Source organism: Phaseolus vulgaris, chromosome 2 (genome assembly GCF_000499845.2).
Source record: "Phaseolus vulgaris cultivar G19833 chromosome 2, P. vulgaris v2.0, whole genome shotgun sequence".
Lineage (NCBI taxonomy): Eukaryota > Viridiplantae > Streptophyta > Magnoliopsida > Fabales > Fabaceae > Phaseolus > Phaseolus vulgaris.
The window spans coordinates 24,382,495-24,454,263 of NC_023758.2; the positions used below are offsets into that span (position 1 = coordinate 24,382,495).

General features: G+C 33.8%; 8 protein-coding genes across 8 annotated transcripts; all 8 read right to left on the minus strand.

Annotated features, from left to right (window-relative positions):
- Positions 1-9,401: 9,401 nt before the first annotated feature.
- LOC137809660 (uncharacterized) lies at positions 9,402-10,451 on the minus strand. Its single transcript, XM_068610759.1, has one exon. It carries the CDS (start codon positions 10,412-10,414, stop codon positions 9,542-9,544), a length of 873 nt encoding a protein of 290 aa, XP_068466860.1. The 5' UTR covers positions 10,415-10,451; the 3' UTR covers positions 9,402-9,541.
- A 2,403-nt stretch (positions 10,452-12,854) lies between these two features.
- Positions 12,855-14,639, minus strand: LOC137809661 (uncharacterized). Its single transcript, XM_068610760.1, has one exon. It carries the CDS (start codon positions 13,877-13,879, stop codon positions 13,007-13,009), a length of 873 nt encoding a protein of 290 aa, XP_068466861.1. The 5' UTR covers positions 13,880-14,639; the 3' UTR covers positions 12,855-13,006.
- Positions 14,640-18,882: 4,243 nt separating this feature from the next.
- On the minus strand, positions 18,883-19,984 carry LOC137809662 (uncharacterized). Its single transcript, XM_068610761.1, has one exon. It carries the CDS (start codon positions 19,846-19,848, stop codon positions 18,934-18,936), a length of 915 nt encoding a protein of 304 aa, XP_068466862.1. The 5' UTR covers positions 19,849-19,984; the 3' UTR covers positions 18,883-18,933.
- A 2,946-nt stretch (positions 19,985-22,930) lies between these two features.
- LOC137811011 (putative DNA (cytosine-5)-methyltransferase CMT1) lies at positions 22,931-28,799 on the minus strand. Its single transcript, XM_068612559.1, has 21 exons — positions 28,531-28,799; positions 28,399-28,436; positions 28,205-28,307; positions 28,007-28,114; positions 27,786-27,905; positions 27,380-27,479; positions 27,047-27,264; positions 26,896-26,961; positions 26,548-26,808; positions 25,686-25,744; positions 25,533-25,599; positions 25,120-25,449; positions 24,932-25,000; positions 24,731-24,817; positions 24,531-24,618; positions 24,149-24,270; positions 23,966-24,067; positions 23,825-23,868; positions 23,670-23,739; positions 23,383-23,486; positions 22,931-23,244 (listed from the first exon to the last, which is right to left on the minus strand). The coding sequence occupies exons 1-21, from the start codon at positions 28,705-28,707 to the stop codon at positions 23,061-23,063; spliced, it is 2,517 nt and encodes an 838-aa protein (XP_068468660.1). The 5' UTR covers positions 28,708-28,799; the 3' UTR covers positions 22,931-23,060.
- A 2,760-nt stretch (positions 28,800-31,559) lies between these two features.
- Positions 31,560-32,456, minus strand: LOC137809239 (uncharacterized). Its single transcript, XM_068610373.1, has one exon. The coding sequence runs from the start codon at positions 32,454-32,456 to the stop codon at positions 31,560-31,562; it is 897 nt and encodes a 298-aa protein (XP_068466474.1).
- Positions 32,457-35,761: 3,305 nt separating this feature from the next.
- LOC137809240 (uncharacterized) lies at positions 35,762-36,659 on the minus strand. The gene is made up of 3 exons (XM_068610374.1): positions 36,524-36,659; positions 36,008-36,439; positions 35,762-35,853 (listed from the first exon to the last, which is right to left on the minus strand). The coding sequence occupies exons 1-3, from the start codon at positions 36,657-36,659 to the stop codon at positions 35,762-35,764; spliced, it is 660 nt and encodes a 219-aa protein (XP_068466475.1).
- A 3,156-nt stretch (positions 36,660-39,815) lies between these two features.
- On the minus strand, positions 39,816-41,619 carry LOC137811013 (endochitinase-like). The gene is made up of 3 exons (XM_068612560.1): positions 41,172-41,619; positions 40,490-40,637; positions 39,816-40,380 (listed from the first exon to the last, which is right to left on the minus strand). The coding sequence occupies exons 1-3, from the start codon at positions 41,461-41,463 to the stop codon at positions 40,008-40,010; spliced, it is 813 nt and encodes a 270-aa protein (XP_068468661.1). The 5' UTR covers positions 41,464-41,619; the 3' UTR covers positions 39,816-40,007.
- A 22,742-nt stretch (positions 41,620-64,361) lies between these two features.
- Positions 64,362-65,493, minus strand: LOC137811014 (endochitinase-like). Its single transcript, XM_068612561.1, has 3 exons — positions 65,158-65,493; positions 64,900-65,047; positions 64,362-64,808 (listed from the first exon to the last, which is right to left on the minus strand). Exons 1-3 carry the CDS (start codon positions 65,444-65,446, stop codon positions 64,439-64,441), a joined length of 807 nt encoding a protein of 268 aa, XP_068468662.1. The 5' UTR covers positions 65,447-65,493; the 3' UTR covers positions 64,362-64,438.
- Positions 65,494-71,769: the final 6,276 nt, after the last annotated feature.

Genomic DNA, 71,769 nt, shown 5'->3' on the forward strand with positions numbered 1-71,769 from the left:
CACCATATTCATCACATAACATGCGGTGCTCACTGCATCTGCCCAAAAGTACTTAGGAAGTGATGATTCACTAAGCATTGTCCTTGCTAGCTCTTCAAGAGACCTGTTCTTCCTCTCTACCACTCCATTCTGTTGTGGTGTTCTTGGAGCAGAGAAGTTGTGCAAAATTCCCATCTTCTCACAGAATTTGCTGAACTTCTCATTCTGAAATTCTCTTCCATGATCACTTCTAATAGAACCTATGTTGCTGTTCTTTGTATTTTGCAACCTTCTTGCTAGCTTTTTGAATGCAGAAAAGGCATCACTCTTTGATTCCAAGAAAAGAGTCCAAGTGTACCTAGAATAGTCATCAACTATAACAAGAGCATAATAATTTCCACCAAGACTCATAGTTCTTGAGGGTCCAGAGAGATCCATGTGAAGAAGTTCAAGAGGTTACAAAGATGAAACAACATTTTTAATTTTGAAAGAACTTTTCACTTGTTTCCCTTTTTGGCATGCTTCACAAATGTGATCCCTCTCAAACTTGAGTTTTGGCAGCCCAATCACAAGATCCTTTGAAATTAGCTTGTTCAAGTGATTCATGTGAATATGAGCAATTCTTCTATGCCAAAGCCAAGATTCATCTTGCTTGGATAGAATACATCCAATTGAACATGGTGAAGAGATATCTAGAAGATACACATTATTAATTCTCTTACCTACCAACATTACCTCTTTGGTGTTGGGTAGACAGATTTCACATGTCTTTGACTTGAACATCACTTGATATCCCTTGTCACATAGTTGGCTAATGCTCAGCAGATTATGCTTTAGGCCTTCTACATAAAGCACATCATGGATTACCAAGATGTCTTTGTCTCCTATGGATCCTCTCCCAAGAATCCTTCCTTTGTTGTTGTCTCCATAGGTGACATGACCCTCTTGCTTAAAGGGGATACTCAGGAACTTTGATTTGTCCCCTGTCATGTGCTTGGAGCATCCACTATCCAAGTACCACAGTTGCTTGCTCTCCTCCAAGATTTCCTACAAAAAGGATTTTCAAGTACAAAGATTTGGTCCCCTTATGAATGTGGGTCCATTTGGTTTACACTCATCAATTAAAGTTTTATAACCCTTAGGAATCCACTTCATAAGACCTTTAGGAACATCAAATTTTCTGATTTTGCAGAACCTCACAGAATGTCCTCTTTTCATGCAATAGAAGCATGTAACAATCGGTTGTTTCGATGGTCCAATCGGTTGTTTTTCTGGCATTTTCGAAAATGATTTTGAAAATCTATCTTGTTTGTTTTGTGGATTAAAACTCAATCCTGCTTTTCCAAAAACACAGTTTTGAGATGCTAGAACACTCTCAAAGTTGGATTGGCCTTTAGAAAGTTTATCCACAGTTTTAACAAGATAGTGGACCTTCTTTTCAAGATTTTCGCAATTTTCACAAACTAGAGCATCACACTTGCAAGAGGAGTTTTTGTAGATGATTTCAAGATTTTCAAAATCTATTTTTTTGTATTTTCTAATTCCTCTTCCAGTGTCTTTACTCTATTTTCAAGCCAGTTGTTCTTTTCTTTTAACCGATTGTTCAAGAGAGTCAATCGGTTGGCTTCTTCATGTGTTTCTTGAAAGGCTTGAAGCAATTGACCATAATTTTCAGAGTTTGAGGAGTTTGATGAACTTACACTACTTGAGTCATCCTTCTTTCTGGCCATGAAGCAGAGGTTGAGGCTTTTCTTATTTTGCCTTCTTTTCCTTCTTGCTTGACTCTTTGTCATTGCTTCCTTTGGTTCATTGTGTCCATGAGCAGCCTTGAGTGTGTCCCACATATCCTTAGCAGTTTTGCATTTTGATATCCTGAAAAACTCATTAGTATCTAGTGCAGAAGCTATTATGTTTTGAGTAGTACAATCAAGCTTGGCCATCTTACATTCATCATTGGTCCATTGAGACCAAGGTTTTGCAATGAAAGAACCATTCTTTTTAAACTTTGGAATGTAAGGACCATTCTCAATTGAATCCCAAATTCCTTGATCAATAGATTCCATAAAGATTTTCATTCTTGCTTCTCAATATTTGTAATTCAATCCACAGAATAAAGGTGGTTTGTAGATTGAAGCACCTTCCTCAAAAGATAGTTTTCCAGCCATAGAAAAAAGATTTTTGGATCAACTTGAATAACTTTCAAGAACCAAGCTCTCGATGCCAATTGTTAGAATATATGGCTTTAAACTAGAGGGGGGTGAATTGTTTAAAGAGAGTTTTCGAAAACTTTTCAGCCTTGAATGAAATTACTCTAAGAAAACCTTGATTAAGAAATCAGTTTTTCAAAACATAAAGCAAAAGGCACAACACTAGTAAAAACAATCGGTTGTTTTACCGAAACAATCGGTTGTTTATACCAGTTAACAAATATCAAAACTGAATTTAAAGAGTTAAGGATAGAGAGAATGCACACAGATGTTTATACTGGTTCACTCCAAATCCAGAGCTACATCCAGTCTTCTCAGAAACCCTCTGAGGAAATCCACTAAGCAATCACAACTTGATCACTTACACCACAACCAAGAAAGTGACCTTGAACACCTCAAGACACACACTCTTCTTGGCCAACACACCAACACTAAGATTGTTGATCTTGATCCCCTCAAGAACACACATTCAATCTCAGCAAACACAGAAACGAAACTTGTTCAGCAGAGTACAAGGATTACACTTGTTACAGAAGATAATCTGAAATCAATACAACAGAATCCTATTTCACACACTTTGATCAATCACAAACTCTAAGCAATCTCAGCTCTTTGAAAAACTCAAAAACTCTTTTCAAAATCTTGTAAAGATTGATTGATTCTCAAATCTGATTCTCTGAATTTATTCAAAGATGTTTTTTTTTATCAAATCTTAACAAACTCTTAAATTGCATTAAAAGATTGGTCAAAGCTTTTAATGACTAGAGCGTAAGCAGTTAAATCATTTAAAGCTCAGTCAAAAGATAAAACAGTTTTTCTGTTATGGTCCCAAAACAAACAATCGGTTGTTTCCTCGAATCAATCGGTTGTTTTGGTTTTAACAGTTCAACCATTTGAAAAACAGTTTTCAATATTTTCTCAAAACATCTAAGTATAAACAATCGGTTGTTTCGACAAAACAATCGGTTGTTTTAACTTAGTTTGAAAAACATTTTACTTTCAAAAAGATTGAGAATGCTTATGTTTTAGATTTAATCAAAAGGTGGATTACAACACTCAAACTACCCCAAAACTAAACTAAGCCAGTACAACAACAGCAAGCACAGCAAAGGCTTCAACATCCTTCAAAGGGTTTGGATTCTTCAAAGCTTGAACACCACTTGGTTCAACAGAAAGTACAGTGGGAACGTGGGTTTATACAGAGATATTCATATTCAATAGGGACCAAGTAGAGAGGAATTAAAAACGGTTTCTTAAATCAATTTGAAAACTGTTCTCTATGAAATTACGAAATGTCCAAAATAATTTAATAGAATGAAAGGTTGTTATAAGAGTAAAATGAAAAAAAAAATAAGTGTATGCAACTTTTTTTTTCTATTCACAAACAAAACTATCAACCTTTCCCTACACTCTCCAGTGGATGTAGAAGCGTATGCAACTTTTTTTCGAGGATGCAACACGCACCGAATCCAAATTACACACGTTCTTAACAATGTTCCTTCACATTGGAACCTTGCACTTGGGGGTAAGCACGACAATGATAGGAACACGCATGGGAAATAGTGTCTTGGGTTTAGTCTCTTCCTCTTTTTACTTTCTTCTAACTGAAGTTTCTCCCTATTTGAAGATTGTGAATAGCTAAATCAGCTTCGAAGTAACTTTTCAGTAAAACATGAGAAAATGATAATCTTTTTGAAAATTTAAAAATTTGTTGAAAATTTAAAATTTTTCAAAATTTGAAGTGTTTCGAAAAGCTTTAGAGTTTGAAAATTTTAAAATTTTGAAAATTTCAATTTCTGAAAAATTTAATTTTTTTGAAAAAATAGGAAATGATGCAATATCCATAATAATGAAATAAAATCAAATATTATATACATAAAATAAAATAAAAAATTGAGAAAAGTTAAAGAGGAGAATCCCTTTATATATAGGTATAGATTAATATTAATATTATAAATATTATTAATATTATAAATAATATTAATTTTATTATTATTATAAATATTAATAATAATATTATTATTAATATTAAAAATATTAATAATATTAAAAAAATCTTATATACGGATAAAATTCATATGTAACTTATTTCAAATTTAATTAAAAATAATTAAAAATATTACAGATATTATTCGTATGTAATTGTTTGTTTCTTTAATTTCCATTATATATGGATATAATTCGTGTGTAACACATTTTGTTATTTTTTAATTAAATTTAAAATAAGTTACATACCGATTAAATCCGTATGTCACAATTTTTTTTATTTAAATTTTTAATACATTACATACAGATTATATCCGTATGTAACACTTTTTTTTAATTAAATTTGAAATAAATTAATACGGATTATATCAGTATGTAATAATTTCTGTTTTTTGAATTAAATTTTAAATATTTTACATACGAATTAGAATCCGTATGTAAATATTTGTATGTAACATTAATTTTACATACGGATTTTTATCCGTATGTAATAATCGGTATGTAACTCCAAATTTTCTTGTAGTGGGATGACAATGCGGGACGGACAATGTGGATTGACCCATAGTCTATTAGCAAAAAGTGTGAGGCAGATTTTGGAATTCAACTCGCTGACTCGCTAAAGTTTGCCCTGCATAACCCACAACTCACGTGGAAAAAAAAAAACAAGTTGTGTTTTGTCATAATTGAATTATTGATGTTTGACTATGTTTGAAATTAAAGAATGATGATATTTGTTTTATATCAGTAGCAAACATAAGTTCAATTTTTTATTCAATTATAATTAATTTATATTCAATTTTTTATAATTATTAAATTTTTATATTCAATTTTTCAGTATCAATGTAAAAAAAAATAACAAATATTTGGATTGAATTTCTTTATATTCAATTTTTTTATAATTATTGATTTTTTATATTCAATTTTTCAATAAGATAAAGTAACAAACATTTTTATTTATAAAAAAAAAAAAAAAGCTTATGTGAACTTATTTGTAAACGCACGAGCTAGTCATTGTGAGAATTCAACTCGTGTTATGAACACAGGACATACTAACCTGGTCCGCATTCTGGTCTGCAGTCTAATCAAAGAAACAGGTTTTTGGTTTTGATCCAAGAGTGGGATACTCCAAATTTCCTTTCCATCTGCTTCAAATATGTGATCAACTTCTTAGTATTCTTCTTCATCTTCTTTGTAGGAACTAATTGAAGGAAATAAGAGAAGACAAAAGGTTGTAGAAACTGATTGAAGGTAATTGCACAAGATTGCAAAATTGTTGAGCTGATCACATTGATTATGATTTACTTCAACAATATATATAATAAAATTATAATTACTGGAACTTATAAAATAGGAATACTAACAACCCTATAAACTGACCATTAATGCAATAATAACGGTATAATATTTTAAGGGTAATAAAATCAGAATTAATAATAATAAAATTAGAATTAATAACCAACATCCTTCCTTAATTCTGATTTGGAACAACCTTCATTCCCAACATATCTCTTAACTTGATGAAAGCATCGATCTTCAATGGGCTTAGTGAAAATATCTGCGATCTGATATCCTGATATGCAGTATTCCAATTTGATCATGTTTTTCCCAACTTGGTCTCGCAGGAAGTGATATCGAATATCAATGTGTTTACTTCTTTGATGAAAAATTGGATTCTCTGCAAGATTAATTGCAGAGACATTGTCAAGATAAATCTTAATTGGAATATCTATATTAAAACCAATTTGAGTCATGATATTGTTTTTCTCAATCGCCATCAATTCTTCATTCATAGCCTTTTGCCATTTGGGGTGTTGAATGGGATCTGCAAGTCTCACGGGTTTTGAATCTGCAAGAAAAGCAAAGTGAACTAAATCTCCATTGTCATCAACTTCATCATCAAGATTTACTTCGCAATCTTGAAGGTGTACAAGTTGTCGTTGTTGCCTTCTTGGTCGCTCCATCATAGTTGCAATTGGAGCTGCAACTTTAGGTTGAATTACAGCTTCAGGTTGAACTGCAGGTGCTTCAAGAGTGACTTCATCTTCCACATCATCGTTCAAAACGTAAATATATCGTTTTTTCGAATCCATTTTAGCTGTTTCATTCCATTGTCATTCCTCATCTTCAGCAAATGTAACATCACGACTGACAATCACCTTCTTTGTCATTGAATTGTACAGTTTGTATCCCCCATGCTTATATCCAATGAAAATGGTCTTCACTGCCTTATCATCCAACTTCGATCTTGCTGCCTTGAGGACATGACCATAAGTAATTGAACCAAATACCTTTAAGTGTTGCACATTGGGTTTGAATCCGCTCCATGCCTCAATCAGAGTTGTGTTAGGAACACTCTGAGTGGGTGATCTGTTTATCAAATATATCGCACATGTTACGGTCTCAGCCAAAAAATAATTTGGCATACCTTTCGCTTTAAGCATGCTTCTCGCCATGTCCATGATTGTTCTATTCTTTCTCTCAGCAACTTTGTTGTGTTGAGGTGTGTAGGGACAGATTATGTTATGCTGCAACCCAAGTTCTTCACAGTGCCTCTTGAACTCATTAGACTTATACTCACCCCCTTCATCACTACGCACCATCTTAATTTGTTTGTCACTTTGTCTTTCAACAAATGCTTTAAATATTTTAAAGCAGTGGAATACCTCATCCTTGCTTTTCAATAGATAAATCTAGGTTTCCCTTGAAAAATCATCAATAAAGGTTAAAAAATACTCATTACCTCCAACTGATGATATGTTCATCGGGCCACAAACATCTGTTTGAACAAGCTCCAACGGAAATTTTGCACGCCAAGACTCCTTAACAAATGGTATCCTTTGATTCTTTCCAAAAATGCAAGTCTCGCACAATTGATCAGGGTGATGAATATGGGGTAAGCCATTCAGTAAATTTCGTTTGGAGAGATTTTCCAAACTCTAAAAATTTAAGTGCCCAAAGCGTAAATGCCACAACCACGATTCATTATTCACTATTGCATTCAAGCACTTGAAATCACCCATATGAATATCTACTAGAAACATGTGGTTTTTTGATAAAAAGGTTTTAAGAATCAAATTACCTTTTTTATCAAAAATTGAGAATTTATTTTCAACTATGTGCATCACGTAACCCTTTTCGGCCAGCTGTCCCATACTCAATAGATTACTTTTCATATCAGCTACATAGAAAACATCATCGATGTACCTGTGATCACCATTCTTCAATGTGATAAGAATTTGCCCTTTTCCAGTCACCGGAATGAACCTGCCATCACCGAATTTCACTTTTGTGAGAAATGAGTCATCCAAATCCGCAAACATCTCCTTCTGACCACACATATGATTCGTGCAACCTGTATCCAAATACCAAGTCTGATTGTTTGGAGTTTCATTTGATGCGGCTGCCATTAGTACTGCATGATGCTCTTCATCTTGTACGTGATTACTGTCTTCTTGAGCACAATTGCCAGCATGATTATCACCTTTTGATTTGCACTCATTTGCATAATGGTTGCGTTTATGGAAGTTAACACTCCACATTTGATTTATTATAAATGCCTTCTCGTCCTCCACGACCATGTTCTCCGTGCCAAGAGTTATGATAACAGACTAGCTCTTGATACCAGTTGTAGGAACTAATTGAAGGAAGTAAGAGGAAGACAAAAGGTTGTAGAAACTGATTGCACAAGATTGCAAAACTGTTGAGCCGATCACATTGATTCTGATTTACTTCAACAATATATATAATAAAATTACAATGACTGGAAGCTATAAAATAGAAATACTAACAGCCCTATAAACTGACCAGTAATGCAATAATAACGGTATAATAGTTTAAGGGTAATAAAATCAGAATTAATAATTCTTTCAATGCTTGAATCTCCTTCCTCCTTCCTCCTTCCTCCTTCTAACAGCAGAGTGAAGAGCTTTAACATTTTTCTTAATTTGTAACAAGGTGTCTCTTGTGATGCCATATATGCAAACCTTGAAGGAAGAACAAGCCAAAGCCAATGGACTTTGATGAAGATGTGGACACTAGGAAAACTATTTGAGCGAACATAAAAGTTCTTTGCCATGGTAACTCCTTTTGTATTTTTTTTCTTTCTCAAAGGAAGCTCAATGTTTTTGTTCTCTCACCAAAATATATATATATATATAGATAGATATAAATAATGCAATTCATGATTCATTCCTACTCATCAACAAAATAGACATCAATGTGAGCATGTGGTACCCTCATGTGTTTCCTACTAATTTGGTGAGCTTGTCACATCTCTCTGCCAAATATTATGCATTATCATTTATAATACAGGCCATGTTGATAATGAAATGCGTTTGCTGTGTATAGCTGACATGTTCTCCTAATGTTGGCAATCGGAAAACCTTATCAGTCATCAACCAGTTTGCCTCCTTTTCTGCCAAATTATAAAAATGTTTTAGTTTCAAGGATATCCATTAATTGGCTTGTCTAAAGGATAAAAAGCTAAAACTGCAAAATGGTGTAATGAATGGCTTTTGGAAGATGAGGTTTGGATCTCGAGGGATATAATATCACTTGGACAACAGTTTTGAGTTATTTATAATTTTGATTGCAGTTTGGGCAGCAATTTGAGTTGTATATAGTTTTGATTACAGATTTCGAGAACAAAATGAGGGTTATCTGGTGTGTGCACGAGTGGCGTGCAACCCTTATGTCTCCCTTGTTGATTTACCACAGTAGTTCACTAGTTCTACTCTCACCTTAAACCAATATTTTTTGTCTTGTATGTGTATTTCTTAATTCTTGTAGGGAACATTATTTCTTAATTCTTGAGGTGTTAGCTCAGTTGCAGGAGCATTATTTCTTATGATTATCATTTGAAACATTTTTCCTAAGAACAAATTTTGTAAAAGCAGTAAGCAGGAGACAAAAATGTATGTTCTGTGGTATTATAGTTATATGTGGTTAGTGTATTGTGGACTAATTGAGGCTAATTCTGTAAGATGTAAATGTTCTATGTTAAGATTTAAATGAGGAAGTTGATAAATATATATGGAAAAAGTCTCACAAACTTATATTTATAGATTTTGTCTAAAAAAACAATCCTTTGAAAATGGTATAAAATGATGTTAAGGCTATTTTTTATACCCAGTATTATCTGACAAGTAAATTATAATGTTCAGTCATAAAAACAAGATAAAGGTAAAGGAATAAGGAAAAAGCTGACTGCAAAAAGAAAATATCGAAATATAGAGTATAAACATTTTGTTGTATTTGGTAGTGTAACTATTGAGTTGTATACATGTACAAATTGATGGGACAAAATTTTTGAATCCTCAGTGGATCCATAAAATTTGAAGAGAAAATCATGACTAAACATTCTCTGATCTCTATTGAGTCATGATGTTCAAAAGGCAGGCTCTTGTTTTAACCATGCGCCTAAATAAGCTCTCTATACCATTTTCTATGCTTTCAATGCCTTTCTCCAAAGCTTCCAATCTTTCATGTGCAACTTGCATCCTTGCAACATTCGTACCTTCACTTAGAAGGTTGCTTAAAGATGCTTCCACACACTGCAACTCGTTGAAATTCTTCTGGTTCTCTTCACATGTTATCAATCCCTTGTGCATTAATTTTGCTAGCAATAACCATTTGGTTGCCTTTGTCTTTGGAGCAGGCACGGCCAAGAAAGCTAGCAGGGACTGGAAGATAGACATGTTCATTACAATCACCTCCCTAAGCACTCTAGTCAAAGCAGAGAGTTGTTGGTCTTGATCCAAGAGTGGGGATGCACCAAATTTACACTCCATCTGCTTTAAAGTTGTGATCAACTTCTTGGCATTCTTCTTCATCTTCTTTGAGAAGAAATTATATTCGGCTACAACTCTTTCAATGCTTGAATCCCCCTTTCTCCTTCTAAGAGCAGAATGAAGGGCTTGAACATTCTCCTTAATTTGTAACAAGGTGTCCCTTGTGATGTCACAGATATCCAAAATTCTCACTGAACCATCCATTAGCTCTTCCATGAATTTCTCACCTTGATGGCTGGAAATCAGCTTTTGAGTTGAAGCCATGTTGAGAAGATCTTCCAAGGAAATATGCAAATCTGATAACAAGGACAAGCCAGTGCCAATTGATTCTGATGTGGATGTGGAAGTTGCTTCCCATGTTTTGAGCTTGTTCAACTCTTCCTCTACTCTACTGATGTTAGGATGAGATCCAGAAGGAAAACTGTTAGAGCGAACATGGAACTTGTTTGCCATGGTTACTCTTTTTGTATTTTGTTCTTTTTCGAAAGAAGCTCAATGTTTTTGTGCTCTCACCAAGTGCTTAACTCTATATATATAGGAGCAATTCATGATTCATTCCTATTGGTCAAGAAAATAGGCAACACAGTTAACCTCTCATGATCAACGTGAGCATGTGGTAGCAGCATGTGTTTCCTATTAATTTGGTGAGTTTGTCACATCTCTGCCAAACATTGCGCACTATTATTTGTGATATAATACATGCCTCATTGGTAATGAAATGGGTTGGTTGTGCATAACTGGCATGTTCTCCAAGTGTTGGCAATCAGAAAACATCATTAGTCATCAATTAATTTGCCTCATTTGTTGCCACATTGCCTCTTGACTTAAAATTATAAAGTGTTGTTTTAGCTTTAAGGATATACATTACCTGGCTTGTCCGATGATAAGAAACTATAACTACAAAATAGTGTTAAAAATGGCTTTTGGATCGGTGAGATCCGAATCTGGTGGTATTTGACAAATAGACAACAAAGAGTTATTTTTAATGTTGATTACAGATTTCGAGAACAAAAGGATGAGTTATTTGGCGTGTGCACGAGTGGCTTGTAACCCTTGTGTCTCCCTTTTTCATTTTAACAACTCCTTTTTATTATGTTTGAAACCAATGAAGAATTTTGTATTTACATACTAAAGGACGAGTACCCACCGTCCTAGTTTCAAGGGGTTGGATTATTGTTTGAGACGCATAAATTATTAAGGAGACATCACAAGTTTCCAATTCTCAAAATCAAAGGTTATAAAGGTTTTGTGTGTGCAAATCATTTCTGTTTAGCATGTGACTTTATTGCAGAAAAAATGGGCATCTTTGTTTGAGTAAAAGATCTCTTCTCTAAAAGAAAATAAGACTTTTTCTAAGCAGAACTTTTGTTAATGTCTTATACAAGCTACTGAGGAGAGAATGTTTATAAGAAAACAAAATATTTATAGAACAAAGGCAAAAAAGATTGGAGCAGTTCTAGAATTTTATAGACTATTGTTTTATTTATTAATTTCAAAGACTAATTTGATGTAGTATTACAATTTTAAAAACTAAATTGATGGTTTACTCATAAAAAAATCACAGTTTTTTCACCTGAACTGTGCTTTGTTTCATTCACTTACTCAAAAAATGATAGACAGGTATAAATACATGAATGGTGTCTCCAAAATTTGGAGTCCAAATACTATAATATTGTATATATTTATCAGCACTCACTTGCTAAACTCTTTCACTGATGCTACAGATGACATATTAACACCTAGCACAACCAAAAGAAAGTTCATTTTTTCCATCTCAACTTTTTTTCATTGTCACCTATTTATACTATTTTAATAAGCTTTTATCTGGATGAGTCTTAATGGTCTACTTATATGACTTTAACTTTAAATTAGTTGGTTAATTGTCTAAACATTCATCAATATGTAATCAAAATACAATAGAGTGTTATTGGTATACTGCAGAAAAGTTCATAGATAATTAATGCCAAGATATTCTCGTTTTACTGTCTTACTGTCTGTAGAATTGCATTTCTCCATAGTTAGAATACAATCTCTTATATTTCTTTCATTGATGATTTGATAATGAAAATCAATATATATTGAAATTGGTTTAAGAAGTACCTTTATTGGTTTTAGTGTAAGAATCTATACGACACATTTTCATTATTCTGATAAACATGTAATTACTTGTCAATGTATGGTATGAGTTTGGCAGTTTTATAGCTTTTATAACAAACAACAATAAATATGAATTTTTAACTGATAAGGAAAGGATGGTGACTTTACCCTACATGAATTTTTAATTTCTAAATTCTTGGGGTGTTAACTCAGTTGTAGGAACGTTATTTCTTATTATTATCATGTGAAATAATTTGTCTAAAGAACAATTTTTGTAGAATCTAGTAAGCAGGACACAAATTATTATTTCTTTAGCATGAGTTACCTGCCATTACTGTATGGACTAATTGAGGCTAACTTTGCACAGTGGAAATAATTAGAGCAGTCAGCTTTTCCATTATCTGTTTTTGTTCTTTAGCATGTGTTCCTCAATTTTTCTATCTTAATCTTTAGCATTTTTTTAACTTAAAAATTTATGTGATTAATGATGCCAAGATAATCTTCGACAACATTGAAGTTGATTAAGCTGACTATTAGTGCATTTGGAGTGCGAGAGCAAGTCATGTTGTCCCAATGTATAGAAATGGGAAAGTTGGTCAAGTTGAATTACACATACATGACAGAAACCCATAATCCTTAGTGTCTTGAGCTCTGATTTCCTAGTAAAGATTTCCTAGTATTTATGCCAGTAGTCTCTAACAAGTAAATTATAATGCTCATTCATAGAAACATGATAAATGTAAAGGAATATTTTCTCTAGGAAAAAGGTGACTTTAAGAAAAAATATATCGAAATATAGAGTATAAACATTCAGTTGTATTTGATTGTTTAACTATTGAGTTGTATAGATGTACAAAATTGATGAGGCAAAACTTTTCAATCCTCAATGGATTCCAAAAACTTGGATACTTTCCAGGATTTTGGACAAGATTGAACACTGTCTAATCTCTATTGAGTCATGATGTTTAAAAGGCAGGCTCTTGTTTTAACCATGCGCCTAAATAAGCACTCCAAACCATTTTCTATGCTTTCAATGCCATTCTCCAAAGCTTCCAATCTTTCATGTGCAACTTGCATCCTTGCAACATTCGTACCTTCACTTAGAAGGCTGCTTAAAGATGCTTCCACACACTGCAACTCGTTGGAATCTTCTGTGTTCTCTTCACATGTTATCACTCCCTTGTGCATTAATTTTGCTAGCAATAGCCATTTGGTTCCCTTTGACTTTGGAGCAGGCACAACCAAGAAAGCTAGAAGGGACTGGAAGATAGACATGTTCATTACAATCACTTCCCTAAGCACTCTAGTCAAAGCAGAGAGTTGTTGGTCTTGATCCAAGAGTGGAGATACACCAAATTTACTCTCCATCTGCTTTAAAGTTGTGATCAACTTCTTGGCATTCTTCTTCATCTTCTTTGAGAATAAACTATATTCGGCTACAACTCTTTCAATGCTTGAATCCCCCTTTCTCCTTCTAAGAGCAGAATGAAGGGCTTGAACATTTTCCTTAATTTGTAACAAGGTGTCCCTTGTGATGTCACAGATATCCAAAACTCTCACTGAACCATCCAGAAGCTCTTCTATGCATTTCTCACCTTGATGGTTAGAAATAAGCTTTTGGGTTGAAGCCATGTTGAGAAGATCTTCCAAGAAAATATACAAATCTGATAGCAAGGACAAGCCAGTGCCAATTGATTTTGAGGTGGACGTGGAAGTGGCTTCCCAAGTTTTGAGCTTGCTTAGCTCTTCCTCCACTCTACTGATGCTAGGATGAGATCCAGTAGGGAAACTATTTGAGCGAACATGGAACTTGTTTGCCATGGTTACTCTTTTTGTATTCTTTTCTTTTACAAAGGAAGCTCAATGTTTTTCTGCTATCACCAAATCCCTCACTCTATATATATAGGTGCAGTTCATGATTTCTATCTGTTATTAAAAAAAATAGGCAGCACAGCTAACCTCTGATGATGAATGTGAGCAAGTGGTAGTAGCATGTGTTTCCTTCTCATTAGGTGAGTTTGTCACATCTCTGCCAAACATTATGCACTATTATTGGTGATATAATACAGAACAAAATAGTATTGAAATGGGTTTGTTTTGCATAACTGGCATGTCCTCCCAGTGTTGGCAATCAGAAAACCTCATTACTCATCACCCAGTTTGCCTCTTGGGCTTGTCTGAAGGAAAAGACATAACACTAAAAAATGATGTAATAAATGGCTCTTGGATCGATGATTTGCAGATCTTGTTGGATGCAACAAGAGTTACATAAAATATGATATTGATTACAATTTGGAGAACAAAATGATGGGTTATTTTATGGGTGCATGAATGGCTAGTAACAACTTATGTCCCCTTGCTTGATCTTACCAATTTACTCATTATGTTTTAAACAAAAGAAGAATATGATTCCTATATTTGCATTTATTGAGAAATCTTGTGGAGTTGTGGTACATTCAAAGAACGAGTATCCTACGGTCCCAATGTTAATGTTAATTGTTGGGAAGAAACAAAAACATACCAGACCAGTGCACCTCCTGTCTCATAATAAGTATAATCTTCTTTTCCCAAACATTTTTTCAGTCATGAAGACAACAGAGTAGAATCCGAACACATCTTGTCCATCTCTTCCACGCAGGTTCTTCAAGATAACCAAATACATCTCCCATAAAACAATGAACATGGAAATGAAGTATGGTTTTATTTTATTTTATTTAGTATTTTATATAGTTTTAGTTCTGTACCAAGTTTCTTTTTATTTTTATTTTTGGAGAATTATTTTTGAATTTCTGGATTGAGAATATATTTTAAAATTAACTTATGTCACAAATTGTAGAGCTACATAATAATATATGTAGATGACCTTCTTACAACAAATGGGATTTTTTAGCCTGTAAAGAAATTATTTTTCTGTTTCTGAAAAAAATGGCCTGAAAGTCTCTTTTATTCTGTCAGGTCAGGTAAGTTTCTTTTTTTGCGACTCACATGTTTTTAGGTTACCTTTCGTACATTCCTAAACGGGCTCCGGAAAGCCCATTCCAGAATGAATGGGATGTGGTCCAAGAAATATATGGCAATTTCTCCCCGTACCATATATTTTTTTATGTACACTCAACATAACTTTTTAAATCCAATTTTGCTTTTTTTTTCTTTTTTTTGAAAAAGGCTGCATAGGAACTTGGTGTCTGTTTTAGGTGGAGAGGAGTTGGTGTTGGTGCAATGTTGGTGTGGTGATGGAGGAAACACTCTTAGCTGCGGGACATATTGTTTTGAGATAAGAAAACACATTGTATCTTGTTTTCGTCATTTTTGAGGTGAGTTGTTCCTGGATTATGATATTTGAAAGCTTGGATATAGGCTTACAGATACATGAATCTAGAAGACAATGTCAATATCTCTAGATATAAAAATACGTAAGGTAATTTCATTCTCAAATTAAAGTTAAAGTTCTGAGTACACACGTCCAGAAGTAAAAAATGAATTCCCAATATCTATATCCGGAAGGAGTATTTGAATTCTGAATATGAGTATCCAGATTCCAGATTGCTAGGTTTCTTGGCTTCTGGGTGTAGGGTGCATTTATATGTAATCTAGTTTCTACTTCATTAAGAGTATTATAGTAATTTTACATGAACATGTTGGGTATGAATCTGAAATAATATAGTGTAAGGAGAATCAGCTGAAACATATTGGGTGCAACAAGTTGGGCTCAGGCCAGGCACAGATGATAGATACGAAGCGCTTGCACTCCTATAATATCTAACTGCAACACCATAATTTTTAAATAACAATTATACTCTTTGTAAAAGTGATTTCCAGATTATCTGTTCCAAAAAATCTTTTGGAATAAGGTTTCTGCAATTGGCAGAACATATATTTTTTGAAACGGACTTTTTGGAACAAGTTTTCCAGGACATGAAATGTATTCCAAAAGGAGTTTTTCAAAACATGTTTTCCATAACTTATATGAAAGTTTTCAGAACAAGTTTTCTAGAATAAGCTATCTTTCTTTTTCTTCTTCCTCTCAAAAAAAGTATAGTGGAGAACAAAGGTGCAATGTTGATGGCGTACTAACAGCGATGATAGCAGCATTGATAGCAATAATGACAGCGACGAAGATGTGATAGAGTGAAGGAGAGTATTTTTGTCTTTTTCTAATAAAAAAAGGAGTGTAGTTAGGAATAATGGGGTAGAGGAAGAAAAGGTTTATGCTTAATCTGATCCCCTTAAGGCTCACTCGAGACAAAAGTTCATGGACTCTCTCTTCCTACACCCCCTATAAAGACAATATTGTTGGGTTTATTAATGTCTAAGTTCAAGAGTAAGGAGGGTGAATTGAGCTTATAAAATTTTCAAGGGTTTTTAACAATATAGAGCAAAAGAATCGATTTATTTTGGAAATAACAAATTTATTTTTCTGCTTAGTTTATCAAGACAGTGTTTCAGTTATATGTTTTCCAGATAAGAGAATTAAGCAGCAAGCAATGTATCACATTAATATGCAAAGATGAAAACTAAGAGTTGAATCAAGAGACTATCTTTGAATATTAAACCATACACTTGAATAGAACGTGGCACTTAATTGGCTTTGTTTTAACAGAGAGATTTACTTCTAATACAACCAAAGCAGACACTCAGTTAACTACAAGTTATTTAGATCAGTTTTCAGAATATAAAGAACAGTATGAACAGACTCAGAAAGAACAGATTCAATTTTAATTGAACAAGTTTATTTTCTAGCAAATCAACACAAGAAACCGTAAATGAGTGCAAAGATTAAGAGAGATTGAACACCACACATTTATATTGGTTCACTCAATACAACTACATCTAGTCTCACCTTACCCAAGGTGAAATTCACTAAAAAAAGTACAAATCAATTACACAACCTTAAGTTTCTTGAACCCTACAAGAACAAGGCATACCAAGCTGAAAAATACAATTTCAGCACTACCAACACTTCAAGAAACACAATCAAGAAGTGTCTTACAAACACTGTTATAGAGACAAGAATGATGGAATCGAATACACGGAATGCAGGAAACTGAAAAAACCAATAGAATTGATTTGCAACACACTAGTGACAACACCTCCACCAAGCTTAGGGCACACAAGAACAAGCACACTTTGATTTCTTTTGGAAACTCTTTCAATAACACGTGCAAATCTTTTTCAACTCACTGAAGAACTTTTAATCTCTGTTTTAAAACTTGATTGCTCATCAGCATTCTTTTCAAATGAGATGTGTCTCTTTATATAAGAAACGATTTATAACAGACTTTTAAATTTAAAAAACAGTTAAAAAGTTGTTATAAAAAGAACATATTGAAAATAAAGTGAACAGATTTATTTTAAAAAAGGCAAAGAGAAATTTTCAACTGTTTCAGCTCAATATTTTGATAGCATAAGAGACTGAGCCAAGTTTCTTAATGCAAAAACAAAGCTATGAAAAAAACTTTAAAAACAAGGCACCAATTTAAAAAAGAATTTATTCTTTTAAGGAACAACAGATTCATTTTTTTTGCAGTAAAGCATATTTTGAGAAAAGACATGAGAAAATCATTAAGAAAACTTTGTGCTTGATCTTATCACCTTGATTAGGGTCATGAGGTGGGTTACGAAGCAAAAAGCTACCTTAAATATCCTTGTCTTTTTATATGTACATAAGAGGGTTTTTTTCTTCTTATTTTATTATTGGGAAGTTTGTCTTGATGGAATAATTTCAAATATATTTTGAAAATTTGTTGTTATTATCCACTCCAAATAATATGTTTCGTAGTTCTAAACATAAAAGTTATAAAAGTTATTGTTGGGAATCTTACATCAATTAGAGATAAGGATATTTCATAGTATAAGTGGATATAAATCTTACGAGTTGAATTAAGCTTAGAGTCAACTTCTTAATATAATATCAGAGTTATTTAGAACATATCTTAATGAGAGTGCAAGCATCAATTTATGAACTAATTTTTGTAAGATTGAGTTTAATCCAATTTTTAATTATTGTAAATAACATTTTAAATTTTTTTTATGAAATTCTTTGATGTCATAAAAATGAGGTGTTACCTAAATAATGTCTTTACAACTTTTATGCTTATAACTACCTATTCTGTTATCTCAAATGTAATATTTGTTACCTAGGATATATAATTTTTAACACCAACAAAATTTCAAAATATATTATAGATTATTTGGTCACGACAACTTCCAAATAACAAAATCCTAAAGAAAAAAAAAAATTCTTACACATTTTTTTTCAAAACATTAAACATACAGAATAATATGTTCTTTTTTTTTTTAATGAGAGGCTATATGAAGAAATTATCAAAATGGAGGGGAAAAAAACAAAATTCACTAAATAATCTTAATGTTTTTGGTGAAAAAGGAACAAAGGCATGTGGATATTCTATAGTGGGATGGTGAATTTATTAGAGAAAGTATAGTCTTTTTAACTAAATTGGTTTTAAAGGTAACACTGTACATATTGCTTCAAGATTACATATTAATCGTGATAGTGATATAAATTTTACAACTAGTTTAATCAATTCACATTAAAAATCCATACATTTCATTCTCAAGAAGCATTATTGCATTTGAAACTTTAATTAAATATTAGATAATTAAAAAAACACTTTTCAGGTCTAAATATAACTTGACTCAAATATCTTACATAATACCTTGAGTTTCAACCTTACAAAGAATGACAAAGATATTCTAAATATTCATGAATAATTTAAGTGGATAAATTCCAACTTAGTCATTAAGATTTTCTACCTCTGTTAACATTATTGGAATGGTTAGCATTATTTTAGATAGTAACAATATATTGGAATGGTTATATTTACAAATAGATACTTTAAGTCCATTATTACTCTTTAATGAACTAACATATTCAGAAAAGAAACTCTATTTTTCACTAAACATCTAAATATGCAATCTAATCCACCCTCAAGAGCTTCAATATCAACATTTAACGTCTCCAACACTCCTAGTGCCCTTTGAAATCCACCACTGGAATCACCATTTTTTTCTCTTCCAAAGAGGGAGCACAAAACATTGTGGAGATCTGCAACCCCATTTGTGTTCTTCTGTTCCTTCTGTGAAGAGAACAAAACAGTGGTCTTCAACTTTGAGATCAAGGAGGAGGGCCCTTTTGTTCCAAATGTTGGCATGGACAAAAATACTAATATAGAATGTAATACAGAGATGGTGATGGTGTTTGATTCTCTTAGAACTCTAGCCAAAAATGCTAGTTGTTGATCTTGATCCAGTAAAGAAAAGGAATTAACCTTATTTTGCATTCTCTTTAGTTGAACAAGTTGTTTAGAAATTGTCTTCTTTGCCTTCTTCTTGAAGATATCAAGAGAAGAAATGTTGCTTTCAATGTTGGAATCTCCCTTTCTTCTACGTACTGTTGAATGAAGGTTTTGCATGTGTTCCTTTAGAACCAACAACAAATCCCTTGCAGACTCACATGTGTCTAGTAATGTGACTGAGCCACATAATGCTTCTTCTACTAGTTTCCCATCTTGGTAGCGTAGAAGAGCTTGTTGGGACTGTGGAGAATGGAAGAGCTCCTCAGAGCAGTTGTACACCTCAGCAAGCACAACTAAGTCACTCAGAATTGTTTCTGCCTCTAAACCTGTAGTGCTTGAGACAGGTTGAGAATGATGATGTTTTAGGTGGTTTAGAAGTGCTTCAACTCTCTGAGAAACTGAGTGTGCTCTAGTGGGAAAACTAATGGATCTTACAGGTTGATGTACATAAGGATATTTAGAAATGTCTTCCATACTTTATTTCAGTGTTTGCTAGAAGGGTGTTGCTGCTATAGCTAACACAAGATGCTTGATTGCTTGAATGGCAACTAGTCTTTGTTGAATCTATTTAAAGGACCATGATTTGGGGAAACTAAACATGGTACCATGTTTATGAAGGTTAATTATGTGATGTGTACATGTGATGGCAATGTGAGTCATCCAAACTTTCATATGACTTTCTGACATTTAGGGTCAGAAATTTGGCAGCTGTGTTGTGTCCATTTTTTTAATCTCCATGGTCATGGGATGAGCAAGATAGAATTTTATAACTGTGATAAACACAATGTCCTAAACAATGAATACAGTGAATTACTGGCTTGTGCTCCCTCTAAGCCATCAATAATTTCATCTTCTTGGCCACAATTTAATAATATAAGATATTTTCAAACTATCACTGTGTGTGTTCTGCTATCATCCTATCTTGTCAATTCATGTTCTATTTCAAAGATAAGAAATGAATAGATTTAATAATTCTCACCAACTCAAACTAGTGGTTGTAGCCTAAAGTTTCTACTGTAGTCCTGGAATCTAGGTTATTAGAGGACATATGAGTAATGTTTTGTTCAATTGTCATAATCATTTTTTTTAGCTGAGTTGTGATGTCTGCATTTAGTGTTACTGGGAGACAAAAAAGGACACTCAACAATGACACTTCTTCTACCTTAGAAATAGATGTGTTAGCATCATGAAAAGCATTACAGCATTAATAATTTCTGGTACTTGGAAATGGTGTGGCTAGTGGGTTTTTATCAAGAATAGGAGACATAATACACTAGAGAAATTGATTTCTCTTTATTGGTTTTTTTCTTCTGCGGAACATTTAGCTTAAACAACATTATGTTTGAAAAGCAATGTATTTAAGAATAATGTTCTCTGGCAAATTGTAGTTTATAGCAGTAAGGACTTTTTGTCAATAACTGTTGAATAAAATATTCATTTGCTCGTGTTACTGTAATTACAGTTGTTTTGAATCATTGAAAGTTATTATCTTAGTCTTGCAATATACTGATATTTCTCTAGTTTTTCCTTAACAAATTTATAAATTTAACACTTAATAATCCTTTAGAATGCACTTAATTTTATTCCTGGTGTATATTTTACATAACATTTATGTACAATTAATATTTTTTTTCTTGTCCATAAGATTTTCATATATCTTGAATATTTGTGAGTTGAACTGAACTGATCAGTAAAACATTTAAATTAACTGATAAAACTTGCTTTGAAATTAAATAATAAGAAAAAGTATACACGTTTCAAGGGACTAGACTACATATTTTGAATGAAGGTTGCACCTTATGTTGTCAGCATTTCTTGAATATCATGTCACTAAGCAATGTCAGAAATTATGTGATTTATTCTTAGGCCAAAGCAAAAATGTTGTATTTTGTGACTATTTCAACCATAATTTCTATCATTTGTTGTAATTTCTAGTTATCAATATTATCCTGTTTTAATCATTTTAAACTGAAAAATAACATTAAAGGTCTCTTTTTCATCAAATATTCCAAGTTGAGAAAGATTGGTATCAACTTAGAATGAATAACTGCCTAAAACACACCAATATTGTCCCCATGTGGATAGGGTGGATTTCAATTTTTTCTAACATACAAAACATATCTTCATTTTAGTTATGTTTTTAATGGGTATAACATATAAAACATTTTCATTAGCATACTCTATATGACAAAATATGCACTATAGAATACCTAAGGTGCATGTGATGTAACTAATCATTCATATCAATTATGATCCAAAATGTAATGTCCATTGACTAACATGTGACTTTGATTCTTGACCTAATCAATCAAACCTAAAACTAAAACCATTATTGTCATTTTATATTTTTAAATATTGACTAGTTATTTCTGTCACCCTTATTATATGTTAGTAGTTTATACTACAATGCACGTCTCATCAGCCACCCCTTCATTAAAACTCATGTGATTTCATTAATTAAGATATAGAATGTTAAATAGTAAAGCTTCTTATCAACTTTAATATAGTATATTACTAGCTTAACATCAATCAATATTTACCAGACTTGGTGGCAATGGATATCTACCACTAGATATAAATATTACTTTTTCATGTTTTGGTATGTATAATATTACTTTATTTTTTAAATTAAATTTATTATTATTATTATTATTTATATTTTCCATCATATTCATTTCCTTTTTCTGATCAACTTTACTATTTTTAGATCTTAGATTGTAATATTATTACTTTACTTAGTAATAAATTACTAATACTTTTATATTTTATAAATATTTATTATTTTTATTGTTACTATTTTAATATACTTACATTTGAAATTAAATATTATTCATATATATTATAAATTTTAATTAGCATTTTATTATTATTTTAAATATGTTTATGATATTCCAATATTAATAATATCATTTTATATTATAACTTTTAATTAATATTTATTATAAATTTAAGTATGTTTATGATATTTAAATATTAATATAATAACATTTTACTATCATCTATCATTAAGAGATAATTATTTTTACTAAATAATTTGAATTTTTACTAATCTTAATTTAATAATTTTGGAAATCTAATTTTCACACATTATATAATAAAGTCTCTGTAAATAACTTATTTTTAAAAAAATACTTCAATTTAAAACAATATATATTCAAGTAATATTTTTAATTTTTTAAAAATATTTATTTTATAATTATTTTAATATTCTTGTCAACATTTAATTGTTGTGTATATTGTCTTATTGTTTTTATAAACTTTAGACTATTATATCATTATTGTAGAAATAATTACTTTACTTTTTCAAGATTATGATTTATAAGTATTTCCAAAGATTACTTACATAAAGGTTGTTATTGAGCTTAAATGCATCCCGTATCTGATGATGATTATTACTTAAACCACATATTTTCATTCTGAATTTAATAAGTCTGATTTACATAAATGTGTTAAAGGTTTATTATTTAATTACAATATTTATTATTTCAATCTTATAACTGTGAAGAGCTACAGTGCCAAGGTACACCAAATTTAATAAGATTAGGTAATAACAATGTTGATTAAATGATGTCAAGTTTCATTAATTTAAAAACATTTTGATTTTGAATATACAATGATAAGTGTACAAATTTGCTCTTCTAGTGTACACTCACACTTACATTGGGAAAAAGAAACAATCTCAACTCTTAACTTGATTCTTCGTCATTATCCTCAGTTTTGGCAAAAGATGAACGGACAAGACAATTTGGATACTTAAAGGGAAGGGTTGCCAAAGGTTTATCATCAGACAATCCCTGACAGGCCAAACCAAACGTGTATCCCATTGCAAGAGCTACAGGAACAGCAACAGCATTTCCAACTTGTGTGTATCTGTAGAACCAGAATAATATTGCAACCAAGTTAGTTATAACTTATGGTGATGAAAGAGAAAGAATACTCAATCAATGGAGTAATATATGACTACATCAGGAATATATCAAAGAGATTTTGAACCTTGCTAAATCTTACCTCTCCTTAATAGGCCCACAAAGTTTATAACAATCGGGAAACCCTTGTAATCTTGCATTCTCTCTGATAGTTAGTACTCGATTTTGTGCTGGATGAAGAATGACCTGACATAAAGTAACATTCGAATTCAACGATGCATACAAAAGAATTGAAAAAACTACTATTCACATAACCATTTCAAATGGCTAAGATGGAACCATGATTTTGATTATTACATCAAATGCAATATAATTAATCCAAAAAAAATCTGCATTTGTTCAAATAATGTAGATAATGAAAGTAATAACCTGGTTGTGAGGCTCAGCCCTTGTCACCACTGTTGGCACAATCTCGTCCCACCACAAACGACCAAATGGTCTGTGTTTTGTCAGCAAGTTATATCAGAAATTCTGATACAGACAACTAAATACGTAATATAATCAATCACTTTGCATATACTTACTTAGAAGAGGTTCCACGAACGAATGTCATTGCATAATCCGGAACCTATGCATGAACATAAAATAAATATGTATTAGAGATAGGTATTCAACAAAGAACCAGTGTCAAAGTTCCTACGGAAAATAAGACAATGGCCTAGTACCAAAGGCTTCCCAGAATCTAGCTTCACTCTTTCAATCGATGGATCCCATTCAACTTTATTGTCCTTAACAAGTACTCCAGGTAGATCTCTGAAGTTTGCACCCTATAAAAGTTACCAAGAACCAATAAAATTAGAATAAACCAAAATAAATTTTCTAACAACACATAATGTCAAGTTATGAACCTTCTTCTGGGGAATCCGGCAAACTCTGTCATAATCATCTTTGTTCAATTCCAGAGGACGATGATCATACAGTATCCTACTTGCCATGCTTTGAGCAGTACCCATATTACCACCTACCATCTCTTCAAAACAAAAGACTTGTAATGTCAATATCTATAATGTAAAGTGGGATTATGTAATTGAGAGCGATGTGCCAAATACTATTACCCTACTAAACTACAGTCAATGAGTCAACCAAAAGCAAATACAGACCAAAAGAATATCCAACCATGTCTTAAATAAGAACACAGATAATTAGTAAGCAGATAAAGGCCAAGGACCTTAAAACAAAGTATAAATAATATTAACATGCTTTAAATGGCAGACACATATAAAAACGTACCACTTTTCTTCAATCTAATATACTTTTGAAACTCAGTACGAGCCTTGGTTCCATAATTCATTTCATCCTGCTTCTCATAATTTGTAACCTGGTTGAGTTGAGAATTAAGAAAAAAATGTGATCAAGATTCAAAACTCACATCAATCCAACAAATTTAATTAACTCATGTACTTCAGAACAAAATAAACATATAGACATACAGGTGGAAGATCTGATATTGCATCCTCAAGTAGGAGAGCTTCACCCAACTTACAGGTTTCCTTATTATTATAAGTAACTGTAATTTCCTGCATTGTAATGACAACTATTAATGCTTCCACTTCAAACTTAGTTAGATTAACATAGAAGACAATGCCTTTCAAGGAAGATGGAGAAAACACATCTAAATCTATTGTCCTTACTTCAAACTCAGTGGGTACGAAACCTCTTGACACGACCTCATGAGTTGGTAACGGATATGGAGGCAATTTCTACCCATCAAAGGAGAAAAAAAAGTGTAATCAAGTCAGCTAACTTCCATACAACATTGAAGTTATGCCACCACAACAACAGCAAAAAATTATATAAGCACAAGCAATAATAATTTTACCTCAGTAGGACGAGCACCCCAAAGAAAAACACGCATACGAAATTGTGGAAGGCCGTAAGACCCTGCTGCCATCATGCCCATTCTTGCTTGATAATTCATAGCCACAAGTCGACCAATAGCATAACGGCCCAGATAACCACCCGAAAACTTCAAAATGTCAACGACATTCTCCATGAGGATATATTTTGGCTTCAGAAAATCAATAATATCCATGTAAACAATCAACTGCTTATTTTTTATATCCTCTAACGGAGCTTCTGCGTTCCTGAAGCGGTTGAAACCGCTTACTCCTTGACATGGAGGTCCTCCACAAATAAAATTAGCATCGCCCTGAAAAAAGTTAAATGCAAAATCAATTGAATAAACATCACAAGTTAACCAGTAGCCTGTAGGCCAAATTTGGAGAATCTTACAGGAAGAGGCAATAACTTCTTCTTGTACCCTTTTGTCACAAAATTCTTCAAAACATCCTTGCAATCACTGGCAAAAACAAGATCAGAGTCATAATTCTGCAGAGATTTGGTGTAAAGTGTTATGTAACAGATAGCAGATAAGAAGGAATTTACCTCAATCCATCTATTGGCTCCCATGTGTCGTAACTTGAATCATAACCCATCCAACGCACCTGAGTGATTTAAAACAGATGTCAGACCGATTGATCATTAACTGAAACTTATTCATTGCACAGGAAAATAAATAAAAGAGGCTAAATTAACACCTGATATTCCAGTAAAATCAAAACCTAAAGTCACTCCTTGACAACTAATTGTTTAAGTTTACTTCTAAAGGTGCTATTGGTACCTCGGCTCATAAGATGAGAATTCCAATTTAAGTATCAAATTTTAAGAACTTCATTAAGTTGATTAGTAGAACAGCTATAGTAAATTGCAATAACTGTAATTCGTTGAATCTTATTTAAAAAGGAGTATAAGCTATTGAAAGATTTTATCATTTATATCAAACTGTACAAAAAAAAATTATAGCAGTTTGTTATACCCATGTTCTAGATTTGTATTAATTTTTGTCTATATATCTTATCACATCAAGTATAATAATCATAGTCATACTGTGAAGCACATGTTGCACCATTTTAAGAACTGATATCTGCATTAATACAGATATAATTCTCCTTGCATGCCTTGAAGAAATTAAAAATTTAGATCACCAAATAATTACCTTAGCCTTCTACATATGGAAGAACCAAAGTCATAAACATCAGGATGATTGTGTAAGCGTGTGTATTACAACCTTAATTGATACTCATTTGTTATACGGATTTCTCCCAAAATTAGACACCAAATAAATTTTAAGGAATGACAGGACGAGCGAAGAACTCTCCCGCGCATATGCCAATCCTAATAACACTAACAACATTCAACTAATTATGTAAACCAATTAATGTATTATGCAAGCTTGAAGGCAACATACTTTAAAATATAGTCCTGATTTCTTGACATTGTTTGGATCACCATGGCAAACAGCGAGTAACTTTTCAACTTCAAAATCCTCAGAGTCAGAATGATCTTCTGACTCTTCTGTTTTCACATTAACATCTTCATCATCAATTTCATCTTCCTCCATGTCTGGACCTGACTCTGAACGTTCTGATCCTAATAAAGAAAATTCTTCACAAAGTTTTGCCCAAGCTTTTACTAAAGCCAAAAAGTTTTCAGCAGGTTCATTTCTAACCTGAACGTTATTTTTTGAAAGTAATATCAGAACAAGATTGAAAATCCAATAAAAAATGACAATTAAAGCATGTTGACACAACCTTACCTGAGTTTCAGGATGGTTCTGCTTCAAACTTTTACATGCATGGGCATTAATGTCTACGGCCCACCTCTTTAAAGTGAAATATAAAATCATTATAAATTGCTCATAAAACAGCCAAATAAACCAAATTTTTCAAAAGAACCGCTCTGCATACCGTGACAAGTTTTACCCCAGCCAAGGATGCACCCAAACAAAGCCCCGTGGACATTGCTCCACAACCAGAATACAAGTCCAGCAAAGCCCACTCCGATGAATTGGAACTGTTCTTTTTAATAGTCTTTCCATTAGCAAGGTTAGCACCATTAAAGCAGCCACTAGATCCAGATTCACTAGAAATTGTGGATGATGCATCGCTCTCGCTTTTAACTGTGTCTGGATTATCAAAGGAAACCACATAAAAAGGTAAAAGTCAGCAAAGTATAGAGCAAAAACAATAGAGACCGTGAGTGGTTTGGTAATTTCATACAAAGCATCATAACATTCTTACCGTTGACAACATTGGAAAAGGTTAGGTATGGCAAAGTATACGTCATGTCGTAATAGTAATCACAAGGGGGAATTTTTCTTTCCTTTGTAGTCAAACCTACCTGTAGTATGCAAACTTCAAACACTTGTAACCAACTATAAAGGTATAGCACATGTCTTATAAAATCAACTATTAATTCAGTAATCTTATCAGACAATAAGACATTCATAGACTTGACCATAAAGTTTGTTGATATAAGCTTAAAGGAAATCTTGGGCAGAGCTTCCAAGATATGGATTTAAATAACCTAGAAAGGAAGCATATAAAAACAATTCCAAAAACTGATATAATACTTTCCAAACACCTAAACAAAATTCACAAAATTGCCAGACATTTGCACGAAACAATGTAACAGCACAACACTTACATTTGGGGTTAATTTAACAATGTTGACTTTTGAAACAATGCAATCAAGCGGATTTTCATCTTTTACATCAGATAAAAACACTCGTTTCTTATCCACGAGATCACCGTGACTTTTTATGACCTGCACTTGTTCAAAACTTCCAAAATGAGTTAAACCAGTTAACACATGGTGCAAGTAATACTAAACAAAAAAAAACAAGTCATGAAAAAACCGAGTCTTACTGTGTCCTCAGCCCTATAAAACCACCGAGCCATAAAATACATCCCATTATCAACGGTTGCAAACAGCTCAACAATCCGTGCAATATAATCAGGTTTACCATCCTCAGCCTGAAACAATTCAACAATAATATCATTTTTTTCAACCCTCTGCTCTCACCAAGCATAGCACAAAGAAAATTAAAGAACAGAGCTTTATACCTTGACATAAGCATCGTCATGTAGGTTAAACACAACCCCATCTATTTTAGCCTGACGATAATGACACGTGGCCAACATAACCTCATTGTCTTCACCCGTAGCCCTACACAGAAAAACGCAACTATATACATTAAAATTGAAGTTCGCGGATAAGAAACGAAGCAGAAAAATGCAAAATGAAATAAAACACTAACTCTTTTGAGATGCTAGCAGATGAACCCTTCTTTTTTCCCTGATTATTCATATACAAAAAAGAAATGAGCCGATAGAACAAACAAAATTAATTATAATAAAGAATTTTGAACGGAAGAGGTTAAGAATAAGACCTCGGAGGGATAACGGTGGGGCCACTTGGCACGGGCCTCGGTGACTGGAATTGGTTTTCCGACGAAGCAGACGACCGGATTAGGGGAAGAGAGCTTGGCCTTCTTGCGTTGGGAGGGAAGCAGCGATACGGTGTCGTTTTCTGCAACAGGTGGGGTTGATGCTCCGCGTTTAGGCATGGTATCGCTGCTTCGGGTGTTGGAGAATAAACAACGAAGATTGAAGATACACTCAGAGAAATGTTAAAATTCTGCGAATAAAAAGTGAGAGAAGAATGTAACAAGGAAAAGGGTTTTAAAAGGCTGCAATGGCGGGAACTTTAACTTTGGAGTCATTATTTTCCCCCTTTAGACGCTTGAAAATTTAATAAAATAAAAAATAAATAAATTAACTAAGATAAAATATTTGCATTGCATTTATTTGGTTTTATTAGTTTTTTTTTTAAAAAAAGGGGAAGAAGCGTTTGTTTTAGAAAAATATTATCTATTTATGTAATGAAATTTCTCTCATTCATCTTTTTCCTTTTTTTCTATGTTCGCGGGAAGGAAAGAAAATAAATAATATTGTAACAGAGTATGAAGAGATGACATGGCAAAACGTTGTAATTGAATTTATTTATTTTTATTTAATTCTAATTCAACTTTCAATTAGTTTTTATCTTTTTACATAATTATGCAAATTTATTTTCTCAGATTTCAATTGTATCATGATATAGTGGCACGCGATGAGTTGATTCTAATATACTCTTTAATTAACTCCAAATAAATGTAATTGAATTAGGTTGAGATGAATTTATGTTCTTTTTATCTACAACTCAATGCAATCATAATTAAGTTGGATTAGATTGTGTCAAAAGTTCAAGTAACTAAAAAACAATTACCACTTTATAACAAAAGAATATTTCAAGATAAATATTTTGAATGATTTTTTAATGAAGTAGTGATTATAGTCATGCTATCTACATAAATTATATTAATGTAATAAAATATAAAATTATTTTTATAGTTAAAATATCAGAACATTAATACTTATACATTTATTTATTTATTATGTAGTCATTATCTATTTTAAAACTCAGTCTAATTTAATGGCTCAACATAATCCTAAAAAATACATTTTGAGTTAGATTGGGTTGGTACAATCCACTCATACCGTTGCAATAGATACAAATTTTCAATTTTTTTAAACGTTGATTGAAAAATCTAAACTTGTCGATAAACATAAAAAAAAATGATTGAGATTAACGGAAAAAAATATAATAAATATACCACTGAGCATTAAACAAAATATATTGAAAAACAACATCGCATTTTTATACAATGGAGAGGAATTTTGACTATACTTTTAGCGCAATTTTTAAAAAAAATTATAAGCATTTTAGACATTTTGATTATTTTTTATTTTCTATTTATTTAATAAGTAATGAAATTATTATGAAATTTAAAAGGAAGTGAATTTTATGCATATTCTATAAAATAATTTATTTCATTTTTTAGTTATTATACATTAGAAGAAGATGTTAAATTTTAATGTTTCGGTTATTGATTATTTGAATTTGTTCCTTTTTTATTGTCCTTTTTAAACTTTAATTTTCAGAATAAAATATAATATTGAAAAAATGAATTTTTTATTGTCGAAAGTGTTTGAATTTTTCCGCTCATTTATTATAATTATGAACTTATTTTTTGTAACAAAAATTCATTTACAAAACATAAATAAGAAAACATTTGGTAAACAAAAGAGGTTAAGAAAATTGTTCATTTATTTGACTTTAATATATCAAATAGGGTTTTCCAGAATCATAATACTTAATGACGGTTGAAAATAAATAAATAAACTCCTTTAACAATTTAAAATAATAATATCTTTATAATATTTATTTTAATTTAAATTTAAAATTATAATATATATTATTATATTATTAAAGTGGACTGTAAAGCTTCTTTTAAGAAGTGTAAAAGTCAAAATATCAGCACTCTAGTAAATTTGCAAATAATCTGGCCGTAATTTTTTTCAAAAAAAAAAAAATATATATATATATATATATATATCTAAATTAATTTGTGCCTAAAGTTATTTCCAATGCAAATTGCATAACATAACATAACATGAAGTTTTATTTCATATACATCTCATTATCTCATATTATTTTTAGGATATTTTTACAAAATTTGTTTCAATACAAATATTTGTTTCATTTTTATGAGTGAGAATTTTAAATTTAAAAGTTAATAATTTTAAAACTCCAAGACTCCAATTTTAAGCATAACATCATGACTATAGGCTAAGTCAATATATCAAAGCATGAGTTACTGTTAGGAAAAAGCTAAAAATCCAGTGCCATTGATACTTTTTAAAAAAAAAAATAGTTAACATTTATCCGATGACAAATAAGATTGATGTGACAAAGGATAATTTGTTAAATATTACATATTCTTATAGAGAGTGGGTTGTCATTCTTTCAATATGGATATGACAATAATTTCAAAGTTGTTTCAATGAGTGATGTTCCACTTGTAGAAAATCCTCTGACTTTAAAGTCATTATATGATTTTATATATAAGTCAATGAATAATAAGATATATCTATTTTCTGAGAGGATTGAGATACTTATAAGCTCATGAGCTTAAGTACACACTAAAATAAAGTGACTACTTTGTAATACTCATTTAGGTCACGTTCTTCTTTACGTGTGTCACATTATTAAGATGTATTAAAAATTACTTGGTAGTTAAGATGGAACATTGAATAACATGAATAGTTAATGTCGAACTATAAAGTAAACTACCATTAACATCGATTTTTATTCACTTACATAATATTTTGTAAATCTCTATTAGTTAGGTAGTGGATATATAATTTTTGAGAAATTGTTAGTTATCAAATGGGAGTGTGTTAACTTAGACTCTGAATATATCACCTCCCTTTATACTCGAAAAACTTCATCCTACCAAATCTAGAAAATGACATTTGAAAGTTGCCAAAATTACAACATTCTAACAGTTACACACTTACAAAAATTCAAAAATCTTTATGAAGTGAGAAGATTAAGAAGTGACACCCTTTGTTGTATCATGCACCTAAAGAGACAATCTAGTCCTGCCTCCAATTCTCTAATGCTCCCCTCTACTTCCCCTAATCCTCTCTTTACAATTTGTACTTCTGTTTTAGCATCAATTTTCTTACAACGCTTATGGAAGTTGCAGAGAGCAACATCAATGTCCCCCATCTCATTTATGACCTTATTTTCCTTATCAACACTGGTGGACACCATTCTGCTCAACATTGACCACCCACCAATGTTTTTCTTCAACACTGGTGCACACATGAAAAGTAAGAGTTTCTTGAAAAATGAGATGGTGATTTTGCTTATTTCTCTTAGCACATTGATCACCATTAGTAGATGGTGGTCTAAGTCCAAGAGAGGGTATGTATACAATTTAAAACCATTCTCCATTTTCTTTAATGCTTTGAGTCTTTTTGTGATGTCTTTTCTTGCATTCTTTCTAAAACAAATGTAACCACAAATTTGGCTATTGACACTTGAATCCACACCCTTTCTCCGCAAGGCTGATTGAAGGTCTAGCACATGTTCCTTCATCTGTGTCAACAATTCTCTTGCTGATCCACACGTGTCAAGCAAATAAACTGACATGTCAAGTGGCTTCTCTACATGCTTTCCTTCATGGCGTAGAAGAGCTTGCTGAGTGAGTGGACAACCAACAAGTTCCTCTACACAATTATACAACTCTGCAAGCCCTTTTAGACCTTCTTTGATAGCCTCACTCTGTGATTGTGATGAGGCTTCCCAAGTCTTCATCCTCTTCAACACTATTTCGATTTTGGGTAATGAAGAATGTATTCTACAAGGCAAGCTAATGGATCTAACATGGTAGTGAAATTCCTTGGCTATGTGTGAGACAGACATGTTTTTCCTATGTTGCTAATTGTTCTGAAACACTAATGAATTTCTCAGGGTTGTAACAAGACATATATATAGAAAGTACCACCATGGACCCTCTATGGCAAGTAATATGTTTTATTCATGTTGTGGAAGTAAGTATCCCCTTACCAATATTGAAGATTTTTTTGACATTTCAGCCAACAATGTTTAGTACCAAATGCTTTGTTTAGTCTCTTGGTGATTCCAGTGGCAACATATGGTGCATAAGAAATTGTTTAGGAGGCTAAGATTGCAGACATGTGTTAATTGGAAGAATAACATTCCTTATTGTCTCCCCAATCATTGGCAGAAGGATCTGCTTGAAAGATTCAATTGAAGCAGTGGCATTTGTTGATGAAATCCTGAAGCTGGCAGTGTATGATTGTGTTGTTTTTAATGATGATAAAATGTAACACTGTACATGAAAAAGGATTAGAAAAGGTAAAACGAAAATGACAAAGAAAGCAGGATCTAGCACGAAATGTAGAGGGAGAATCTAGGTTTTGGTGTGAGGAGGTATAGGGTTATTCCGTCAAACATCAATAATGCAAATACATTTTCTTCGTTTAACGTTGTATTCTATGTGCTGGAAGATTCCAGACAATTTATGTCTCGTAATACAACAAAATATTGTGGTCAGGCAAAATAAATTGATCTGGTTAATTTTAAAACATTTAACACTTAATTTTTAACCTTTAATTAATCCACTAACCTTAGTTTAGTGTATGAAAAAAAAAACTATTGTTATGAAACCTACTTCAATTATTCTGTGGCTATTCTTAATTTAAATAAACTTCAAAGGAATACTTAAATAAAAAATTAATACATATTTACTTATTTCCTTTAGAGAAAAAATCAATTCAAATCATTATGCTTGTCATTTAGAAAGAAATTTTGGTATCAATTTCTTGAAGTATAATATTGAATTAATAAACTAAATATTATAAATGATATGATAATTGTAGTAAACAGTGTAATATAAAAATAGGATAACGGTGAAAAAATGCAAATAAATAAATAAATAACCTTATTTAGAAAAAAGTAATAAGGAATTTCAATTCATATATAAAGAATAAAAAAATACATGTGAATTATATGAAATTAATTCTAGGGGTATAAGTCCGTTCAAATCAACATAATCCAGGTTATTAACTTATGTTGAGTTTTTTTTACATAATTAAAATCTTTTTAGTAACATGTTGAATTTTAAATTTGATAAATCCATGTAATAAAAATATTATTTATTTAAGACTTATTTTATAAAAAAAAATACAATTTATTTTCTATGATACGAATGTTGTTTTTTTATTGTGAGTAAATATTTCACATGGCATATATTATTTTAAATAAATGTTTGTGTATGACTTATTTGGTGGAATCCAAATTCATTAAGGCTTTATTTGGATTAGGAAGTGGAAATTAAAGAATGAATTTGAGATGATTTGAAGAGAAAGCATAAGAGTTTTTAGATTAAGGTAAATAGAGTAGAAAGTATATGGAAAGTTTATAAAAGTTTTATAAAAGTTTCTGAGTGATGTAATGGGTGTGATTGAAATTGTATTCTTTTAATTGATAAAAATATAACTTTACACATTTGCCCTTACATTTAAAAATTGATAACAAATTAATTTGATTGATTATTTGTGAATTATAATTGTTTTTAATTAAAATTATTTTTTCAGCAATTGAAACATTATTTTTATACAGTGTTGGAGCTAACTTCGGAAAAATATAAATTATATAAAAATTTTTGGATCATATTTATGATTCATAAACTTTATTTAGAACAAAGTAGTAATTGTGAATTATTTATTTTTCAATTATAGTTATATGTAATTAAAAGATTATTTTTGATACTGGAACAAATAATTTTTGATAATGTGTTGGAGTTATAATTCGATAAAGGAATTTTTTTATGAAATAAATATTAATGCAGTATTTTAGTTTATTAAACCAAAATTCATTGATAAATTTTGTGAATAATAATAATAATAATAATGTTTCGGAAAGTCATATGAATGTGATACATATTAATGATACATTAAAATATGTATCATTCAAAAGAGTCATGAAAATCCTTATTTTGTTTAGGGATTCATGTCATAAATAAAATTACAGATTCGAAAAGAAAAACACATATGCATAATAAAATACAACCAATTGTTTACGTAATTTAGGGATTTGTAGTTATTATCTTGACCAGCTTTCTAATTCTCTACTCGAGAGGCAGACTAAAGAGTTGTTTTACCGCATTAAGATGACCACACAAGAAATCATAACAGTTATCCAACAAATCTTCATCCTGTATGTTCATCTCCACTAACATTTCCTAGATATCAGATTCATAGTACTGGAAAGTCGATGTACGACGGAGTGTGCGCGTGTATTCACAAAATATGGAGTTTCGTTCTTCTTTTGCAACAACATGGCGTCTATTATATTGCAGATTTTCTTTTGTAGCATTAGCCACTCGCTGTGATGACAAAGCAACAACCTCAAATGAAATGGCTTGTCGCTCAGCAATATGACATAACCTATCTGACTTATCATTACCCCTCCCAAGGATATCAGTTAATCCTTTCAAACCTTGTGTTAAGCCTTTCCAGTTGCAGATCAATGACGTCTACCATGGGGACTTTTCTTTTTTAGCCTCTAGAAGAAGAAGTACCACCTGATGGCTGGGATGGTTGAGGTGGCACCAATGGGGGTGCTAGATTAGGGCCAAGGCTGTATGAATCAACATTAGGATCAACTGAGCGAGGAGTTTCGCACTGAGTCGCATCCAATTTTGGCTCCTTTGGGATGTCCTTCATATTGTGATCATTAGATATACATTAAAATGACGAGATTGAGTTCGACTAGATGACTGCTATGTTGTTCTCCCACTTGTAAGTGCCTGATGGGATTAACACGCCACTTTGCGGCCGAGGGCTTTGCCTGTTCATTAATGAAAAGAAATACACTCATATTCATAATTATTGATTAATGTATGCGATAAGTGAACATCAGGTTGAATACGTTACCTTTATCAAGATATCCCACACTTCATCCTCAACCTCGAAAATTTTCGTGCTTGGATTCCAAGCGAAACCACTATGTCCACTAAATAGATCATGGATCTCACACCATCTGTCCTTAAGGCTTTTCTGTCTGTTCTTCACATTATTTTTTGTAATCCCTACCAATCCCCTCTGATGTAAGGATTTAACGATGTTTGTGTAACCCTGCGTCATCCAACTACCATCAATGCAGTTACCCATAGATGCCTCATCGATCATGGCATTCAGTAGTCAGAAATCCATGTTGGTAGTCCATTTTTTGTCTTCACAGACACCTGCAAATAACTCTGAAGCAATACCCTTCCCGTGATCTATGATAAAACCTAATAAAAAAGGTTAAACTTTTGCAATAACATAAATAGTTTTATACGTAAATATTAATAAAGGTGGAATGTCAACATTAAACCATGAAATTGTTCTTACAACAATATAAATATAAGTTCAGGGATGTTACATAAAATTAATTATTACAATAACCTATCCACATTTCATTCGCTATAGTATTCTTAATTTGTGACCCGAGCCTATAGTCTTCCTCACGCGTTTGCGAGTGTGACGCATCTATATCTCCTTGCATCAACTCACGGTCAACTTCTTTCAACAAAGAGTCATCATTATCCACCCCGCGAAGAAAGTTATGAAGAATACAACATGCTAAAACAATATCGGTCATAGTGTCCACAAAGTAATGAGACTCTGTTTCGCTAGCGATAATTGGAAATCGCTTTTTTAGGACACCAAATGTTCTTTCGATAACATTTCTTAGTGAGGAATGACGATGATTAAACAACTCACGAACATTTTGTGGATCTCTTCGGGAATACTTTTTTAGATGGTATCGAACTCTGCGATATGGAGTTATAACTTGGGCTTTGAGCATAAAATCTGCATCTCCAAGGTAATATTTGCCTACAACCATCCATTAATAATTATTGCTTATAAGTCATGTGACCAAATGAATATTTATTGCACTTGAAAACACGTTCAACTAACCTTCCAGAATGACCAATGGATCCTCTCGTACAAACGCATCCTTCAATATCCTGAAATCGGAGGTTGTTTCTTCCCATCCGACAAGAACAAATGTGAATTTCATGTCAAAATCACAAGCAACAATTACGTTTTGCATGGGCCAGTCTTTTCTTCAACGAAAACGAGGAGCATCAGCTTGGGGGACTTTAACACGGACGTGAGTGCCATCTATGGCACCCAAACAATCCTAATACACAACAACTTCACATTTATAAATAACTTGCATTACATACAACATAAATTAAATATTTAACTATTTTTCTCATATTCATACCTTAAAGTATGGAAAAAATCAATTGTTCTTTAAGATATGAGGTTCAACCTCAGTCCCAGCTGGTTGAATTAAGAACTCTCCATGCAACATCAATATTGTCTTCAAAACATTATGAAAGTGATGAGACATTGTTTCCCTGGACCTATGAAAGAAGAACAAAACACTTCGATTCTTGACATTATGACCAATGATGTGTAAAAATTTAGCTACTTGTTCTTCAACTGTAGATCGGAATGCATCTTTAACCATTCTCGTTCCTCTTATTCGTTGACATAAATTAATAAATGCTTTCAGACTCATGCGAATAATGTCGCGACATCTTTCAGTTATGGACCAAGTACGACATCAATTCTTGTCGACGACGCTCTTTTTGTGGAATAAACTCCGATATAGCATTATTTGTCTTGGTTAACACACACAACACATTCAATCCATATCCAATCATGCAAAGGATTATCATTGCTGCTACTTGTGTTCACAATTTGAGTTGCTCTTGTATTTGTGAAAGTGTGAAATCAACATCAACTACATCGAGATTCATATCATTCGTGCTAGACATCTCGACATTTTCGAAATACATATACCAAATGATTATCGTTATCCATGGTTACAAATCCTTGACAATCATATAAGTTTAATTATTAGGTCTAAAAAACCACATTTTAGAAAAATAATAGTACTAAAAGAAATTTATTTATTTTTAAATAAAATATTATATATAAACTCTGGAAAATGGTATAGTTATAGTTGTATTACAAATTCAAAATAATATTTATAAAGTTTTTTACTTGATTTTAGAAAAAATAAATATACTATCGAAGTATTTTAAAATATTTAAATATTTTGTATAGTTATAATTATTTTATAAATTCAAAATAATAATGTTTATAAAATTCTTTTACTTGATTTTAGAAAAAAAAATATTATATGTAGACTATGTATTTTAAAATATTTAAATATTCTGTATACTTATAATTATTTTAAAAATTCAGAATAATATTTATAAAATTCTTTTACTTGATTTTAGAAAAAATAAAATATTATATGTAGACTATCTATAAAGTAATATTTTAAAATATTTAAATATTCTATATACTTGTAATTATTTTATAAATTCAAAATAATACTTATGAGTTCTTTTAGTTGATTTTGGAAAAAATTAAATATTATACGTAAACAATCTATAAAGTAGTATTTTAGATATTTAAATATTTTGTATACTTATAATTATTTTAGACCCGGTTCAAAATAATATTTATAAAGTTTTTTCCTTGATGTTAGAAAAAGTCAAATATTTAAATATTTTGTATACTTATAATTGTTTTATAAATATAAAATAATATTTATAAAGCTTTTTTACTTTATTTTTAGAAAAAAATTAAATATTATACATAAACTCTATGTATTAAATATCAGAAAAATTTAAATATTAATAAGTTTTTTTTTAACTAGCAAATTAAAGTATAACTCATTCAAAATTTCTTTAATGCTCATTAATGTGTTTAAGCGAAAGAACTTGGAAAATCAAAAGACAACAACGTACATCTATTAACATGAATAAAAAAAATAAAACAAATAAGTAAACATTATAAATTCCTTCTCCTCTAGATTTCATTCTCCAATTCCAAATCCATTATCTATGAAATTTATCTGCAGAAACGTAGAGAACAACATGCCGGAACCACCAATGACCACCGCGAACCACAACCATCCATCGAGTACCACCAACGGAACCACCACCCACCACCACTACCAGCGAAACTGTCCACCGTCCAACGACCACCAACAACACCACCACTAACGAAACCCCACCACACCTTGCACCTCTGATAACCGCACACCTCCAACGCTTGCAAACCTCTAACAACCGCGCACCTCCGACCACTTCTAAGGTACTCCCTCAACTCAAAACAAATAACTCACCTCCTTTCCTCTTCCATATTTATCATCCCTCTCATATTTATTCATCACCCACCGAACATTGTACGAATCTGTGTTTATGCAGATGGAATCTCATGCGTGAGAATCTCATGTGGAGGAAATATCTGCAACTGCATGGCACGGGCTGCTATGGCACATAGGGTAGTAGGTGATGTGTAACATGGTAAAACCAAATACTTTCTGACCAAATCTTCTCAACCTAACATAGAACCCTTTTTCACTTTCTTCGCTTTTCCTCTCCCTCTAATACCCACAAACACCCAAATACAAATGTGATGTTTCCTTCCTTTTCAATTCGGGTGAACAGTAATCACCTGGCACAGGCTAAGTTATAAAAATATATTTGTATTTATTATTTTATGATTTTACTTTTAGTATTTTAAGAATGATTATTTATGCACGTTATGGGTGATGTCTTGGTTGGCTTATACAACAATTGAGAAACATAGAAAAGAAAAGGTTAATTTTGAACTTCTGTAAACATTAAGAATACAATAATATATAATTGAAATTATTCAGCTTAACTTAAATCAAATAAACTCATATTTACTTAAACTGATATTAATTAAAGTAAATAAATTAAATTAAATTAAATTCAATTTCATCATTCAAGATCATCTAATAAAATATTAATTAAAATAAATAAATTAAACTAAATTCAATTCAATTTCATCATTCAAGATCATCTAATAAAGACAATGACATTTCATAATAAAATCGATCTAATAGAGATAAAAATGTTTTACAGTATATAAGTGGATACAAATATATTTTTATAAATTTTGGTTAGACTTAAAATTTATTTTTTAATATTTAATCAAAATTATTTAGAATTTATTTTAACAATAATTTGTTGGATTTATATCTGAGACCGTTTATATAACTGTTATTAAACCAGTTGGCAATCTTGTATAAAAAATATATTATTGATAATTTTATAAAGTTAAGTTAAACTTATAATTTAATTCTTAATAAAAAAAATTAAAACTTATGATGATGAAATTAGATTACAAAATTAAATTTGACATGTGTAGTATCTAAAGTTAAAGGCTACAGTAAGTATCATTTATACTTTTAGGACCAAGAAATGATTGATCAACAAGTTCTCAATATGGACTTGAGCAATCCTTTTGCTGAACTCATACACTTGAGCTTACATAGCCAAATTTATTCAGAATCACACAGGGAAGTACTTGTGTTCTTATTCTTATTACTGGTTAAGTGGTGCAATTATTTGCCAAAGGGCGTTTGGTTACTACATTCCAAGTTGGCACCATGTGAGAGTCCCAGAATGTCACAAAAGCTTTTATAAAACCCGATCCTGTTATCTGAGCTTGAAGTGGGAACATTCCCACATTCAACTTTACCATTGATGATGTTGGTAATTACACCATAACCTGGAACTCTGTTAGCTGCCATGTCAGTAGCAGATGGTGTCCACGCATTAGTGATCACTTGGTGGCATGAAGGTTTATTATCCTGTGGTGTCATCCAAAACCATATAGCTGTCTTGAATGATATCACTGCATTGTGGGCTACCAAGTCTGGATTGTTTATCAGGTCCAATTTTAAGGCATTTCCAGCTAGATCATAGTTGTAGTTGCTATTTGTCAAACACAAAAAATCAATAACGAACAAACACAGTAGACTCACCATCACAAAAACAAAGTTTTTGAAATAATAATGTGAGGAATATCTATGTATGCACTTACTGTGTCAGTTGAATTGGCCCTCGACCATAGTATGATTTTCCTGCGGGACATGGTGCTTTCCCATCACAGTACCTGTTGGATTTATCTCTTTCTGTTACAAAGCAATAACCCCATGCATATGGTCCATCTGGTGAAGTTGGTGATCCTCCTGTCGCACCCAAAATGAGTTGAGTTGGAGATACATCCATTATAAATAAAGACATTTGATGGTGTTCTACCAAGAATCATGCTAATTCGCAAATTAAATAGATTAAATTTATTAAAAAAGATAAAGTTTGATTAAAAAATGATTAGAACTACGCTGATCTTTACGCAATATCAAAGCTAATAAAAATAAATTAAATAAGAGGAGACTTATGGTAGAAAGAAGTGATTGTTTCAATTTTGAATTAGAAAATTAGATATAAAATTTATCTGATTTGAGCGTTGAAGTTTTTTTATAGGTATCCATACTCACACGTAGAAAGAACAACTAAAAGACTGAAAAGAAAGAAGACGGAAGAGACTTGATAGAAAATATTGAATCACAAATAAATTGTAAGAGCACATAATATATAAATAGAAATAGAAGTAAATCTCCCACTTTATAAGTCTGCGTCAAGTAAAATTTAAAGTGAACTTCTTAATAAGTTGATTAATTAATGAGACATGAACTAGTAGTTATATGAGTGATGAATATAACCTGTGGTCTCGTGAGAGGATTGGGCTAGGAAAGCTACAAGCTCCCTCTTGCGAGTGTCCAAATCACCTGTGTTGCCAAAAGCTCCAAAGGAACTTGCTGCTGTGAGAAAAGCATTGTAGGTGTAGAACCCTTTACCCTCACAAACTGGATCGTTTCGGTGTTTCAGCAATTGTTCAAATAAAGATTCGCTGATGATGCTGCCAACATCGTCTCCAACGACACTAGGAAACTCTGGTGAGGTTACCAGCAAAATAGAAACTAAGGCAAAGCAGAAGGTAGTGTCTAACTTCATAAGTGGTTTTGTTTTATGAGTTATGACTGAAAGTGTGTGTGTACTCGTAGTAGTAAGGTTTTTTTATATGGTGGCAATGCTCTGTTTCACGACATCATCTTGGAAAATAATATGTAGAGATAGATTTTGAGTCAATGGAGTTTGATTGGGTTTGTTGATGAAACTTGTTTCATGGGCTAAGTTAATTGATTTTTGGTCATGATTTCACACACATGTGGAAAGGAAACAAATTAAGGAATGGGTCAATGAGTTGTCCTTTTGGGAAAGGAAAGGGAGAGATTAATGATGGGAGTTCCGTGTAACTTTTTCTCCACCCAAATTCTAACCCATGCTTTACGTTCTCTCTCATCTCTAATTACACTGCAATCACTCTGTGCCAGAGGATTCTAGTATTTGAAGTGACGGACGAAAGCGTGAGCTGTAAAAAGAAATCCCTTCGTGAAAAGGCCTTCATGGTTTTAATGGCCCAAACAAACAAACATTTGGAAGTTAGAAACAAACAATGTGGGTTGGCTAATTCTCCCTCCCCCAACCAAATTAAGACTCACATCCAATTGTGTATGCGAAAATATTAAAATATTTTTAATGAAATTGAAATTAGGTTAAGTGAAATTTGCACCCAATCACAACACTCAACTCCCCTTCATTTTCGCAGGCAATGCAGCAGTCACCACCTCCTTCTTCATTTTCATTTTCGCACTCAACCCAGTAACCACTGTCGTTTTCCCATTCTTTCGTTCGCATTTCTCCTCTAAGGCAACAAAAGCTTCACTTGAACGAGCCCTTCAACAAACACGAACCTATGAGCAAAGGACGTCCATTGTCTGTGAGGGAGTTCGACAACGACAGAGAACGAAGTCACCGGAGAAGACAAAGTGAGTTTTAACATGCCCTGTGCGTTTCGGATACTTTTATGCGGAAGTGATTTTTTACTTCCAGATTTTCTTATAAGGAAGTGATTTATGTGATGCAGATGACTTCGTCCAGAAGATTGTATGTATACTTCTGCATCCCCATTACATAACACATTTAAATCTTCTGGATATGTACATTCGAAATGCAGAACCCTATTCCGGATGATGATATCCATAAGCCATACGGACATGGACGTCCGAAAACTTCAATTGCAAATGTTAAAGAAGACAATGGTAGAATGGGGTTTTAAAAAGTTCGTTGGGTGCAAGAAGCAATTGATTGGGTGCAGGAAGTAATTGCCAAATGGGTTCTGTATGTAAAGGGGGTTCATGCAGGGCATTTTTTTTCTGAGATTCTTTTTGCACCCCCATAAAAATGAAAAAAAAATCATTTTGATATTTTTACAAAGTATAATATGGAAGTGAAGTGTTTTCTTGATTGCACAAATCATAATTCATTTGGTTACTCGATTACATAATTTGAAATTCATTTTTTTTTTAAAATATTTCAAATTGTACAAGTTGGATGTCATGTGACCTTCTCCGTCGAAAAATGGACGAGTGGCGGATAGAAGTCACGAGAGAGATGACAGTGTCGTTGGCGATGAGCTCAATATTGGTGATAGTTTTATTCTTGATGGTGATACCACGAAAAAAGATAGCTAAAATGATGGAAGTCTTCTAGATTGTACAATCTAAAGGTAAAAATGACTTCTAGTTGAAAGCTTTTTTAAGGAAAAAATAATTTTAAATTGGTAGCCCATAAATCAAAAGTGATTTTGCATTGTACAATTTGGAAGTATTTTTTAAAGAAAAAATGACTTCAAAATTGTGAAATCCAAAAGCAAAAAACAATTTTAAATTGTATAATCTGAAAAACATTTTTAACTTATAGGTTTCACAATAAAAAAAGATATTTTTTTTATATTTATGTGGGTACAGAAAAAATATATGAATGTGGTGGAAGAAAAACGGGGATTAACTATTGTTCTTGCCGGTTGACTCAACCGCCGTTGACTTCAAAGGCAGATGGTGACTTCTTCTATTTCATGGTGGTTTATGCTCTCTCCTCGGGTGATCGAGAATGGCTCCGTTGAAACAGAGGGGGCCCTTCGACGATCAAGTTACTACTGTTGATTGCACTCCGACGATCAAGTTACTACTGGGCTAAGAAACAATAAGTATGTAAAGCAGTTTCAGTCTTAGAAACGACGTACCTTTTTAGGGTTCTTACCACTCTTTATATAGGTTGTATCTAGGTCAACTCCCTGCCCCACGAGAATCTTTCCTTAAGTGGAATTAGGGTTACTAGCGAGGTATCTTGTGACGCGTTGCACAAGCTTAGCACCGCCGATGCACATGACTTTCCTCTTTTGGAGTGCAAAATCTTAACAATATGGCCGCCAGGGTACCAACTCATCCACCAGCGCTGCAGGACCATCTGTTCTATAGGTGTCCTAAGTATTCACGTGCCATGCATGCGGTCTTTCCTTGGAAACCCTAACCCTTACGGGCCTTAACGCTTCCAAGGATTATTTTCTTGTGCTAGACCTGAACGTACTATACACACCACATGCATGAACCTTCCCCTGACTTAGGTCCTTCTTACGTCTGGATGATAACTCATTATTATTTCTGGGACCCACTCACGTGGCCCATTAATGCAACCGAACCACTGAGGTTCGATGTCAAAGTCTGACGTCGATGTCTAACTTGGCCTGGTATTCTCCCGTAACTTGTCCTGTTACTAACAGGGAGTCACTCTTTGCCAGCAAACTCTTAGCACCCATCTCTTTGACTAGCAACATTCCCGCGATCAAGGTCTCATACTCCGCTTGGTTGTTACTGGCCTTGAAGGCAAACCGTAGGGCCTGCTCGATCAACAACCCATCTGGTCCTTCCAGAATGACGTCAACCCCACTACCCTGTTGGTTGGAGGATTCATCTACGGAGAGGACCCATTTGAAACCTGCTTCCTCTTGGTGCGTGGCTACCGAGGAGAGCTCTACTACGAAGTCAGCAAAAACCTGGCCTTTGATAAGTCCTCTCGGTTTGTACTGTACATCGAACTCTGATAGCTCAACCGCCCAACGCACCATTCGACCTATCACATCAGGCTTCTGTAAGACCTTGCGAATGGGGGGGTTTGTCATTATTATTATGGTAAAACTCTAGAAGTAGTGGTGAAGCCTTCATGGTGAAAACACCACTGTCAGGGCTGCCTTTTCTATGGCCTGGTATCTCATCTCAGGCCCTTGCAAAACTTTGTTGACAAAATATATTAGCTTTTGCACATGGTCCTGCTCCTGGACGAGGACCGAGCTTATCGCCCGATCTGTGTTGGCGAAGTACAAGCGAAGCGGGGTACCTAACTGTGGCTTGCACAATACTGGTGGGCTGGCTAAGTATTCCTTCAACTTGAGAAACGACTCTTCGCATTCCTTGGTCCATACGAACCTATTGTTTCTCTTCAAACACTGAAAATAGGGATGCCATTTGTCCCCTCCTGCTGACACAAATTTGGACAAAGCGACCATCCGCCCTGTCAATTGTTGCACCTCTTTCACTGAGATCTAACTCCTCGTGATTATAATTGCAGCGCACTTCTCAGGATTTGCCTTTATCCCACGCTCAGTGAGTAGGAACCCTAAGAACTTGTCTGCCTCTACCCCAAACACACACTTTTCGGGGTTTAACTTCAATATGTACTTGGCGATTGTGGTGAATAGCTCCTCCAAATTAGCGATGTGCTGATCCTTCACCTGGGAGGTGACCACCATGTCATCCACATATGCCTGAACGTTTTGCCCTATCATGGGAGCGAGCACTCTATCCATCAACCTTTGATAGGTTGCACCTGCATTCTTGAGCCCAAAGGGCATCACCTTATAATAGTAACTAGAGAGCTCCGTCATGAACGCTGTTTTGCACTCGTCCCTGGGATGCATCCAGATTTGGTTATACCCAGAGAAAACATTCAGAAAACTAAGAAGCTTGCAGCCTGACGCGTTGTCCACCAAGACGTCGATACTGGGCAGTGGGTATGAGTCCTTCGGGCAAACTTTGTTCAAATTTGTGAAGTCGACACACATCCTCCACTTGCCATTGGCCTTTTTTACCTATACTACATTGCCCAACCACTCGGGATACTGGATCTCCCTAATGTGGTCAGCACCCAACAACTTCTTGGTCTCCTGCCTGATGATCGGCTCCTTTCCTCGTTAAACTTTCTTCTCCTCTGGCGCATTGGTCGAACCTGGGGGTCCATGGTGAGACAATGGCACAAGAAATCTGAGTCGATGCCTGGCATGTCTGAGGCAGTCCATGCCAAGGCATCCAGGTGTCGCGTTATCACCTTGACAATTTGGTCTTGTGCCTCTTGGCTCAGGGATCTGCCAAACTTGAACTTCCTTCCCCCAATATCCCTTTCCAGCACCTCCTCTGCTGTCTCAGGCCGATCTTCTTGGGTGACCTCTGCTCAGGTAACCCCTTCTCCCCCTAGAGGTTGGTTGGTTACGGTGCACACCCCTATCTTCGTCTTTAGGCTACTCTCATAGCACTTCTTTGTTGCCTTTTGGTCAGACTTGATTGTTATCACTGTTCCCTCAAGGGAGGGTAACTTCATCTTCATGTGCCTCGTCGAGGCCACTGCCCTCGTTCTGTTTAGGGCAGGTCTGCCCAGAAGGATGTTGTAAGCTGAAAGGGCGTTGACAACAAGGTACCTTATGTTAACTATGCGGGATGCGATGCCATTTGTGAAAGTGGTTCTTAGCTTTATGTGCCCTCGCACCTCCACCTAGTCCCCTGTGAAGCCATATAGGCAATCGTCATAAGACCTCAACTAATCGATCAACAACTACAACTTATTGAAGGTCGACCAGAACATCACGTCTGTCGAAGTTCCTTGATCGATGAGGATTCGATGCACCTTTCTTCCTGTTGTCACTACTGAGATCACCACGGGATCATTATCATGTGGAACCACATCTTGCAAATCGGCCTTCATGAAGATGAGGTCGGGTTCCAAGGACTGGTCGGGCTCTCCTGCTTCTACTGCCACCATATGCGGTACATCCTCCTCTTGAGAACCATCCAGAAATTGTGTTGATCTCTCCATTGACATGTATCTCATGTCCCTGATCACCCGCTGGGACTACTGTCATCGGGGTCCCTTGACTCTCTTGCAAGTACTCCTTAAGGAATCCATTCCTCACCAATTCGTCTAACTGGTACCCCAACGCCAAACAGTTGCGTAGGCTGTGGCCAAAGGCTTGGTGGAATTCGCACCAGGTGTCCTTGCTGAGCCCTAATATCTTGTCGGTCTTCGGGGGTGACTTTAACCTATCCACGACGTTGAGGATCGCGATCAGCTCCTTAAGGTCCATTCGAAAGTTGTGTGTGGTGGGGATGTTTTCCTTTGTACGTGCCCTGGTCTGAGGCTTCCTCGCTTCATATGGCGGCTGCTTTCCTAGTGCTTTCTTCTCTGTCGTGGCCTCATGTACCTTCATGGGCTGAGGACAACCAGTTCCCCGAGGTCGGATGGGGTCGATGCTTCCGGGCTTTTCTGTGACCTCTTCTTCTGCAACGATGTGGGCTACGACTTTGTGGCGGATCTCGCTGAACGTCTTTGGGAGACACCTTATCAGAGAATCACTGAAGGGTCCTGACAGTACTCCCCTCCTGAAAGTGTGTACTGTCATGTCTTCGTCTTTGGTGTGCACTTTTACCACCAGTGCCATGAACCTATTTAAGAAGTCTTTCAAAGGTTCTCCCTAGTATTGCTTTAAGTCAAAGAGATCGTAAGAGATAGGAGGGGGAGTTTGGTTGATGATGTACTGTTCTCTGAATAATGTTGAGACTGATGAACCAGTCCAACACTGTGCCTGAGAACGTACTCATAAACAGCTTATAGTGCATGGCGTTGGTGCCTCCTGAGATCATCATTTGGGTGTGGAAAGTCGTGATATGGGTTTGGGGGTCCTCCACGCTAGTGAAGGCGATCTTTGGACCCATGAAGATGGCTGGTATCACAGTGTCCATGATTGTTTGTGAAAACAGCATGGGGCGAGCCCTAATTGGTATGGGCGGGGTTCGCTCATCAGTTGTACGCTCACCTATGTGTTGCAAATCTCTGCGCAGTTCTTTGTTGGCTCTGCGCAGTTCCTCATTGTTTGCGCGCGACCCTGCCAAATCATCCTGGAATCGGTTCTGGCTGGCTGCCTGTTCGGCTTGAACCTCAGCCATAATCCTGTCTTGGTCAGCCTTGGATGCCGCTACAGCCTGCTGGAGAATGCAAATGGTCTCCATGAGTTGTTGCATGGAGACCATGAGTTGTTGCATGGAGACGCTGTCTCCTCCTTCTAGTGTAGATGCACCTTGCTTCGTATTCCTCATGTTGTTGGATGGCTATCAACACGATTGTGAATGAGACCTAGTTTTATCGGGTCCCATGGTGTGCGCCAAATGTTCTCGCTGGTTGACTCAGTCGTCGTTGACTTCAAAGGCAGATGGTGGCTCCTCCTATTTCCTGGTGGTTTCTACTCTCTCCCCGGGTGATCGAGAGTGGCTCCATTGAAACAGAGGGCGCCCTACCTGTTGATTGCACTCTGACGATCAAGTCAGTACTGGACTAAGAAACAATAAGTATGTAAAATAGATAAAAAGATACTAGATAAATGTAAAATAAGTAGTTGAATATTAGTATAATTAATATAATCAATATTGTTGATATTGTTGTTATAATTAATAACATTAATATAAATATTATAACTAATATTATTAATAATAATATTATTATCAATATTAATAATAATACCAATAATATTATTATTATTTATAATAATAATATTTTTTTATTGTAATAATAATAACTATTGATAATGCTAATTTTATTAATAGTATTAATATTAAAATTATTAATAATAATAATATTATTGTTAGCATTATTAATATTCATATTTATAATAATTGTACTAATAATAACAGAGGATTGTAATATTTGAAGTGACGGAGGAAAGCAGGGAAGCATGAGGTGTAAAAAGAAATGTCTTCGTGAAAAGGCCTTTATGGTTTTAATGACCTAAACAAACAAAAAATTGGAAGATAGAAACAAGCAAAGTGGGTTTTGTAAGTAAGGGGGTTCATGTAGAGCATTTCTTCCTGGGCTTCTATACTTTTGTTTTTGCACCCCCATAAAAATGTTTTTTTTTTGCTCTTTTAAGGTTGTGAATTTTGGAAGTTAAAAGTATCTTTTTAATTAAACAATCTAGAGGTCATTTTTAGCATCTAGATAGAAGAAGTTATTTTTTTCTTAAAAATATTTTTGGACTGCTCAATTCGTAAATTATTTTTGACTTTCAAATTTTACAATCTAGAAGTCATATGACTTCCTCCGTCAAAATATGAAGAGTGGTTGGTAAGATTGCTCTTTGTGTTTGTGGCTCCTTCGTTGAGTGGTTGGTAAGATTGCTCTTTGTGTTTGTGGCTCCTTCCTTGAAAGTCACCAGGAAAACAACAACGTCGTTGGTGATGACTTTTATGTTGGTGTTGATTTTCTTAAAAAAAAAAAAAGATAATCTGAAAGTAAAAAATGACTTTAAAGTTGTGTATTTTAAAAAAAAAAAAAAGAAAATGACTTTCAGAGTGTATAGCTCTTCTTGGATTTTTGAAGGTTCTTCATGTGCTTCTTGTACATGGTAATTGGCGGTGCAGTGAAAAAAAAGGATAGGAACAGGGAGCGGTGTACGGTGGTAAAGGGGCAGAGAGAATAACCACAGTAGTTAATCATAGAAGAAAAAAAACTTTATTAAACTTCAATTGATTCATTACAAGAGAAATGTGTATATGCTAAATACACTGATGACATTTCATGAAGTTCTTCTTGAATCAATGTAGAGTATGGGGCGGAAGCAATGAATGAGAGTGAGCAAGATCCTCCTAAGAGTGGTGTTGATCTTGTAGGTGCATGATAAGTATGGGTATTGAGTGGTTCGGCCAGCTCAAGGGAAAAGATGAAGGAATTGAAGTTTAGAGCCTAGGATTCTAGGGAGAAGCAAAGTTGAGCACAAATGGGCAGCATAACTTTACTCACAATAAACTTGCAAAATACATGAGATAGCCTCCCTATTTATAGGCTATTTGGGACGTAGGAACTAAGCTAATACATAATGAAATGTAAACCAAATGAAATGCATAGCCTAGGCCATGTGCCATGACCGGTCACACCTAGCAAGGTTCTAGAAAGTTTCACTCAAAAATACTTTCTACACTACTCTAATTACTAAGTACCCCTAATGGGCCTTTATGTACCAATTACAAGGCTTTTCCAAACTGTAGCTTGATCCATGTGTGGTGAGCTAGACGGTCCTTCTAGATGCTCCTTATGTAGCCACTCCTCATCATGGCCTAGACGCTCCATATCTTAGGCTAGACGCTCCTCTTTGAGTCTAGACGCTCCTCTTCATAAGCTAGACGGTCTTAGCCTTGGAAGCTTGGCTTTCATAGTGTGGTGAGCTTGGGCCCTCCTCCATCATCCCCTCCCTCTTGAAAAGGATTTGTCCTCAAATCCAAGGCTTTTGCTCGGGGGATGGTTGTGGCTGGATGGTGTCCATCATCTCCTCCTTCATGAGAAGATCTATCCTCAGATTTGCATCCTTGATCTCGGATAGCAGCCTCTTGCTTCGTCAAGATGTGTCCTCCCGGATCAAATATCAACCTATGTGAATCTTGAAACAAAGCAAAGGAGTTAGGGTGAGCCTTTGGAGAACAAATAATTGTATGAAGTTGCCATTCTTGTTTTTCTCTTGTGTTGGCCAACTTCTCACAATATCTCCCTTTTGAGGGTTGTAGGTGCCCTCTAATCCTCTTATATTTTCTAAAATTTTCAAAAGTAGTTACTTTTTCCTTAGGCATAATCCCTTTAGGAAATGGTGACAACTTTAAAAAGGCAAGAGGACTATGTTCACATACAACTTCAAATGGAGAGATATGAGTAATCTTGTGGACTACTCCATTGTATGCATGCATAAAAGGAAAAGGATTCTCATCCCAAGAATTGTGGGTGTCCCTCATGATTTCGTGAAGCATAGAAGGGAGAGCTATGTCTTCAAATTTTGGAGCTCTATCCCTTATTTTTGAAAATAAATCATGGAGGCTTGTCACTTTTCTTAAGAAGAGTTTATCCACTTCCATGAAGAAAGAATCAAGACCTTTTGTTGTCCTAGGAAGCTCTAATATGAAATGTGTGTCTTCCCAAGTATCTTTTACAAAAGGTGAAGGAGTATAGAGTTCTTGAGACTTTGCTTTAGGTGTAGTTTGAAAACAAGAGTTGTACCTAAAGTAATGTCTTTGAACCTCTTTTCTCATGGGTGACAAAAGTTTTCCTCTTAAAAGCTCTAGAGTTTCATCAATTCTCATTTGCCCCATGAGTTCTCCTTCTTGTAGACTTTTTCTCTTATGTGCAAAGAGAGTCTCGTTGGTACAACCATTGTTTATGACAATTTGTACATTTTGCAATGGTTGTCTCAATAAGACATGGCAAGTTGTTCTAGGCACTACTTCATACAAAAATTGGTAGGTGCTTATAGATAACTTGTCATTCTTTTGGGGATATCTTAACACATTGGAGAAATAGTCTTGATCTATGCAAGCTTCTTTTAAAGACTTTTCTTTGGTGCTCATGCTTGCAAGTGTTCCTTTACAATAGGAAAGGCTAGGTTGTTCAACAAGAAGCATGTTTGTAAAGGTAGTTTCATTGTGCTTGACTTGTTGAATGACCTTGTGGGAAGGAACACTATTCTCCCACGCCTTTTGTTTCCCAAAATTTTTCTCTTTTTCTATTTTTTCTTCATCCCTTTTGTGTTTCATTTGTATTTGGTCTTTTACCACTTGGGAATGTGGTAAAGGGCTAAGTACAAATCTTTTGTGCTTGTGGATGAAAGAAATCTCGTTAGTTAGACCATTATGCGAGGTTTGCTTATCAAATTGCCATGGTCTACCTAATAAGATGTGGCAAGCTTCCATAGGTACTACATCACAGAAAACATTGTCTTTGTAGTTACCTATAGAAAACTCGATTTCCACTTGTTTGTCTACCGTAGTTCTCCATCCTCATTGATCCATTGTAAATTGTACGGTTTTGGATGAGGAACTACTTGTAGTTTTAATTTTTCAACCAATCTAGTGCTACAACAATTGCAGCATGACCCACCATCCACAATAAGAGAGCATATATTTTCTAAAATATTGCATCTAGTATGAAAAATGTTCTCTCGTTGTGTCTCGTTGGATGCACTAGGTTGATTGTGGAGGATTCTTTGAATCATCAATAAGTCCCCCTCCAAAGGATTTATCCTTTCTCCTTCCCCTTTTTCTTGAGTACTAGGTTCATCCTCACCACTTGTGTACTCATCTTTTCCTTTTAAAAACAAAACCCTTTGGTTTGGACATTGCGCTTGCACATGCCCTCGTCCAAAACATTTAAAACACTTGGTGTCCCTAGCACGGATGTATGGGGTGGAGGCATCTTTCACTAAGGGTTTGGTAGTTTCTTTGGATTCGTCTCTAGGTGTACTACCCTCCCTTTTAAAGTCTTTCTTGGGATAAGAGTTGGAGTAAGAACCCACCCTTAGACTTGAAGTTTTGCGTAAATTTTGTTGTTCAACTTTAATGCAAAGTTGAACCAAATCATTCAAGTCTTGGTAGGGTAATAGTTCTACTCTATCCCTTATCTCAAGGTTGAGCCCACTTAGAAACCTAGATATGGTGGTGGTTTCTTCCTCTCTAATGGATGCTCGCATCATGTAGAGCTCCATTTTCTGCCTATACTCTTCCACACTTAAGTTCTTTTGTTGGAGTCTTTGGAGCTTGTCCATCAACTCCCTATGGTAGTAGGAAGGTATGTGGCGACGTCTTAGGGCTCCCCTAAGGTCATTCCAATATTCTATGGAAGGCTCCCTATGAAGACGTCGGTCTCTCTCTAGAGAGGTCCACCAATACATGGCATTGCTTTGGAAACTAAGGGTTGCTAAGGGTACCTTCCTCTCTTCACTCACCCTATGGTAAGCAAAGAGTTGCTCTACTTTCATCTCCCAATCTAGGTAGGCCTCTACATCTTCCTTACCATAGAAATGGGGTAGGTCTACCCTTACTTCCTTTGGGCTCTCTTGCTCCCTTTGTCTAGTTCTTCTAGGGGGTGGTTGGTAATAGTCATTAATTCTAAGGCTTCCCTCCCCTAGAGTCTCATTACTTTTAGAATGGGATGCATGAGTTTTTTATTTATTTTTGTGAGTTTTGTGATTTCTCTTCTTGAGCTTTAGCCAACTCATTGATTTTGTTCTCATTCTCCAATTGTCTAAAAGATATCAATTGTACCGCTTGGGATACTTCTTTTAAAAGAGTTTTCAAAGATTTAACTTCACTTTCTATAGACTTTGGAGAGTGAGAAGAAGAAGACATGGCTAAAACTTTGTGTATATAGGTGTTTTACTTTGAGAAAGTTTAGGAAAGTTAAAGAAGGTAGTTTTCCAGGTAAGGGAGGTGAGTCACAAAGGACTACTTAAGTACCAAGCCTTTTCCTTGCCAAAAACTATCCCCCAATATCTTCACACAAGACTTTCTCTTAGTGAAACACTTAGAACACAAATAAGTTGAGAAATAAATGCAAGAAAACAATGTAAGCTAACTATGCAACAAAGCTAGTCGGTTTAACACACAATTAAACACAATTAAACATGCAAAACGTAGCTAGGAAAGCAAAAGAAAAGCAATTACAAACAAGTAACAATTACTAATCAAGAATGCTATGCTATTCGGCCCTAGGTGAGGCTTCTTGGACACTTTGAGCCCTTGAAGACACACTCACCGTCTAAACGTAATTAACAAGGTAATTAACAATAAACCAAGTTGCAAAGGAAATAAGAGAACTCCCTTTGTTGATCCTCTTTTTGGTTAGTGCACTTCCTTGTTGTCTTTGCTTGTTGATCTTCCAAGTGTTTGTAGTGTTTTCTCAAGAATGCTTGTTTCGGCTTTGGCCTTGTCTTCTCCTTAGAATGATGGCCTTTAATCCTCCAATTTCCAGCACCTAGCAAAGGGCTAAACCTTAACCAAATCAAGTTCCCATTCACATAAGCACCAAAGAAGAATTAAATTCCAGCACCCAAATTAGAGGTCAAAGAACAAAAGCAAGAAACAAATTTAATTGAATAAAACAGTACCACCAAAAGGATTTAGATGATGACAACTAGAACGAGAGTCAAGTAATTAAAGCAAACAAATAAAGGTACTCAATTAAAGGTTGGCACACAAAAGAGTTCCTAAAGAAAAGCACTAGATTAGATGACCAAATAAAAAATAACAGCACCACTGGAAAATGTTGTGGGCCAGAAAACGTGTTTGTTCCCCGATTTATGCTGAGCTGTATTTTTAGAATTTGGCTCTGAAATTTGTTATGCAAGATATTCAGGATCTTATCTAAAATCTGGCTTTGGAATCACTCAAAACGGATGCACCATTTTTTTTTAATAAATTTTGAAAATTTGGTGTTCGGTTAGGCCAGCTGGGGCGCTTCAGATTTGCACTGATTTTAAAAGATTTATCATTTTTTTTCTGTTGCTTCTTTTGACCTAATTCTTTTTTTGTCCTTTCTATAACACTTTAAACTTGCATTTTCCAGAGAATCAAAATTTTCCTATGGGTGGAAATATTTTTCTGGCTTAAAACAGCCAAAACAGAGAAGGTGAAAACAGGGGAATCTAAAAACTGGAAACAAAAACAGCAAGATACCAAAGTTTAGACACAATGGAAATTTGTGAAATAGAATTGTGTAGGATCTAAACACAATATGAACTCAAACTAAAAATTAAAAAGGCACCAAAGGAGCAAAGAACAGCAGATTCAAGCAAATAAAGAGACCCAAAATCAAGAAACAATTAAGCCAAATAAAAGGACTACTATGAATTGTTGACAATTTGGATGAACATGACTTGACAAAACATGTATAGATTCAGAAAATTAAAGACTCAAAGCATAATATGAACCAAAATAATGAAAGCAATAAAGACTCAAAGCCTAAAAGAAAATAGCAACACAAAGGTGTATGGAATCCTATCACAAATTGCACAAGAACTTGTTCAAGATCAAATGAACAAGAGTGCTTCGGTTGGATCTTCCACAAAGCACACCAAGAACAAAATAAAATGTAAAAAACAGCAAGACAAGTAAGGAAAGTAAATGACAATATGAAATAAAGAAGAACTAAAATTGAAAAGACAAGGAGCTACTCATCTTGAAGAACCAAAGCTCATGATACCAAATGATGGCATTTCATGAAGTTCTTCTTGAATCAATGTAGAGTATGGGGCGGAAGCAATGAATGAGAGTGAGCAAGATCCTCCTAAGAGTGGTGTTGATCTTGTAGGTGCATGATAAGTATGGGTATTGAGTGGTTCGGCCAGCTCAAGGGAAAAGATGAAGGAATTGAAGTTTAGAGCCTAGGATTCTAGGGAGAAGCAAAGTTGAGCACAAATGGGCAGCATAACTTTACTCACAATAAACTTGCAAAATACATGAGATAGCCTCCCTATTTATAGGCTATTTGGGACGTAGGAACTAAGCTAATACATAATGAAATGTAAACCAAATGAAATGCATAGCCTAGGCCATGTGCCATGACCGGTCACACCTAGCAAGGTTCTAGAAAGTTTCACTCAAAAATACTTTCTACACTACTCTAATTACTAAGTACCCCTAATGGGCCTTTATGTACCAATTACAAGGCTTTTCCAAACCGTAGCTTGATCCATGTGTGGTGAGCTAGACGATCCTTCTAGATGCTCCTTATGTAGCCACTCCTCATCATGGCCTAGACGCTCCATATCTTAGGCTAGACGCTCCTCTTTGAGTCTAGACGCTCCTCTTCATAAGCTAGACGGTCTTAGCCTTGGAAGCTTGGCTTTCATAGTGTGGTGAGCTTGGGCCCTCCTCCATCATACACCCTGACGATGCAATCGAGACGCAATTGGGCTTGGCCCATACAAAACAGAAAAAAGGCCCAGAAAGATAAAACCCCCCTCAAGCTGGTGGGTGAATGTTCTGTACACCAAGCTTGCTAAGAAGCCTATGAAAAACTTCATTGTGTAGTGGTTTTGTGAGAAGATCTGCAGGCTGGTTTTCGGTGCTTATAGGGAGTAAGTGAAATAAGCCTTGTTGCAGTTTCTCCCTTACCACATGACAATCGATATCAAGATGTTTAGTCCTTTCATGAAAACTGCTGTTATGTGCAATGTGCCTCACAAATTGGCTATCACAGTAGAGGCTTGCTGTTTTGTTGTTATTGATGTTCAGGTCTTCAAGCAAATATTTGAGCCATTGAATTTCACAGCATGTGGATGCAAGTGCTCGATATTCTGCTTCAGAGGAAGACCTTGATATAATGTTCTGCTTCTTTGTTTTCCATGATACAAGAGATTCTCCAAAAAAAATGCAGTATCCAGTAGTTGACCGTCGAGTAGAAATACAAGAGGCCCAGTCAGAATCACTAAAGGCTTGAATTTGAATGTTTGTGTCTCTAGGATAGAATATACCTTGTGCTGGTGATGATTTCACATATCTTAGAATTCTCTGAGCAGCTTGATGATGTAGCTTTGTTGGTGCTTGAACAAATTGACTGAGGAACTGAACAGAGAAACTAATGTCTGGTCTAGTGTGCACCAAATAAAGTAACCTTCCGATAATTCTTCGATATGCGGTAATGTCATGCACAAGGTGGTTCTGTTCGAAAAGCTTCTCATTCTTTTTAACCATAGGAGTTGTTGCTGGCTTAGCATTTAGCATACCTGCATCTGCCAAAATCTCAAGAGCATACTTCCTTTGACATATATGGATACCTTTCTTAGTTCTAGCTATTTCTAATCCTAAGAAGAATTTAAGATTACCGAGGTCTTTGATTTCAAAGGCAGCATTTAAAGAACTTTTCACTTTATTGATCTCATTCATATTATTTCCAGCAATAAGAATATCATCAACATATATGAGGAGAGCCATAAAGGAGGTTTCAGTTTTTTTATTAGCATAGAACTATCAGCTTTTGAATGTACAAAATTAATGGTAAGAAGAAAGGAAGTGAGTTTATCGTACCATTGTTTGCTAGCTTGTTTCAAGCCATATAAAGCCTTGGTTAGCCGACAAACCTGATGAGATTTTTTAGTGATGACTCCAGGAGGTAATTCCATGTATACTTCTTCTTGTAGATCACCGTGTAAGAAAGCATTGTTTATGTCCAACTGTTCTAGGTGCCAATCCATGATAGATGCAATAGCCATAATACTTCGTATGGTAGTAAGTCTAGCTACGGGTGAATATGTTTCCATATAATCAATACCTTCACGCTGCGTATATCCTTTCGCTACAAGCCTAGCCTTGTATCTCTCGATGTCTCCATTAACTCTTCGTTTGATTTTGTATACCCATTTGCAGCCAATGGGCATTTTGTTGGGAGGAAGATCCATGATTTCCCAGGTCTTATTGACTTCTAGCGCCTTAATTTCCATCTCCGTAGCTTTTACCCATTAAGGGAACTCTTTAGCTTCTTCATATCATCGTGGCTCAGTTTGTGTTGAAATAGACAAAGTATACTTTAGTTGTCTTTCTGACAGTTTTCTATAAGAAATAACAGAACTGAGTGGATAGAGTACCTTATCATTGTTTCTGAGAGTCTTGTTACATGGTGTTGTCATGATTTGATGATGATAATCTTCCAGATACGCAGGTGTTTTTCTTTCTCTTGTAGATCGTCTCAGAATTCCATGTTCAGCTTGTTCTTGACTTTGTCTCAGTTCTTCTTGTTCTGTTAAGTTTTTGTCAATTCCAATCTGCTCAGGATCATCACAGTGATACCTCATTGGATCATTGGTCTCTTCTGCAATCACCTGCTCATTCCGTTCTTTTAAATCATAAAAATAAGTCTCATAAAAAATCACATTTCTGGATACAAAGGTTTCTCTAGAATGCACATCCATAACAATGTAACCTTTTGTTCCTTGTTTGTAACTGAGAAAGATGCACTTTCGTGCTCTAGGATCAAGTTTGCTTCTGTTTTGTTCAAGAGTTGAAGCAAAGCACAAACAACCAAACACTTTGATATCATAAAGATTGGGCACACAATTATACAAAAGCTTATAAGGACAATTATTTTGAATAACAGGTGAGGGTAAACAGTTTATTAAATGGACAGCATGCACAACAACAAAAGACCAAAAAGCTCTAGGCAAATTAGATTGAAACATTATGCAGCGAGTAACATTAAGAACATGTTGGTGTTTTCTTTCAATAGTAGAATTTTGTTGTGGTGTTTCATTACATGAAGTTTGATGCATTATGCCATGCTTATCATAGAAATCCTTCCAACAAAATTCTTTTCCATTATCAGTCCTAACAGTTTTAATATCTTTATTAAATTGACTCTTAGCATAAGTGACAAAACGTTGCATATGCTCTCTAGTTTCACTTTTACTTTTCATTAAGTGTATCCAAGTATATCTGCTAAAATCGTCTACTATAGTTAAAAAATATTTGTGTCCGTGTATGGAGGAAACACCTAGAGGACCCCATATGTCCATGTGCACAAGATCAAAAATGCATTGACTATTAGTTTTGCTAAGGGGAAAAGGGATCTTACGCTGTTTTGCAAGATGACAAGGAGCACAAACAGTTATGTCATTAGCATGTATACTAGCATGATTCTTGGCTAAATTTTCTAAAACTTTATTTGATGGATGACCCATTCTGCAATGCCAAACGTTCAAGTTTTCAACAGCTTTAAAAGTGTTATCATTCTGAAAGAAAAAAACAAGATTGTCTTCCTTATCTGCACACAGTTGATAAAGACCATTCTTGATCTCAGCTCGACCAATCATCTTCAAAGTAGTCTTCTCCTGTATCTGACAAGCATTTTGTGAGAAAAGAAGTTGGCATCCTAAAGAGTTTGTCAGTCGCTGAACAGAGATAATATTCAACATAAAATTTGGTATATATAGAACATTATACAAAATAATGTTTTTAGCCAATATAACAGTTCTAGCACATGTAGCAATAACAGTTTGATTATTTGGAAGCTTAACTTTTACAGGTTTAATTTTATAATAGCTAGTGAAATAAGAGAGGGAGCAGGCTACATGATCTGTAGCCCCAGTGTCAATGATCCAAGAGTGCATACCTCTCTTACCTATGTTGTCTTTTATGGCAAAAGAATCTCCTATGGTGTTGTTTATCACCTTGTCTTTGTTCTTTGAATCTTGAATCATGTTTATCAGTTGTTGAAGTTGCTCCGGTCCAAAGGCTTTAAAGATTTGCTCATTGAGAGTTTCATTGTGTGCTTGTTTTTCAGTCTCAGACACCAAATCACCCTCCTTCTCAAGAGCGTTTGCAGTGTAATTCATCTTCTGCTTCATCCAAGGTGGGAACCCGTGTTTTGAATAACACTCGTCAGCAGTGTGATTCATCTTGTGGCAGTAAGAACACTGCTTTCCATAATTTTTTCCTCTTCCTCTTCCATAACTACGCCCACCTTGACTGGTGTTGTTGCTCTTGTTGATTTTCTGATTGGCACTGTCGAACATTATCTTTGTATCTACCCCCATGCCTTCATTCAAGTGACGTTCCTGTTGAAGAACCAAAGAGAAGACACGGTTGATTCCTGGTAGAGGTTCTGTCAAAAGAATTTGCGTTTTAACAGCATTATACATTTCTCCCAATCCTTTCAAGAAACACATTACCCGTTCGGAGTCCCTATAGCTGGACATGGTCTTCATCATGTTACAACTGCACTTGACCTTACAGACATAGGTAGGTAAGGGGTGCAAGGCATCAAGTTCTTCCCACAGCGTCTTAGAGTCAGTGTAATATTCTGTAATGTTTCTCTCTCCTTGTTTGATGGAATTTATTTCTTGTAGAAGATTTGAAACACGAAAATGGTTGGTTTTTGAAAACCTTTCTCTGAGATCTTCCCATAGTTCTTTCGCATTGTCTATATACACCGTGCTTTGTGCGATTTGGGTCGTGATGCTCCGTGTTATCCAAGAGATGACCATGACGTTGCATCTCTCCCGTGCTTCATATTGATTGTCGCTATGGGATGGCTCTGGTAGGTCTCCATTGACGAACTTGAATTTATTCTTGGAGAGCAAAGCCCTCTTCATCGCTCTGCTCCAGGAATGGTAATTCGAACCATCCTAGGGTTTTCTCCCGGGTGTAGATAATACGCACTAGCGGGATTTTGTTGTTCATTTTTCGAAGGATTTTCCTGGGTTTCAGCCATGGAGACAAATGCGAGAAAAAGAAAACAAGAAAGAAAAGGATAAGCAGGGAAAGGAAAACAGAACCGTTGGCAGCGGAGAGCAGACCCGCTCTGATACCATCTTGGATTTTTGAAGATTCTTCATGTGCTTCTTGTACATGGCAATTGGCGGTGCAGTGAAAAAAAGGATAGGAACAGGGAACGGTGTGCGGTGGTAAAGGGACAGAGAGAGAATAACCATAGTAATTAATCACAGAAGAAAAAAACTTTATTAAACTTCAATTGATTCATTACAAGAGAAATGCGCATATGCTAAATACCCTGACGATGCAATCGGGACGCAATTGGGCTTGGCCCATTCAAAACAGAAAAAAAGGCCTAGAAAGATAAAAAGTTCTTGAAAAAAATGATTTTCAAATTGTATTATCAAAAAGTTTTTTTAAGAAAAAATTACATTGAATAATCTAAAGTTAAAATAGTTTTTAAACTCCATGATGATTTGAAAGACACTTTCACTTCTATATTAGACAATCTATAAAGATAAAATAAGAATTTTCATATTTATTTACGTGCAGAAAAAAAAGAGGAGTAGGGTGGAGAAAGAAATGTCCATTGATGTATTTTAGTGATGCCATATTTATAATTGAAAGTGTAATTTATATTTTATACTAGTACGTTGAGCCGTACGTACGAGAGTTTTTCCAATATTTAATATTTTATATGTAAATATTAATATTAAAATTAATAATTTTATTTTGTATATATATAAATTATAAAGTTGATGAAATGAAATTAAATATAGTGTAATAGCATAAGTTCACATATTTTTTTTTTATATTAATGAATTTAATATAACATAAATAACTAAAAATTAATGAATAAATTTTTGTCATAATAAATACATTACAATATAATAACAATACAATAATTTGAACAAATATATTATATAAACAATTATCTAATACTATGTTTCCATAACGTATTTACAGTTAAAATGAAGTCCTCTTCATGGTGTAATTTAATCTGCAACAAAACTCTCAGGAAAATTATTGCAATTAAAAAAAGAATTCATTATATTATACCAAGTACAATTATTGTAAAAAACTATCAGTAAATGTGTGTTTAAATGTGTGTTTCTTCCAGAAACATATTGTAGGAAAAATCATATTAAATTATGAAGTCACCTTTTATCATATAAATTAAATTAAAGTGTAATATAATACAAATAAAATATGATGAAATATAAATACAATGAAATAACTATTTATATAAATAACTAAAGATCTTAAAAACCATACAACAATAATAAACATATATGCATCATCACAATAATAAACATATATGCATCATCAGGTTTCTAGTTAAAAACAACAACCATTAATACTTCATTGACTAATTAATAATAAATAATATACAAAGAATAAAATGAATATAAGCATTCTATAATATTAACACAAAATATATAAAATAAAAAATATGATCAAAGATTTTTATGACTTTAATATACTAGCAATTGTTATAGCGTTAAACATATGTAATAATGCCAACCTATTATAAATATACTAGATAATGAAACAAAATTGTAATAATTTATGTATTCACATTGCAAGAAATGCATGAACAAATAGAATATGAATACTATTACGAAGTGGACTTTAAGCCTAACTCAACCCCATAAAACCGGCTCAATGGAGTGAGGGTTGCACCCACTTATATACAATGAAAGGCTCTAATCTCTAGTCGATGTGGGATCTCCAACACTCATTGTCTATAAGTGGGTGCAGATATGAATTGGCTTAAATTGTGAACAGCGAAGGCGATGTCTGGTCGCGTGTTGGTTAAGTAAATGAGACGTCCAAGGAGTCTTCTGTATTGGGAAGTGGCATCAGCATCGAGAGGTGAGCCTTGGTCGGGAGAGAGACGGGAGGTGTGAGTCATAGGAGTGGCCACAGGTGCAGAGTCAAGCATGCCAGTTTCTTGTATAGTGAATATAATATAAACATAAAGAGCACCTAACTGTTCAGGTTTCTAAAAAGGTCCAAGTAGAAAAATAAATATGTTTGAGCTTTCTTAATCACTGGAAACAATTATCCTAAGAGAATAATAAAAGAAATTACCCAAGATAGCTTAAACTGTGAATAAATTCGTATCACATTCAAAGATAATCTTGTCTCCCTCACGAAAAGAATGAAGACGACAAAAATTCATCCACCCTTTGCCAAGTTTAATCCGTCTAGAAGGAATCTTCCCTTTCAACACCTTGCATTCCACATCCATTAGTAGACCATGCAGAGTAACCTTATTGAATCTCCCTTGTCGAATATATTGTGAAAATGGAGTAGGAAGATCCTACAACAATATCCAAATAAGTAAATAGAAATGAAGTAGAATATAATACATTTAAATAAATGAATGGTATACTAACCAGATAATTGTGTTTGATACTTAATCGAAACAACTTTATGAAAAAATGGTCAAAGGGACCAATGCTTAAGGGTTCATTCCCTTCAATTTTGTCTAAATAACGATTTACTCCACTCTCAGGGACATCATCCATATAAACAGTTATATGGAAAACGTTGTGACCCACATAATGGAATAAAATGTAGTTATCATATGTGAAACCATAAAAATCAAACAAATTAAACCATCCACTCAATATTTCCGACGACAATAAATTTTCGTTATATTCCACTATATGGACGTTTCCTTCTGAATCAGTCAGGGTCCACTCCTGTCCAAGTTCTTTTTGAAACTCGATGGTGAAAGCCCGATCTACATAACCAAGCTATTGATTTTCAAATAAAGAAAAAAAAGTCAGGAAATGAAGAAAATGTTTAAAAAAGAATTTTTTGAAAAAAAGATAAATATACATACTTCACCACGACTGTTCATGCACCAAAAGACTCCTCTTGTTTGAAGTCTAATGATTTCTTCAGCATTGGGCGCCATTAAATGACATTAAATGAGTAATGGAGAAAACACCAAAAAGTAATTAGAAGAGAAAGTGAATAATAGAGAAAACACAAAAAAAAAAAAGTAGTAGAGCACCAGAAAGAAAGTAGTAGAGGAGAAGATTTTATAAAAGATTTAAGTTGAAAATAGTATGGTTGTGAATAATAAAAAACGTGTGTATTAATTAAGATAGGTTATTGGGAAGTTATTATTATTTTTTAATTTTTTTAACTTAATATCTAAACCTCCAACTCGTAAAACAATACAGATGAGTCGGATTTTAAATAAGTCAGAACAAGCTTTACAAACATGAATTAATTTCAAAAATAAGATTTTAAAAATAAATAAATTTATTATTAGTTAACGTATATACATGTACTGTATTGAATTATTTTTCAAAGTTTTATTTTAGTATGTTTTAATGGATACAACATTAATTGTAATTTGTAACAAAAAGAAGAAAAAAATTTAATGAATTATTGTTAATAATGTAAATGATTTAACTAAAACATGCTAGAAATAACTATTTATAAAAATTTGATAAATTTTGAGAATTAATTAAAATTTTATATATCTATTTAAAAAAGTTAAGCTTAGCTAGAATAAAGTTAAAGTTTAATGTGTCTATTTATAAACAAGATAGAATTTAAAATCATAATCAAATACTATTATTTGAACTAAAGGTCTAAACTTTCTATTTGTAGAACATTGTAAATAAGATATATTCTAAAATGGTTACTAAGTTTTAGATATAATCAAGATGAATTGATATAGGCAATTAACTCACTTCTTCGTCACTAATTAATGAAAAACCTTATTTATGACTTGAACACGAAATAACATAATAATCCTAAATTCACAAAAAGAATTACAGATTGAAGTGCATCAAATACAACACTTAATTATTTCATAAATTTCCCCTTCCCTTTTCTTCTTATATTGCAATCTTTTACATGCTCGGTATAAAAAAACCATTCTCAAAGCACAACATTTTTACATTTTTTATAAAATGTAATTTTGAATTTAGTAAAAACCTTTTAGATGATACCCTATAAAATAATTATAAAAAATATTTTGAAACGAAAATTCTGGAATTCATCTTTAATATTTATTTCGAATTCATTTTGAAAAGGTTTCAAAATTTTGTGTTTCCAAGAAAACTATTCCTGATCACATTTAAATTGTTCCAGAAATATTATGTAATGATTAAAATAATTATTATCAGATATTCTAAGATGATTAATCTAAAATAGTTAAAATATAATTTTAAATTATGCATTCTAAATACTACCCAAAATCTTAATTTTAAAATATATCCATTTAGAATATTTTCAGAATGTGTAATTTGAAGAAGAAAAAAAGTAATATACTCTGAATTACATTTTCTGAATTATTTTTACTGCAGGAAAGTGGATAAAGAAAATATAAATACACAGGAATTAATCAATTAGGCAATGGTTAAGTCCATTACTGAGTGAGCTTAGTATATGTTATATTTAGAAACAGCAAGAGATATATTTGAATACTTATTTGAGTAAAAAAAATTATAATAGCAGACAATATTTTCTTCATTCAACAGTGTTGCATTGAGGTTATATCTCAGTCATTTAATTTATTCTCATCCCTTAAGTATAGTCTGTAAATTGTGCCTGATTAATTGATATCTTTTAATTATCTGTATTAACATGCAGAAAAAGATGTGATTTTTCCAAAATGTGTTGAAAGAAAACTTGGGGAAATTATTGAAAATGAGTCAGAGACAGCAGTTTCATTGTTATTCTTTTATTAACTCTCAACTTACATAGCAGGGAAGTTATTAACCAAAAGGTCTTTGGTCTCTGCAATTCAAGTTAGGACCATATGTGACCTTAAAAGTGTCACAGTATCTCTTGTAAAACCCTATCCTATCACCTGAAGCTGGAGTAGGACCTTTCCCACATTCAAGCCCACCATTGATGATGTTGGTGATGACACCAAAACCTGGGGCTCTGTTAGCTGCCACGTCAGCAGAAGATGGGGTCCACCTGTTAGTGATCACATCATGGCATGAGGGCTTATTACCCTGTGGGGTCATCCAGAACCATAGGGCTGTCTTGAATGATACCACTGCATCTCTTGCCACCAAGTCTGGATTGTTTATCAAGTCCACTCCTAGGGCTCTTCCAGCTTGATTATAGTTGTAGTTGCTGTTTCTCAAACAACATCAAAAATTACATTCTATTGCATCAAAAATCTCTTTTCATCAACCACAACTTTCGATTTATTCAATGTACTTACTGTGTCAGTTGAATTGGCCCTCGACCATAGTATGATTTTCCTGCGGGACATGGTGCATTCCCATCACAGTACCTGTTGGATTTATCTCTTTCTGTCACAAAGCAATAACCCCATGCATATGGTCCATCTGGCGAAGTTGGTGATCCTCCTGTATCACACATCACATCAAACATGTTTTATTTTTTCAACAACATCTAAACAACAATAGCAATATATTGGATTATGTAACAACAATAACTAAGTTGTGTTTAGTAAAACCTGTGGTTTCATGAGATGTTTGAGCCAGAAAAGCTGCAACCTCCCTCTTACGAGTGTTGGAATCACCCGTGGTACCAAACGCACCATAGGATCTGGCAGCAGTGATAAAAGCATTGTAGCTGTAGAAACCCTTGCCCTCACAAGCTTGATCATTTCGGTGTTTTAGTAATTGCTCAAACAGAGAAGCACTGATTACACTTCCAACATCATCACCAACAGCACTTCGAAAATACGATGAGGTTACTAGGATATAGGCTAATAACGCTAAGGCAAAAGTGTGTAATTTCATATTTGCCTTTGTTTTGTGTTATGAACTAAAGGGTGTGTGTGTTAGCAGGTGAGGCTAAAGGGTATATATATAGTATCAAATTTCAGCGTCTTTCCCTCGATGTTTGTTCTTAAAATACGGTATGTGATGGCATCTTTAGAAAACAAGCGGTGGATTTTGTTATAGTTCACACTATTTAGCGGTGGATTTTGTTTAGTTCACACTATTTTTCATCTCATTTATGAAAAAAGGATTTAAAAAATACTCAATCCACTTGCATTTTCAAGAAAAGAAAGAGTGAAAGACAGAGAGTTACGGAGTAAAAGTCAGCTGATTGTGTTTTCGTTAGTTTTTGAGAGATTTAGTCGTGCTTGTGGAACTTTAGGTGGAAGAGACTTCTTCGGTGCTCTTCTTTTTTCTCTCCTTTAAACCATTGTTTCATCCTCTAAATATGAAAATAAGATATGCTAAAGAATGGAAGGGAGAGGGACAAAGAGGTATGGAGTGAATGTGAGTTGAGGATAAGTTAATAGATTCAAATAAAGAACACATTGTGTGAGTGTTGCTACTTCACAATGTTTTCACTAACCACGGTACCTTTCACTAACACAAGTCAATTCCACTACTAATATGCTCTGGAGCATGATGATCAAAACTTCTTCCTTGAATTGCATGTCACATTCTAAATTTAATTATTTCACACAAATAATTTTTAATTTTTTTTTCCGCTTCAATTTATGTGTGGGCCAGACCCACGTATAGTTGGCCAGGCCGACGCAAACTTTGATTTCACTTTTTTTATTTTTATTTTGTTGACCAGTCAAAGATATTACATCTGTGTTTTTGTCGGTCAAATTGATGCATGCATGTGTTTTTGATACATTTGTGTCGGTGTGGCTGAAGTCACTGGCAACAATATTACGTTCCTTTTTACGTCGGTCTAACGATCTTCGCATTCATCTCACATTGGCTTGGCCATGCAAATTGTGCCGCTCGTGATAGTAGACGTAAAATGTACTTTGCTTCTGCGCTATTTTAGTATGCTACTTGACCGACGCAAATTTAACATGTTTTGGTCAATTTTGGTTCATTTGCGTCTTTTTTTTTCGACAAAAATACACTATTTTCTTTGTAATGGTTTATGAAAATTTAAGGATTATTTCATATTATGAAAATTTTCTCTTATACTCATATGCTAAATGGAAAGAGAAAATACTAAAAAAATGTGTCAATGCCTTACATTTTTATGCTAAATGGAAAGAGAAAATACTAAAAAATTGTCAATGCCTTACATTTTCAAGGAGAAAAAGAAGGAGAAATAAAGAGTTTTTTTTTTATCAGCAATGAATGAATAAAATTAAAATGGGACACTTCAGGGGTGTTCCAACCCGTATACATAATACAGATGCTTCTGGTTAAGATAAATCTCAAGTACCGGCTAATACATTTAGAGCACCCAAAAACTACTGCATAAAGCATGGGCATAACCTAACAAACTACTAGGATCAAAATTGCCCTTTCCAACACGCTTCAACCACAACCAACAAGTTTATGGCTGCATCTCCATTGAATGGAAGGAAAGCGTTTAACCATAAGCAGTTTTCAGAAGAAATCAGATTCAAAACACAAAAGATTATGATAGCAGCTCACCAGCCCAACATTTGAGAGCCAAAACCATATTCCACTAGCACCTCTCCTATTCTACACTTTAGACCAGTCTTAACTCCAGAGCTACCATCAAGTGGATTCATTTAAAGGCATGACAAACGCATCAATTGCGTTTCGACATAGCATTCCATCCTCACATCCCCGAAACCCCTAAAACTACACCTGCGTAATGATCATAAAACCTGCACCTGCATAAGGTTCATGAGTCCAGCTCCAACAAACATCCTAGCTCCACCATGAGACTGCTAATAGAGTTGGTACCTACAGCTTCAGATTTGAGATATTCCTCATGACCAGCACTCATCACCAACAACAGTTACAACAGCTTTTAATCATGTTCACCAACATGACAGAGCACCTTACCAAACCTCCTTCATCTCAGTGTCATCCCTTTAGCCTGTCACGCACCCTCATCTTGATCGTGAGCACAACATCTTACTTGCAGTTCTTTAAGACTAAGATTGTCCAGTAATAATATTATGGATGAAGTGTATTGTTAGCATTGTGTGCGTACAAACACTAACTGCCAGTCACCCAACCCATCTTCCAGACCATACACTAGTTACACACATCCTAGCACATAACAGAAGTTGCCTCATACAAACCTTACTGGACTTGAATCTGCACTCATCAGTGAATACCTACAGCATATCATAGCCCCTTCTTGCAACGTTTCCCCTTCAATACCATATACCTTCCTCCAGATTCAGGACCACATCAGATCAGATATGCGCCCATTAAAATATCTGTAGTTGGGCCAAGATCATAACTCTCAATTAGGGGGCATCTTAGCCTTTTCAACCCCTCACCAGCCTGGCTAAGCTCCCTCGACATCCCACTAACGCCTCCACCCTTGTGAGAAATAAAGAGTTATGAAAAAAAATATTTGATTACGTTCTTTGTCGCATTCATGTTCCGTTTCTTATATTTTATTCTTATAAAGTAAAATATTTTGATTTTAGTTAATATGTATTATATATAATTTTCTTGTTTAGGGTTTATAATTTTCATGTTAGAATTTTCTTGTTTAATAAAATGGCAAATACCATCTAAATATGTCAAATTCTTCCTGCACCATAGCATTTTTTTGCACTTTCATATTTTAAAAAATACTTAAATTGTTCATTCCGAATTTTATTTTTTCTATTTTGAATTTTACAATTTAAAATATAAAATTTATATTTTCAATTAGAAAATTCAGAATATAAAATTTGCATTATAGAATTTGTAACATTTATTCTTAATTTAATAATTTGGAATATAATTTTTATATTTCGAATTCTAGTATCTGTAATACATTTTTTTCTGCTTCGAAAGTGAAGGTAGGAAATTGTTGCGACGGTGATGTTGGACATGGGTCATAAAAGATTGGGCAACTCTTCATGATAAAAAAAAAGAGAGAAGAAAATAGGTGTTTTCTTCCTAAACCTCCATAGATCAAGAAAAAAATTATTTAATTAACCATTAAATTTGGATTATCAAAACTAAAATGTATTTTCAAAATACTTTCTAAATTCTATAATTCATAATGTATTTTTTTAAAACATATTTTAGAGTCTAGAAAGTATTTTCACAATAAAAAAACATGAATAAAAAATAAAATAATTTTGATATTTTAAGAAGTATGTGAGGCTGGAAGAATATGGAGGTGCAGGAAGAAAACACACAGAAAATAAAGATGTCCAAAAGGAATTACCCAAAATAAATTACAAATGAATTTTGCTTCCAGCACTTCCATAATTAGTAAACTACACCTTCAAATTAAGACAAAAAAAATATTAGAATATCCTTCCTCGTGCATCATGTTGCTTTTAGCTTCCTCCCACCTACAACTTCATTCTACATATGGCGTGAACTATTGGATTGTTTTATAAGCTATCATTTACATTTTGCAAAGCTTGTTCAGGAAATTCTTTTATAGAAAGGTCATTTCGAAACTCATTTCATGTGTTATGTGTTCTGAAAAATTATGTTAGAAAACTCATTTCAGAAGCTATCATTTACATTTTGAAAGGCTTTTTGTGAAAATTATGTTATGAAAAACTTGTTATAGAATGCATTTCTTTGGAAAACTTGTCCAAAAAAACTTACTATGAAAAGTCTTTTTTCCAAATATATCATATGTATTTAATGTGTTATGAAATACTTGTTTTTAAAAAATTATTTTAAAAATTCTGTTACAAAAATCTTATTTTGTTATAGAATATTTTGGTAACATATAATCTAAAAGTCACTTTTAAAAATCTTAAAGTGCTGAGGCAAGAGTTGTTAAATCGGTGTAATTTGACTTGTGCAACACTTGTTTGCCTATAAAACACAAAAGGAAAAAATGACAAGTTTTGATTATGTAACATGTAAAAATTAAGCGTTGTCAAAATAGTTTTAGGATAATTGCTTTTTGCATTCAATATTTTTGAACCTACACCCAATATGATTATGTGAAATGATAAAAATATATTTTTTAGTTTTCAAATAAGAGAAAGTGCATAATAAAATACATTATGTATTGTGTATTCCATAATACATTTCCATATTTGAATTTGTGAAACACTTTTTTAATTCCAGAATCCCTTTTCCAAAATACATTCTCAAATTTTGTTTTTCAAATGTATTTTTTTAATTATGAAATTACTTTTTCTGAAATGAAATTTTAATTTTCCAATTTTATTACAAAATTTCATTTTCCGAAACATAAAAATATATTAGTAAGGAAATAATAATTATCAAATTATACGCAATTATTGTATGTAATTATTGTACGATATTGTACGCAATTAATTTAATAATTATAGAATCCTATGATTAGTAGATCCCTACCTAATTAGCTTGTAATTTTGAGAGAGAAAGTCTTCATACACTTGTATATATTTCTTAAACACGGAATGATGTAAATACACATAAGAGAATAAAAACATCTTTATTTTTCTTACCATCTTATATAATTTTCTTATGTGGTATCAGAGCACCGGTGCTCTGACAGCCGCTCCATTCTTATTCATTAAATAAGAGAGATCATGTCTGGCAAAGAAGGCACCAACGAGTCCGATAGAAATCTCGTACAAGGCTTCACTGCCGAACAAATTCAGCAATTGGCAAAGACTATTTAGTCGCTCAACAATAACGGTAAAAGTGACATGTTTGTTAGCGCTGCAGATATGCTTGCCCACAACTCATCTATTAATTATGCTTTTACAAAACCATGGATTTTGGATAGTGGAACAACCAATCATATTGCATCTGATTCACAATTTTTTACACACACTTCATCATCATTTATTCCAAATGTTAAGCTGCCCACATGCTCAACTGCACCCATCTCATCTACGGGCACAATTAAATTCAATGGCAATATCATTCTCAAAGATGTTTCTTTGTGTCGTCTTTTTTCCACACGGTTGCGTTGGCTACAGGGAGTGATGGAGTATGCCTTCATTCGATTTGCGTTTTCTTTGGAGGAATGGCGGAATCATCAATTAAGGAAGATGAACAAGGAGCTCACGTAGATTTTTGGTTTCCTTAGAGATGCATGCTAGGTGTGGAGAGTAAGTGGTGAGGCCATCTCACTTGGAATAGGTGAAAGATGAAGACTAAGTGTCTATCCTAGGGAGGTAGGAGACAATGAGTGAAATTGGCAGCAATTCACTCTTCATTAATCTTACCCAAATCATGAGCCAAGCACCTCCTTTTATAGCAATGGAGGGCCAGAATTACAAAGCCAAATTCAAATGAAAATGAATTTGAAATTGGCGCCTAATTGTACTTAGCACATGGAGCATATTTAACATGTGATGGAAAACGTTTAGCACATGTAGCATATGGAACATGTGGAAAATGTGTACTCTTATCCATGACTTAATCATAACCGGCCTTGGTTAAATTAAGTGTTTTAGAATTCCTAATTTAACCTAGGTTGGTTTTCAGGTGCCAAATTTCATCTAAGGAAAAATTACAAATAAAATTTCCTACTCTACTTTGACAAAAATTAAATCCTAATCTACACTAGAGTTATGGCATTTTAAACATATACAAGAAGGTTTCCCTGCCATCAGTAGAAGTATTCCAGTTTTCCTAAATCTTCTTGGTCATGGCTCTAGTGGTAGGCCCGAATCTTCTCTTTGTTAGGCCTCTTCCATCATCCCCTCTCTCTTGAAGAGGATTTGTCCTCAAATCCAATGCTTCTTCGTCTTCATTACTTCCAAAAGGAGTTAAATCAATGACATTAAAAGTATCATGTACTCCGTACTCCGCAGGCAAGTCAAGCTTATATGCGTTATTGTTTATTCTTTTGAGGATTTGGAAAGGTCCATCACCCCGGGGACTAAGTTTGGACTTCCTCTTAGTTGGAAATCTATTTTTCCTAAGATGAAGCCAAACTAAATCTCCTTCTTCAAAGATTATCTCTCTCTTCCCCTTATTGCTATGTTTTATATATTTCTCTGTTTGCTGTTGTATTTGTTCTTTAATCCTCTCATGCATTTTCTTAACAAATTAAGCTTTTGTCACTCCTTCCTTATGCACAAACTCTTGTGGATTTGGAAGGGGCAACAAATCTAAAGGAGTAAGAGGATTAAACCCATATACAACTTCAAATGGAAAAATATTAGTAGTTTTATGGACTACTCTATTGTATGCAAACTCAATATGGGGAAGATACTCATCCCAAGATCTATGGTTAC

What these genes read in the sequence shown, in the direction of transcription:
- LOC137809660 (XM_068610759.1), bottom strand. Translation starts at nt 10,414, where the DNA reads ATGGCAAACAAGTTCCATGTTCGCTCTAACAGTTTTCCTTCTGGATCT.
- LOC137809661 (XM_068610760.1), bottom strand. Translation starts at nt 13,879, where the DNA reads ATGGCAAACAAGTTCCATGTTCGCTCAAATAGTTTCCCTACTGGATCT.
- LOC137809662 (XM_068610761.1), bottom strand. Translation starts at nt 19,848, where the DNA reads ATGGAAGACATTTCTAAATATCCTTATGTACATCAACCTGTAAGATCC.
- LOC137811011 (XM_068612559.1), bottom strand. Translation starts at nt 28,707, where the DNA reads ATGCCTAAACGCGGAGCATCAACCCCACCTGTTGCAGAAAACGACACC. An exon ending in TTGTTAAATTAACCCCAAAT is followed by an intron (nt 27,480 to 27,785) that starts GTAAGTGTTGTG and finishes TGCATACTACAG; the next exon opens with GTAGGTTTGACTACAAAGGA. An exon ending in GGGCTGAGCCTCACAACCAG is followed by an intron (nt 23,487 to 23,669) that starts GTTATTACTTTC and finishes ACTTTATGTCAG; the next exon opens with GTCATTCTTCATCCAGCACA.
- LOC137809239 (XM_068610373.1), bottom strand. Translation starts at nt 32,456, where the DNA reads ATGTCTGTCTCACACATAGCCAAGGAATTTCACTACCATGTTAGATCC.
- LOC137809240 (XM_068610374.1), bottom strand. Translation starts at nt 36,659, where the DNA reads ATGCAAAACGTAATTGTTGCTTGTGATTTTGACATGAAATTCACATTT. An exon ending in TCCATTGGTCATTCTGGAAG is followed by an intron (nt 36,440 to 36,523) that starts GTTAGTTGAACG and finishes GGATGGTTGTAG; the next exon opens with GCAAATATTACCTTGGAGAT. An exon ending in AGCGAATGAAATGTGGATAG is followed by an intron (nt 35,854 to 36,007) that starts GTTATTGTAATA and finishes CTTTTTTATTAG; the next exon opens with GTTTTATCATAGATCACGGG.
- LOC137811013 (XM_068612560.1), bottom strand. Translation starts at nt 41,463, where the DNA reads ATGAAGTTAGACACTACCTTCTGCTTTGCCTTAGTTTCTATTTTGCTG. An exon ending in ATCCTCTCACGAGACCACAG is followed by an intron (nt 40,638 to 41,171) that starts GTTATATTCATC and finishes TGGGTGCGACAG; the next exon opens with GAGGATCACCAACTTCACCA. An exon ending in GGGCCAATTCAACTGACACA is followed by an intron (nt 40,381 to 40,489) that starts GTAAGTGCATAC and finishes TTTGACAAATAG; the next exon opens with CAACTACAACTATGATCTAG.
- LOC137811014 (XM_068612561.1), bottom strand. Translation starts at nt 65,446, where the DNA reads ATGAAATTACACACTTTTGCCTTAGCGTTATTAGCCTATATCCTAGTA. An exon ending in AACATCTCATGAAACCACAG is followed by an intron (nt 65,048 to 65,157) that starts GTTTTACTAAAC and finishes TGTGTGATACAG; the next exon opens with GAGGATCACCAACTTCGCCA. An exon ending in GGGCCAATTCAACTGACACA is followed by an intron (nt 64,809 to 64,899) that starts GTAAGTACATTG and finishes TTTGAGAAACAG; the next exon opens with CAACTACAACTATAATCAAG.